This window comes from Pangasianodon hypophthalmus, chromosome 7, assembly GCF_027358585.1.
Source record: "Pangasianodon hypophthalmus isolate fPanHyp1 chromosome 7, fPanHyp1.pri, whole genome shotgun sequence".
NCBI lineage: Eukaryota > Metazoa > Chordata > Actinopteri > Siluriformes > Pangasiidae > Pangasianodon > Pangasianodon hypophthalmus.
The window spans coordinates 27,672,057-27,744,145 of NC_069716.1; the positions used below are offsets into that span (position 1 = coordinate 27,672,057).

Below are 72,089 nucleotides of genomic sequence, written 5' to 3' on the forward strand. Positions count from 1 at the left end.
AACAAAAAAACAAAAAAAAAAACATTGCCAGCAAGGCATCCCAGACTCTGTTGTGGTTCATTGAAAGTGGCTTGCCAGTGGTTTAATGCTCTGATTTTTGTCACGAAAGCTTTGCAGCAACACCAGCATGACGAAAGATATTCACCCTAAAATGACCTTTAAAGAAACGTTCATGCATAAATTTGTTTTGAGGTAATCAGAAGTGACAATGCAATAATTTCATTTGGCACGGCTGAAATATCATCGTTCTTCACGCCTGTTTGTTTGCTAACGCTTTGACGCAAACGCTTTGGGAAAACAGAGCAGACTTAGGGATGCGAGAGCGGCATACGGCATCGCTTCACCTCAATTTAACCTTCACAATAACATCTTTTCAGCCAGTAAATTAGATTAGGATTAGGATTATTTTTGGGCGGGTATTCATAGCTGTAGGAGATTTCTCAATCGAATTTGCAAAAGTCTGGGCATGGATATACTCTATGCTATATTATAACATTGTGGTGGCTGTTATTTATTTATTTTTTTCCTGAAATGAATTTATAAATGAGAAAGTGTGTGTTTGTGGTTAAAGAAATGAACGAGATATTTAACAGTACAGCTTCAGTCAAAAACAGGGTAACCTGAGAATGTTACAAAACTGGACTTGTAGGTCTTCATTTAAAATGTTTTTTTTTCACTTGGGTGCAGTCAACTGATATGTTAAAAGATAAAAAAAAAGTAATTTTATATATTAAAGATAAAGAAAAACGTGAGAACAGGATCCTGAGCCCACTGTAGCCTCAGATTCCTGTTCTTGCCTGACAGGAGAGGAACCTGATGTGATCTTCTGCTGTTGTAGAACCATCCGTCTCATGGTTCAGCATTTTGAGTTGCTTTTCTGCTCAACACGGTTGTAAAGAGCGGTTATTTGAGTTACCATAGCTTCTCTGTCAGCTCGATCCAGTGACCATTCTCCAGTTTGCAAGCAGAACTGTCGCTTGCAACGGTTTTTGTTTTTTTGCACCATTCTGTGTAAAATCAGAAGATCAGCAATTTCTGAAATACTCAAAAGAAGCGTGCCATGGTCAATGTCAGCGAGATCACATTTTGTGACACAATGCAGCTCATCAGGTTCAGAGTTAGTATTACACCTATTCTGTAAAATTTCATAAAAATACATTACATGTCCAAACAAAACTTGATAACAGTAACAGATTACAGATAGCATTGCTGACTCACAGCTCCACGGTCAACCCGGTTCCATCCTGAGCTCGGGTTCCTGTCTGTGCAGAGTTTCTGTGAATGATTTCGCCATATCCACATGGGTTTCCTCGGAATTCTCTGTTTTCCACCCATCTCTAAAAAGCATGCTGGTAGGTGGACTGGTTATGCTAAATTGCCCTTGTTTGTGAATGTGTGTGTGTGTGTGTGTGTGTGTGTGTGTGTATGCACAGTTCCCTGCAATGGACTGGCATACCATCCAAGGTGTATTCCAACATCACACCCAGTGTTCTCGGGATAGCCTTCGGATACACCGTGACCCTCATCACGATAAATTATTTACTTGGTAGCAAAGGAAGTGTCCTAAAATGTAAACTTATGTTTGTAAAGTATTGAAGCACTTCTTCATCATCCACTTTCTCTCAACGTAATGGGACCCTAAATGAATGTGGACCTGTTTGGTGAGATTGTAAGTTACTGTAAGTTGAGATTTGTCTTGTAACACAAATATATACAGTATTTATGTAACACAAATATATGTTTATGTGCTACAAGTGATTAACTAGAGTGATCCAGATGTGACTTGTGTTTTCCCAGTAAAATTAAAAGTTCACTTATATCTATTTCTTACTCAGACTTTATAACTCTACTGTATTTAATGCGAACCACTTTCTTGTATTTTAATACAGAGTTTTAAAAACCATTTGACCAGCAGTGTTTATTTCTAAAAGTCAGAAGCCAGAAGTCTGTGGTTAAGACTTCTGTTTGAAAAACTCAACATGGTTTTAGTGTTTAGTGCAGGGCCATTAACAGGAACATGAATTTGTGTTTAGCAGCATTCGAAGCTCATTTCCATCAGAACTATTTATATAGTAATTAAACTGTAAAAACCATTAATTTAATCAGGACCATCATACCATCATGATGCTATCACACCATTAAGAGATTTTTAATTTGGATATAAACTTGACCTTGGCAAGAAAATGCAACTCTTATATTTTGAATTTGATAAATTTTTCCGGAAGTAGGCACTTGTATCTGCTGATCCCTAACGGAAAAGATTCCTCAAGGCCTCTCGAGGATATCCTCCATATAAAAATATTCAATATCTCTCTCAAGAAGTGATAAAGAGCTGAATAACGAAATCAACACGTCTTAAGGCAGGTTCAGTTAAAGATTCATTCCTACTTTTAAAATTTTTCTGGATATCGCCAAGTACTTAGAACGGTGGATAATGTATAATAAATAGTTGTACTGTCTTTTTCTGTGATTGGTTTGTTGTCCTTTGTGAATGTTAACATGACCATAAATTAATAATAAGTCTTTTAAAGAGATTAACTGACAAGAGCTCATATCATATTACATTAAGGTCGGATGGAAAATATAGAGTAAAAGTAGATTAGGGTTTAAATTAAAGACATAATATGAAAATCAGCTGTAATATTAAATATTGGAAAGATTATAATCGAATTGAAACAGTTTAAGTGGCTGAGTCAGCTTCAAAATGCACTATTAGTAAAGATACAGTACATATTAGAAATATTTATACCACAGCACTGTTGAATTCTCAATCCTGATTGGTCAGAAGGTGTTAATTAAAGCTGCATTAGGTAAGATGAGTTTTTTTTTTTTTTTCTCCAATATTAGGTTTGTAACATTTGAATGATTCCATATTCATGAAGCTCTGCCCCTAGGATCTACGCTGGCCCGTAAATTGACTGAAAGGAGGTGCATCCAAACACAAACAAGCATTCCGGACCGGAAGTCAGTTTTCCAAAGTTTTCCAAACGGATATTCTCAGGAACTTCATATACTTTTGCTAAGGTTTAATGCTTGGTTTTTTTAATATCATGTTCTACACATCTTCCTGGCTATTTGTACAAGTAAGGAATTTAAACAAAAAAAAAATCACCTATTGCACCTTTAATTTCCTATAACAGCAATTCTGACAGTAATGCAGCTGCAAATCACGGGTTTATATTAATGCGCTCGTTCTAATACATTATTGTTTCTATATTAACAACTTACACTTAGAGGATCTTTCTGTGAGGAGACATTTTATGTCGCATTTATGGAAGGAGTCTCCAGTGTCAGTGCTTCGTAGCAGTCAGAAGTAAAGCTGTAACATGACAAGCTGCATTTTTTTGTCATCTTATTAACTTCAAGAGAGATTAAAAAAAAGAGATGCTGGTGAGAGAATGACTTTTTATGGCTGCATTAAGTAAGTGATAATTATGCATGTAACTATAAATGGATAAAAACTATGTTGCGTTATTTGTTAATAAATAAAAAAATAGAATTTGCTGTGGTACAAGAAGAAAAAAAACGCTTCAGAACATCCTGTTACAGGAAAATAATCAACTTTGTGGAGAGTGTAACTACACTTCATCACACCACAACACTGTTGATTATTTTCCTAGAACAGCACAACGTGGAGTGTTTTATTCCGTACAAATCACTAGCCCTGGTCTACTGATATATATATATATATATATAGGTATTAATTTGTTTCTAAGATCAAACTATAAATGAGATTTTGTCCAAAATCAAAAAATGGCCCCGAACACAGAATTCCATCCATGTATTATCCTTTCTGAGGTAAAACTGTTATATGTGTATAACAACATGGCAAAGTCGTTAACACGTATGTAGAATTTAGCATGTATGTTGGTACTTTAGACAAAAACACACAGGCAAACGCTTGACCATAACAGGTCAAAGCATTCAGTAATAATATTAAAGAGAGTCATGTCAAATTCAGAGTGACTGGAAGCACGCTTAAAAATAAAGTAGGTTTTTATTAAATGAAATTTCACCCAGGCTTATGGAGCGACAAGACTTTATATTTATATTTATTTTGGCCAGGATGCATGTTCCCATTTTTTTTCTTACTATAAAAATGAGCTCAACTACTTGAACACTGTAATAATGTGTTCATACCACAATTACTTTAGATTTAATGCACAGAACTATGGTTACAGGAAACGTCTGTACAAACAGCCTAGGAAATGCAGTGTTTGATAAAAAAAAAATCACAGTAAATTGTTCATTGTGTCCAGTAAATAACGATCACAATGATTTACACATCCTTTTAAAAAGGCTGAAGGTTTTATAGGCGCGTTCCCAGGGGGTCGAGAGATTTAACGGATGGGAGGAATGGAAGGTTCTGGAGGAACTCGAATTTATGAAGGAATTTCATGCAGAAAGGCAGATCGTAACACGACTGATTGCTGAAGACCGCTGAAGTACTGCCATCAACGGTTTTCCTCCAACGCTTTATCCCTCGTTCTTCATCCGTTCCTATAAACATGAAGAGGAAGTGAGGACGAGTCAGGTGACTGGTTTCTGGAACCCGATATTATAGTACACTATGGTTTCTGTTTTTTTCACAACATTTACACCTGATGGGTCAGAAGGTGTTGATTAATTTTCTATAACAGCAGCTCTGACAGTAGTGCAGCTGCAAATCACAGGTTTATATTAATGCGCTTGTTCTGATACATTATCGTTTCTATAGTAACAGCTCATTCACAGGGACTTTACATTTACAGCAGACTCTCCATATAAACAGACGCGTAATCATTGGCCTGTTAGGAGACGTTTATGTAACATTTATGGAAGGAGTCTCCAGTGTCAGAGCTTTGTAAAAGTCCGAGGTAAAGCTGTAACACATCTTCCACATCTTCAGGACGGAAGAGTTTACAATAACTGGTGAGGGAAAGAGTGTTTATAGGTGCTACATATAAGTGAGGACAGAAACTAACTCACTTCCTGGATGTTCCACAACATTAATGCTATAAATTGCTAAGAAGTATGACATTGTTATTTTATAATTAAATAATTGTAATCATTTGCAAAACTTGCTGTGGTGTAAGAGGATTAAAACACGTCACAATGTGCTGGTGTTCACACTAGATCACTCGTAATAAACAATAACAGTGGTCTATTCCTTACTATACAAGAGTTAGCTCAAGCACGCTAATTTGATTGGTCGAGCAGCGATCCAAGAGTGGCTGTATTTCTTCTAACCGCACTGGGATGTTTCACTGTGTGTATCACTCTCTCATGCTCGTCTCTGTTCGCTGCATAAAATTCCACTTCCTAGTTTGGAACGGTTACTACAGTAGAGTTAGTGACATCATCAGCGGACATGGCAAACAATACATTTCATGAATATTACCTTTTTACTTAAAATACGAAAGCTCTTTAGATGAAGGTGAAAAAGAAGAAGGGACGCTGATTTTATTGGAAGCATCTTTAACGGGGATGTTCAAATCATTGTGAACTAGCTAGCCTGCTAACTGATGGGCTATAAAGTGAGTGTGGTTTCTTTGGGCTCTATTTCCTCTAGCGGAACAAAAACAAACAGAACAATTGATCGTATTTTGTCCGAAATGTCACTTACTTGACATTCATTTCTTGTTTATAGAACCGCTGTATAAAAGCAATATCACACTCACAATCGTGCGGTTATACTGAAAATCGGCACGGCTGTGAATCGATATTAAGTATAATGGCTCTCTTGTTCACGTGATATTGCTTAATTGAAAGCTCACCAGGGATTTGACTAACCTGGAATAGTGTTATCCAAGATGAATCCCAAGAAGCCACCAATAAACATAGGGGTGGTGAAGAGCACCATGATGAGCTGATCCAGTTCTGTTATACCTGTAAAAATGCACAGTAAAGACAAAGGTTTTACAACACTCACACACACACACACACACACCATTTAATGTGCATATGTGATACGTAAATGATGCATGATGTACAAAATGCCTGTGGATCTGTGGATGTTCCCTGATTATCGCTCATCTAACCAGGCCTACATGACCTCACTTGGTCAAGAGTTCAATGTGTCAGCTTAACATGCTAAAGCCAGACGATTGGACATAATATGCTTAAGTGGACTGTATTAAGGACGTGTTTGTTTACAGAGAAGCTTTTCCCCGTGAAGCACTGCTTGCTAAAGGCTCAGAGATTAATAGAGTAGACCTCTGATCATGATGAGGACACACCAATGTCAAACAGATTTAATGTTCACAGAGGGGTCACTTCTCCACCCAGTGAAGTTCAATCTACACCCAGTGAAGTGAAGAGATTATGCTCATACACAGAAGTCTAAGGAGGATTTACAGATCAACAGGTCTGACCTTAAGAGCCCAGACAATGCTGCTCACTCCTGCAGATAATCCCTGTGTGCACGCAGTGACCCATCTTTAACCATCACCATCATCACCACCATGCTCTACTGCTGCAGGCTGGCTCGAGTTACATCATCAAAAGCGTGACGCTGCTGCTATTTATACCAGAGCGCTGATGAATCCTCAAATCGGATTGGTCGATTCATTTTCTATAACAGCAGCTCTGACAAGTAGTGCAGCTGCAAATCACAGGTTCGTATTAATACGCTCATTCTTATATTAATACGTTATCATTTCTGTAGTAACAGCTCTTTCACAGGGACTTGTACAGCGGACGCTCGACAGAAACAGACTGTGCAATTGTCATTAAATAGACATTTATTTAATGCTCATGGAAGGAGTCTCCAGTGTCAGAGGTAAAGCTGTAAGTGTAAGACATACTCAGGACAGAGGAGTCACCTGGTGAGGGAACGACTGTTCATAGCAGCTATAATGTACGAACTGGTATCTTGGAAGTCTCACGACATTAAATGTAACTATAAATGGATAAAAAGCGTGACATTTTGTTCTTCAATACAATTTAAAAATTGTAATTGTTGTCAAATTTTGCCAAAAAATGCTGTAAGAGGAATAAAACACTGTTATAGGAAAAAATCAACAAATAGCTTCGCTTCATTACACCACTTCGTCGTTGATGATTTTCCTATAACAGCACTCCCCTAAGTGTTTTATTCCGTATCTTATCTACTTAGATGTACTGTAATTTTCTAAATTAGCAAAAAATATGTTTCTGGAGAGATTTTTATATATAAAGATCTTCAAAACAATATTCATTGGCCATAACTCACTCCTACATGATTTATTGTGGCCCCTCCCATTAAACCCAGTTACTTCATTAATTTTTAATGAATTAATCATTAATCATTAAATTTTTTGACCTTGTATTTTTCTTATAAATGTTTTTTTTTTTAATTTAAATTTGTAATACTTTTTATCATTACTTATTTATATTTTATAAATCTAATAATTTATTAAAATATTCTTAAAAATAAAATAAAGTGTAGAGTCATAAAGTCTGCCAGTCTTTTAGGCTACATGGGGATTTCCACCATATTTCAGGAATACCAGCGGACCTGCTCTGGAAATTCCTTTTCATCAGTCTTTCTCCTCTCAAGTTACTGAAGGAGAGAAGGAGAAAATGAGCTCGGCAGTTATTTTGTTGCTTAGCAGCGACAAATCTCACCTCCACCATGCCATGAACCGAAAAATCAGAAAAATGTCTGCTGTGTGACTCTTACCTCAGGTGATGAGACGGAGACAGATGTAGATGATGCTGATAATCAAAGTGAGAACTTTGAATTTCCCGTTATAATCTTATACTTCTTTACAATTTGTCCGCATTGTTGTTTTTCCATTAGCATATTAGGTTCTAAATGTACAGGTTGGCATGGCGTCTTTTTTCAGAAATATCTACAGTGGAAGGATTTCCCCAGGGTGATACACGTACAGTATGTAAGGAATAACACACGACTGACCATATGGCAATATGAAAATAATCTACGCTGAAAGAGCATTCATTTCATATCACAGTGTGGTATGTTGTGTGTTATTCTTCTTTTACCAGAGCCAACAATTACAGTGTTTAATTTATTCATGAACAATACAACATGCTTTTTAATGGTTTATAGTTAGATTTAATGTTGTGGAATGTCCAAGAGACAAGTTATTTCCTGTTCTCACTTATGTTACAGCTGCGATAACCAGTCATTCCCTCATCAGCCTCTCTCTCTCTCTCTCTCTCTCTCTCAAAAATGCAGCTTGTCATTTCACAGAGAAACCGGAAAGTTTAAACTCCTCTGTCTTTCCCATTCTGAGAAACTTTGCGATTATACGTTTTACTTTGTCAAACAAGAACATGTTTTTGTTGTTTATTATGTGCCTGTGTGCAGTAATGGCTCAACAGTTAACGCTCTGGGTTACAGGTCGGGGTTCAAGCCCCAGCACTGCCAAGCTGCCACTGTTGGGCCCTTGAGCAAGGCCCTTAACCCTCTCTGCACCAAGGGTGCTGTATCATGGCTGACCCTGCGCTCTGACCCCAATTTCCTAACAAGCTGGGATATGCGATATTTACTGTGTTGTATATAAGTATATGCGACAAATAAAGGCTTCTTCTTCTATTATGTGGCGCGTCCACCGTACACGTCCCTGTGAATCAGCTGTTACTATAGTTACACGTTACAGCTGGAACTACTATCCAAGCCGTACACACCCTTTGACCAATCAGGTTCAAGAATTCAACTGCATGCCCAATCAAAGTAGTGGACTGGACCAAATCATCGAGTGAGTGTTTTCAGATATTACGATGATGTGTCTCTACGTGCGTGTGTGTGTGTGTGTGTGTGTGTGTGTGTGTGTGTGAGATGGTTGTGCAGAAAGCTTGTATCTCAGTAGGGTTGTGTTTCCCTGATTCATTTATTTAAGAGCAGTCTGTGCCCCGCTGCCGGAAGCTTAATGCTCTCTTATTAGATTTTTTTAGTTTCTTATTACTCTACACAGCTCTAATGTAAAAGATACTCACTGATGTATGATACGCATCAAGACGTCCCACAGAACATTGTTGAGTTTATTTCCTGAAATCTTTATCCCATTTATTTATCTTTAATTCATTTCCCCACAAAGCACTTAACTTCTTCTTTACACCATGCCTCATTCACTCACTGTGTGTGTGTATAATCCTCACTTACACACGTTCGCTCGGGGTGTGCAGCTGTAGGAAAACAGGCTGAAAACCAGCCTGAAGTGAATTATTTTCCAATAACAGCATGCCCAGAAGTGTTTTATTCCTCTCAACGATTACAATTTTATTTATTAAATCACAACATGTCATACTTTTTTTTATCTGTTTATAGCTACATTTACTGCTGTGGAACGCCCAACAAACAAGTTACCACTTGCATTATAGCAGCTATAAACAATCGTTCTCTCACCACCCTCTTTTTTCTCTCTCTTGAAGTAAATAAGACAAAAAAATATATATAAATGTGAAGCTCATATTCCTGAGAAGCCATAAAAAAGCGTTAACTTGACTGTCCCGAGGATGTAGAAAAACTCCTTCCATAAATGTTACATAAAACTATGTAACTATGTACTACTGTCAGAGTTGCTGTGATGGAAAATTAATCACCCTCTGGCCAATCAGAATCCAGTATTATCGACAATACAGTGGTATAAATATTTAAATATGTAATGTGTTATATAAATAAACATTTTGTACTGTAACTGTATTTAGTAACACAGAGCTTTGTAAAGCGCTCGTAGCACTCGTAGCACACGTAGCACACGGAGGACGCTAAATCTCGCTACGCCACTCTTACCTGTGTTGATGGTGTCTGGGTTTGAATGAAACCATGTTGGCAACACAAGTCCAGTGAAGATAGAAACACCAAAGATCAGCAGATTCCTGGAGGAGTTTAAGTCGACGTACTGCAAGAAAGCAAAGCAATTTAATTCGAATATTGTGTGTAACAGGACAAAAAGAGCAGTCCGAATAAACATGCAGTCAAAAGTGTATACAGCTAATTAGTGTATTTATTACAGAGGGAATTCATGTATAATAAAAATTATTCATTGTGTACTCAGTTCTGGTTTATCTAGTATAGAGTGAATTAAAAAAATAAAAGATTTTGTTACAGTGTTGGAAATCGCAACCAATATTTACCAAAGCTACTTAATTTATTATTATGTTCTTTGACTGGTCACTTGATTTAAATTAATTTAATCCAATTTTAAAATATAAAACACAAAAATCGATAAATAATTTCGATCTATAAATAATTTCTATATAAATATAAATAAAGAGTTGGATTATATTCATAAAATAAATCTGTATTGGGGGAAATACTGTATATAGTTATATATTTAAATAACAGAATCAGAAGCCTGGATTCTGATTGGTCAGAAGGTGTTGATTAATTTTCTAGAACAGCAGCTCTGACAGTAGTGCAGCTGCAAATCACAGGTTTATATTAATGCGCTTGTTCTGATACGTTATCGTTTCTATGGTTACAGCTCATTCACTGGGTCATGCACGGCGGACGCTCCACATAAACCGATTTAAAAAAACGTGTGTAGTCATTGATATGGTTTCTGTAAGGAGATGTTTATTTAGCATTTATGGAAGGAGTCTCCAGTGTTAGTGCTTTGGAAGACACAGGGTTAGCTATAAATGGATACAAATGATGTATCATGTGTAATCTTTGGCAATCTGCTGTGGTGTAAGAGAAATAAAACACATCAGGATAGGAACATAATGAACAGTTCTGAGCCTCCACTTTGCATCGGGCCTCATCACAGCACTCCGTCACTGATTATTTTCCTGTAACAGCATGTGACTGGCTGCAGGAGGTTTGAGCACCCTTGGTATAAAAGGTATCTGAAGGTTAAATACGGAACACAGCTTTGAAGGACAAAGGAGGCCATTAGCGAGAAAGTTTTATATATACAGTGCCTTGCAAACAGTGTGGGAGTGATTTTGGCCCATTCTTCTTGGCAGATTTTCTCCAGGTTGTTCAGGTTGATTGGGTGATGCTTGTGGACTGCGATTTTCAAATAGTACCACAGATTCTCGATGGGATTGAGATCAGGACTTTGACTGGTCCACTGCAGGACATTTATCTTTTTGTTCTTGAGCTACTCCCATCTCGCTTTGGCCTTGTGCTTGGGCTCATTGTCCTGCTGAAAGGTGAATTTCCTCCCAAGCTTCAGTTTTTTAGCAGACTAAAGCAGGTTCTCTTGTGGTATTTCCCTATATTTTGCTTCATCCATTCTTCCTTCTATTCTAACAAGATGCCTGGTCCCTTGCTGATGAGAAGCATCCTCATAGCATGATGCTGCCACCACCATACTTCACTGTAGGAATGGTGTGACTTGAGGCATGGGAAGTTTTAGGTTTACGCCACAAATAGTGCTTTGAGTTTTGGCCAAAAATCTCTATCTTGGTCTCATTTGACCACAAAACCTTTTCCCATATCGCAGCTGGGTCACTCTCATGCTTTCTGGTAAACTCCAGATGTGCTTTCAGATGGTACTTTTTGAGGAATGGCTTCTTTCTTGTCACCCTCCCACACAAGCCAATGTTCTGCAGTGCTCTTGATATGGTTGACTGGTGCACCATTAATCCACTCCCAGCCGCTGAATTCTGTCGCTCCTTCAAAGTGTTCGTTGGCCCCTTTATGGCTTCTCTCACAAGTCTCCTTCTTGTTTGAGAATGCTCTACATTTTCCTTCAGATTCACAGCATGACCAATGAGCCTTCAACAATGGGATTTTTAATCCAGAAAATATGACAAAACTTTAATGATTCACAGGTGGACGCCAATGGTAAGGTAACTGTATCCTCATTAGGACAATTTCTTTCATCAGTGTAAACTGGGAGCTTCCCCAGCACAGGGGTTGAATTTCTTATGCAAGCAACATATTTCAGTTTTTTTAAATTTTCTTAAAAATATTTCCCAACATAAATCCAACGTCACCTTACAATAATTGATTTTGAGTTTCAGTGTTTTAAAATAAAATATTAACAGAATGAAATTTCAGTGGACCATTTGCAATTCGGTAATATGAGAAATGGATGGATTTTGGACTGTTTTTGATTCCATGAATAAGAAGAAGTTTTGAGTGTGTGTAGATGGGAACGCAAAAGCATGCACTCTCACTCACACTCACTGGAACGTTCTTGCCTCTGACTCAGTCCTGAGATCAAACGCATTGCGTTGTTTTCTGTGTGTTTCCTTGCGTAGCCTGCAGCACTGATCTCCAGGGTTATTTCCTGCTTTGACATGCCTCATGCAGCTCACACAGGGAGCGCTTATGAGTGAGTGTGTGTGTGTGTGTGTGAGAGAGAGAGAGACACCCATGTTGTCAGTGCTAAAATGAAGCAAACTGTGACTTTTGTTGATTGACAAACCAAGAACAAACACAGCGCTTGCAGCGATGATGGACATTCTATGAATTTTGGGGGAAAAAATCACATGGTGACATTTGAGGAAAAGATTCTGGTGTCTTTAATCATAAGGCCACGATTCATTTCATTTCATGAAATGTAAATGTGTTTACTTTGCTCATTTGGGTAGTATAGACTTCTGTATGCATGGAACACTGAAATATGTTTGGCATGCCAAGTAAAAAATAGTAAAGTAAAAAAAAAAAAAAAAAAAACGCTTGCCTATAGTTTCGTTTAGGGTCAGAAACATCCGTTTAGGTTCAAAGAGTCAAATTCTTGGCAGAAATATGCTTAGGGGACGTAGGGCATTCTGGTTTTAGGGAATCCTCTCACTTTAAGGAGGGTTAGAGCACACAGGAGGGGAAAGCCTAAAGGGCCATGAAAAGGTCAAAGGTGAAACCTACCATTAAGAAAAGATTTGTTATTTATTTATTTATTCTTGCTGCTTTTAACATATTCCACTATAATGATGTTATGTGTTTCTTTACACTGTTCTTTATATAACATTTTCATTCCAGCTCTGTTTTTAATGTTAAGCTGCATTCATGTTAAATAAGATTCTAATTTTAGCACTTTCCTGGCATATTTTGTTTATTTAGTTATCAACACTATCAAATAATTGCTTATTTATTTATCAGCTCAATCAACAATCTCAACTGTAAAACACCAATCGTTGGTTTAAAGATAATAAAGATTCCCTGAAACATTTATCCCTTAACAATCTGTACAGCGTCCATGCCGTGACAGATCACCTTCCATGTCGCTTAGCAATAATTTGGGAATTATCTGGTTTACTTTATATGGTGTCTTGGCGGCCTAACGAAGACAAAAGTCCTCATGGTTTCACAGTTTAGCAGTTATTATAAAGTAGCACTCCGCAGGTCCACAGCTTTTAAACAACCATTTGTACGACTCAATGGAAAATTCATTACTTGATAATTTGTGATGTCAGAGGAACTGCTAGCCACATCATTTAAAACATTATGCTGCTGTATAAAAAAAAAACAGACAAAAACTCATTCGTTCACTCATTCACCAACCAGAAAACCCAGCTTCTTTAACTTCATGACTCATATTCACGTGCAATTCCTGCATCAGTCATTCATTTTCCAAATGCAATTTTTACAGATGAATCACTTACTTCATATAATGAATCATTGATTTTTTTTCCATGATTCATTTTTTTTCCACATGTGATTTTTACACGATTCATTCATTTTCACATGTGGCATTTTCTTTTTTTTTTCCATAAGAGGTGATTTTCTCGAATTGATTTTGAAGTTTTTTGGTGTATGTTCATCATTTATAGGAAAGTACTTTGTCTTTTTATTGCAAACCTACAATCATTTTTAGTCGCATGTAGGGTTAACTCGACTGCTCGTGAATAACATTTCAAAATATTGATAAGTAACACTGTGAGATAAACAACACTGATAAATACCATTGTGGGAAAGGGAAACCTTCAGTGCGATCCTCAGTGCAAATCAATCATGTGTTGTCATGCCATCACTCTTTTGATCTAGAATGACTGACATTAACAACCATAGGCATAAAAATATTGCTTAATAATTACTATTTGTCACAAACCTGTTCTGCCAAGCATATCTCAGCTTGAACATTTTAAACTCTTGGGGTTCTCAAATGTCAGGTAACAATTCAGCGAATTTTAAATGAGCTTTAAAGTTAATGACTTGTGAAGCAGTAAAAAACCGATATATTTAAGTTCATTTTACAGTGCTCATTAGTTCTGCCGTCAGATCGTCCTCCATTGTCTCGAGTGACTGCATTCGGTGCATCAGTCGCTGTGTGAGGTGAACACCTCCATTTACCTGCAGGTTTGATATTCCCACAGCAGCGACCATCCCAAACATAACCAGGAACATGCCTCCGATCACCGGCTCCGGGATGGTGATGAACACAGCGCTGAACTTCCCAAAGAGTCCCAGGACGACCATGAGGAGGCCGGCCGTCTGCAGGACCAGCCTGCTTCCAACCTGGTGCCGTTAATCACAACAGCTCATCAGTCAAACTCCGCTTAATGGTTAGGAACATACTCTTGGCTGTAGCAAAGCAAAATTGAATCTTTAAGAGCTAGGGTTAGCGTGGCGTCATGGACAAAGTCTAATCTGTCCATATGTGCATTTCTAAATAACGATAGTAGAGGTGTGAACAAGGCGTCCTGCACTTTCAGGATTCCTTTAGCTGCATCTACAATAATAATAATAATAATAATAATAATAATAATAATAATAATAATGTGCAATATGTGCAATAAGGGACTTTCATGTGCAATACAAATTTAAGTATATATATTTATAAAATAGGTATATATTTATTTTTTCTTCTTTCTTTCTTTCTTTCTTTCTTTTTGAGAGCAATTGTAACATGGCAAAGCAATTTCCCCCCTGGGATTAATAAAGTTCTTTGAATCTTGAATCTTGAAGAATAATAATAATGATAAAGAACTAAACAAACTGATTATTTTGAGTAGTTTTTGAGTTTGTATGTCAGCGATAGTATACCTCTCATTCTACAGCAATTTCCCAACGATTACATTTCGATTTTTTTAAAGAACGACACAGAACGTCTGCAAGACTTGAGTATTCAGGACAGAGGAGTTAATGTGTTCTGGTTTCTCTATAACATGACAAACAGATTTTATTTTCATGAACTTCAAGAGAAAAAGAGAAAAAAGGAAAGCCTGGTGATAGAATGACTGTTTATAGCTGCTATAACATAATCCCTAACAGGAAGTAGTCGGGAAACTGACTGTTAGAAAGTGCTTACACTTGAAACTCCGTCCATAAATGTTACATAAACGCCTCCTTACAGAAAACTTCACCATGTCAACAATTCCACACGTTTCTTTGTTAAACAACAACGCAGTTTTTTAATCTGTTTATTTATAGGTTTAGATTATGTGAATGAGCTGTTACTATAGAAATGATAATGTATTAGAATGAGTGCAATAATATAAACCTGTGATTTATGTTACACTTGTAACTACTGTCAGAGCTGCTGTTATAGAAAATGAATCAACGCCTTGGTGTAAATATCATTGTAATCTAAACACAATCTTTGTTCATGGTTGGACTATCATTGCGGTGTGACATCATAGCGCACTCCTTCCTGCTTGTCTGGGTGTGAATCTCACTCCTTCGTGATAAAAACACACAGTGTGTACGATAAGACACACAGAAACATAACGATTCAATCCACTTCAATTCACTGCTGATCTGATAAGATCTGATTCAGCAGAGATATGATTCAATATGACACAGTTCAGTTAAATGCAAGTTTTCAGACACGGGACAGAGGAGTTTACGCTTTGTGGTTTCTTTGTAACAAGTCAAGCTATCTTCACGAGAGAGAGAGAGAGAGAGAGAGAGAGAAAAGAGAGGCTGGTGAAGGAACGACTGTTTGTAGCTGCTATAACATATAACTTGTTTCACGGATGTTCCACAACATTAAATGTAACTGAAAGTGTATAAAAAAAGTCATTCTTTCAGCAATATTGGAGGTTGTCTATTGCCTTTAAGCTTTGAAGGAAATTCAAGCACTCACAAGTTTCTAACACACACACACACACACACACACTGATTTTTGGCAGCAGTATCCTTTTTCAGCCATTGTCCTTTTCGATTTGAATCAGTTCTTGGTCTGTAAATCAATGCAGCCGTCTCATAGAGTGCTGGACCAAGAGAGAGAGAGAAAAGAGAAGGCTGGTGAGGGAATGACTTTGTAACTACTATAACGTAAGTGAGGAACTAACTCGTTTCTCGCATGTTCCACAACATTAAATGTAGCTATAAGCGGATAAAACTTATGACATGTTGTTCTTTAATCTCTCCAGCCCGTCTATAGGCCATGAGAATACCTGTGAAACAATTTTAATGGTTGTCCATTGGCACACACACACACACACACACACGCACACACACACAGGGATTTTGATGACTGACTGACTGAGGCTCTGAAGTATGAATGACAAGATTGGCTGTATATGTGAATGATGTTGATGATGAAAAGATGTTGATGATGAAAGATGAAAGAATAAAATAGAATTTTAATGGTAGATGATTAAGTAAGTGAGGAGTGATGAGTCCAAGATAGATGAGGGAAGGAATTTATATTTTTATGACAATATCATCACAGTACCCTTCTTGAACTATTTTCCTTCTTGATTCGAATTGGATCTTTGCCTGTAAATCAATGTGGCCATATTGAAGACTGTTGAATAAGCCATGAAACATTTCTATCATTTAGGAAACATAAGTTTCAACCTTTTCTCTCAACTGAAGGTTGAGAGAACGATTTTTAATCTTCTTACTGTGCCTGCGACTAATGTTCTACCTGTGAAAATTAGTCATGTGAACTTGATTAATGCTTTATTGATGACATGACAGTCGTTTCTTTTTCATTACAGCCGAGCTTGCAGCCTCTTCTCTGAGGTTCAAAGCCAAATTCCTTTCATATCTGGTTATTTTTCTCACAAATATATACTGTGTTTTTTTTACTGTTTATATCACCTTTACAAGATTAGATACGTTACAAACTGACAAGCAATAACTTATGTGTGAGTAGTGTCAATCTGCTCAATGCTGTTTAACACGGAATACAATTCCATGCTACAAACACACATAAACAGATTAAAATTGTGTTGTCTAATTGTTGATATGGTGAGATTTTCTGTAAGCAAACATTTATTTAACATTTATGTAAGGAGTCTCCAGTGTCAGCACTTTGTCACAGTTGGAGAGAGAAAAGAAGGCTGGTGAGGGAATGGTTGTTTATACAGTACAATAGCTACTATAACAATAGTGATAATGTTAGTGATAACTTGTTTCACAGATATTCCACAACATTAAATGCAGCTATAAATGGATAAAAAATATGTCATTCTTTCAGAGCTAAAAGATTGTGGTGTGAGAGGATTAAAACACTTTGGGATGTGCTGTTATAGGAAAACTTAATGGTGGTAACTCCATCACTGATAAGTGTGTGTGATGGGATTAAAATAAAGTGTTTTATGCCTTCCTTACATTATTCATAGGTGCTTCTATGGCAGGAAAACCCCTTCCGAGGAATGTACCACTGACAGGAAGCAGACCTAGCTGACATGGGAAACTCCTACCTGTGGCTGGAAAAGGCTGGATTGAAGGATAGTATCGAGGCACTAATTACAGCACAGGGACAAGCACCGAGCACTAAGTAAATCCAAGCAGGGGTGTTTTGAATTACATCAGACAAAACCCACGGAGCAGTGAGACAATCCCAGCACCTCATAGCAAGGTGCAAGGTGCAAAGTGCAGGCAGTGAAATACAAGACCAAGTGTAAAATCTGCAAGAAAATGGATTGGATCAAAACAAGCAATACCAAACTGAACAAACAGAATAATAATAGATAAGGAGGCAAAAACAGCAGTGGTGATAGACATGGCAATCCCAAAAGACATCCCAGTGAAGGAATACAAGAAGCTGGAGAAATACCAGAGACTGAAAGAAGAACTTGAGAAAATGCAGAAGGTTAAAGCCATTGGTGATGGGAAGCCGTGACCACTAAACTGGAAGAGTCTCTGTAACAGATGCCAGAAATCTCAGTCCAGAAAATTGCACTCCTCCTAGGAATTGTAAAATGGTCGGCTCTCAAGCTTTCAAACTTCTGGTAGAAGGGTAGAAGTTTTATTATCATTAGGGTTGCGTTGATACGGATACAGTTATCGATTTAATACTATAGTCATTTACTCGCACTCGTAAAAAATTCTGATTCCAGGTAATACGTTGTCATGCTAATAAACAAATGACACAAAATGACATCAATCTTGATGTATTTCATACTTTGATACTATTCAAAGCAAATCAGCCTGCAGACTGAACTGCTCAGAAAATATCAAGAGGAGGAACTTCAGCATCTTCCTATAATCCACTGTAATCACCTGATAAAACATCTTAAACAGAAAACTCAGCAGGAGGAGTTCATCGCTGGCTAGCTGAGATATAAACATCTACAGACGACGCTGCGTGAATAACATCTCTTACCCAGAACATTGTTCTTGATGATCAGCCACTATCAGTCATCAAGTCCAGTGCAATGAAAACAAAAACGTTTTTCACTTACACCCGTTCCAAAGTGTGCCTGGCTAGCTCAGTCGCTCCAGCGTGAGACTGTTAATCTCAGGATTGTGGGTTTTGGGCACCAAACCCGGCCACTGGGGCTGCACACGCTAGTGCACTCTCAGTGCTGGTCCCAAGCCCGGATAAAATGGGAGGGTTGTTTCAGGAGGGGCATCTGGTGTAAAAAACCTGTGCCAAATGAAATATGCAGATCAAATATGCGGATTCCATAGTGGAGATGAGTGATCCGCTGTGGTGACCCCTAACAGGAGCAGCCGAAAAAAGAAGACTCACAACTGTTCCAAAGTCAAACAAAACCCGCTCTTCCCCACTGTAACCCTACTCGATCCAAGCTAACTATTCTAGCTGACTACATTTAATATCAATTCGCTAACATAAAGAATGAGACTAGTAGCGCAAGTGCATTAACACAGACGTGTGTGTGCTTCTCATGGCCACAGTTTAAACCCAGGGAAACATAATCAGAGTTACAGAGGAATAAAATGTTCAGTGATGCCCCTGAGTGATTAATACTAAGTAGGTTATGCATTTCGGTTAGTACCAAAGAACCTGTACTGATGCATTCCTATTATTATTATTATTATTATTATTATTATTATTATCTCAACACCTACCCTGGTGATCCCCAAGGCAGCAATGTTCTGGCTGTACGATGTCGTCCCATTGCCGCTGCCCCACAGCCCCGCCAGGATGCAGCCCAGGCCTTCCACTGCAATGCCACGGTTAATAGCGTGGGTGGGTGGAGACGGGGCACCAGAGAGCCGTGCACAGGCGTAGTAATCCCCGATGGACTCCATGGTAGACGCCAGTACCCCTGCCATCATGCCCAGGACGGAGGAGATGCTCACGGTCGGGAGACCCCACTGCCCTGGAGATGGGATTTCAGGGGATGGATGAAAGGAACAGGAGAGACTCAGTGGACAATGAGACTAAAAAAAAGGTGTACACGACTTGACGTTAACAAGATGTATCATTTTTCTTTTTTTTAACCTAAAAACATACAGTATACAGTATATGTGAACAAGATGTTCAAAGCATCTTCTGGCTTTAAAACAATAAATATTACAAAAAAACTCTTGTATTTCTTCTTTGCTTGTTCTTTTATTACTTCAATTTCATTTAAAATGAATTCATGAATGATCTTGAATGACCTGGATATGCATCAGTGATTACTGGGCTGATTACTGGGTAGGGATCTAACTCTAAAACCAAATCTGGATTTCTGTAAAGCTGCTGTGTGACTATGTCAATTGTTAAAAGCGCTATATAAATGAAATTGTATTGTATCTGTGCTCAAATCCAGATGACGTCACAACTATCTATGGCCTGGAGACCAAAATTGGCCATGATCTCAGGGTGGGAGTGGCATACTTTCTCTCCCCTGTCAATCACAGTGACACTAGCCAATCATAGGCGTCTGTGAGCTCATGTATGTGGAAGAGGGTGGATAGATAACACTTTCCTCCGAGGGTGTTACACCGCCCTGTGATGCTGCATGAGCAGCAGTTAGAAAAGGTGCACTTGGCTGGCTTCACGTGTCTTGGAGATGATTTGCAGATGATCAACTTGGGGAGAAAAACTGGGGTAAAAAATATTACAGATTGTCGTGATTGCTTGATGTACTGCTAATATAGATCACTACAATCTTTGCGCATGTTCATCTTCATCTCACGTTTTCATGTGTCTGATGAAACAATGAAAACCAAGTCATTATTTTATCTTTTAAAAATAATTTTATAAAAACATGAATTCATTTCCTGTTTTATGCTTTCTTTGAGCGCGAACGTGACAAAAATCTCAGAGTCTATCAAGGTCATTTTTTCCCCTTTGGCATTAATAAAGAAAGAATCTGTATCTATACAATTGCAAAAAGTACTTCAATTGCTGTCAGCTACTGAGTAACTGGTTAAACTGAGTGTTGTGCCAAGATTTACACACATCATCACTAAGGAGTCGTGCCATAATGTGTGTTTATCTCAGTGCACTGCCAAGAACAGATTAAAAAGAGAGTAATAACTCATTCTAATATAGACGTTAATTTATAGGTGCATCTAAATAACGAATACAGCACTTACGTGGGAACGTTAGCGAATTTTATTTAGTGTTCTTATAATCTCGTGCTGTTTCTGGATAAATACTGATCAGTCAAATTTTCATTCATTCATTCAATCTTTAGTAAGTGCTTCATCCTGGTCAGGGTTGTGGTAGATCCCAGGGTGGGAGTGAGTCCTGGGTGACACAAAAACAGCCATTAGACTTGACTAGACATTATTTATAGGCAGATAATAGTGATTTGTGATTTCCATCAGTGTAGCTAACTGTATAAAACAATCATGGACCCCCTGGCTATATGTCACGGATCTTTGGGGCTCCCTGGACACCTACGACTGCTACTAACCGGGGAAAGTGAAGGCTACCGTGCTTCTTCTGAGACACGTGAACTGCATCTTTTCGAAACTGCTGCTCATGCTCCATCACACGGCAGCGTAACACACAGAGGAAAGCGCTATCTACCCTCTTCCACATATGTGATCTCACAAATGCTGACGATTGGCTAGTGGTGATGTAATTGGAGAGAGTATGCCCCTCCCATACAGATAGCAGGGCCAGTTTAGCTCTCTTGGATTCCCGGCAATGGACAGCTGTGGCATCATCGGGATTTGAACTCCTGATCTCCGGATGATAGGGTGAACATTTTTCTCTCTTCGTGGTTCTTGGTTTTTCGGTTCCTGGCTACAGGTTTGAGAATCCCTGGACTAGATTATTTCATATGTTAATAAATTACAGAGAAAAAAAAATTCTTAGCATTTCAAATAATAATTATAAAAAAATGTAGACTGATACTGGATATCAGATTGGTGACATCTCTAATAAATAAATAAATAAAAAACAAATAGTGCACCTCCTAATCGTATCTGTATTTGTATCCATTTAGAACACATTATCCGTTCACTCCGAATAATGCATTCATATTCAGTTACAAATAAGCAGGAAATGTTCTCATGGGACTACACAATGGGCCTGTTAAAAAGAAAACATTTTCCTGTAATGCAGAATAAACCTGTTTTTCAGATTTTCAGATGCACTGTGATGTTGTTTTTAAGTTACACAGAAACACACTTGCACTGACCTGATGGTAATATAAGGTGAAATAAATTTAATGGGACCACTTAACTGGTACAAATAATTTAGCTACTTGGTACAAAAATAAATCTCATGGTCTTGGAGAAAGAGGTGGCCTGGACAAAAGGCCACTTCACTTCACTATTTGAAGTAGACTGGACAAAGTGTGTAATTTTAGATTCCCTAAATATCCACTTTTGTATGATCATTATCATTTATCAATGATCAGTTATCAGTCGCCATGACGATTTCTGTCTTCAGGATGACACATGCTGCATACCTTTAGTTTTAACCCAATATTTTCTAAAACTTTTCTTCATCAGTGTGACTGTGCGAAGCCTCCAGTGGAGAGAATAGCAACACTCGATCTCTTCCTGTCTACCAAGGTTGGAGACATTTATACAGAGGTCTTGGATAATTCATAAATTGTTCCATTCGACAATTCAGGTGCCATGTGTGTCCCACTGATATTACATTTTTATTACACAAATACTTATGTAAACTAAAGGTAAAATACATTATAAACATCAAAAACCTCTGTGCATGTGTCAGATGAAGCACTTAAATAAATCACCAAATCACCAAAATAAAACCTACAGAACTTAGAAAACTGCACTTTACTTCAAAATATAATCATTACAAATCATCCTCAGAAGAAAATAAGTCCTCTCCTTATTTTTTGCTTCATTTTCAATTAAATTGTGATATTGACTGAGAAGGTCAATTGTGTTACACAAAATTGAGATTGAAAGTAAATTATTTATATAAAAATACATTTTAGGTAAATGATTAGAGTGTCCTTAATGTCCTCATGTCATTAGCATGGATGCTAGTTAACCACATTTTGTGTATTTGTTAATTTCTGTTAAGAGCCAAATGCAGCACAGAAACCATGTAAAAAATGAGATTGTTGTCTGAGATGAGTTAACACACACACACACACACACACACACACACACACATTACCAGAGATAGAGCTCAGGTTTTGGGTTAAAATATCCTGGTATTACATAATTTATGACCCAGTAATCTTTACAAATTTTTTTTGTTGGTGTTTATTATAAATATTCTTCAGGGACGCCAATAATTTTGCCACTTATGATGTTGAGAGTAAATACTAATATTTATGAGAAGACATTTTTATTAAAATGAGTTTTATTCCATGAAAGGTAAATAGTTTCACCAACTGTATGAGTCTGAATCACTGAATCATTTGAATCAATTTATTTTATAATCATTTTTTGCGTATTCTCTCTTTTTTTTTTTTTTTTTTTTTTTCAGAGTACGAGTTCGTGTTTGTTGGTACCTGATGCTGATACTGAAATGTGTAACCTACTTAGTATTAATGAATCAGGGGCATCATAGAGCATTTTATGTAGCTCTGTGTACGTCAGGTGTTGCTGTGTGCTGCTACAGTGAACTCCTCATGCAGTTGTACATTCAACTCATTTAAAGAGTATCTTTAATAGACAGAGCGTGAGGACGGCTGACCTGAACACACAGAGCAGCATCAGTCAGAGTGGTCATTTAAAAAGAGTGTCGTGAATCGTAGCTTGAATCACGAGCAATGTGTAGACGCTTGCGAAAGGAAGTACTTGTATCTCAGTGCTCAGTACTCGCAGAAGTGAAGTGCTCTCTCTGGCCATTGCTCTGTTCTGGTTATTCTGGATCTCAGTGCTGCATTCGACACTGTGGATTATGCTTTACTCATTAAGCGTGTGGAGAATTGTCTTGGTATTAAGTACTCAATTGTTTCATTTCTTATCTCACACACAAAACATTTTCTGTCAACACAGGCAACCAGTGTTCTTCAACCGCCACTGACACTTCAGAGGTTCCCCATGGTTCCATCCTGGACCTGTACTTTTTTCCATGCACATTTACTTTTACATTTATGGCATTTGGCAGACGCCCTTACCCAGAGCAACTTACATTTATGTCATTTTTTATACAATTGTGCAGTTGAGGGTTAAGGGCCTTGCTCAAGGGCCCAGCAGTGGCACCGCCGGGATTTTAACTCACGACCTTCCGATTAGTAGTCCAACACCTTAACCACTGAGTGACCACCGCCCTTTTATGCACATGCATACGCAAACATGATATCTCATGCCATTTTTATGCTGATGACATGCAGCTGTATTTTCCTCTGCAAAATGGTGAACAGGGCTCCTTAAAGAGGCTCAATGAGTGTACAGTGGATGTTAATAGTTGGATGGCAAGAAATTTTCAGAAACAACAAACAGAAGAAAAATGAATGCAGTTGTCAAAGGTGTTTTTTTTCAGGTCAGAACAATCAAATCATTTCTATTGTCACCTAGAAAAAGCTGTTTACGCCTTGTATGTTGGGATCAGCCAGTCATCTGTGGCACTCATTCAGAATGCTGCATCTCGGCTACTTACAAAAGAAGCGGGATCATATTACCCCAGTTTTAGCTTACCTTCGCTGGCGTCCAGTTAAATTCAGGATACAGTATATGGTTTTATTGTTTGCTTTTAAAGGCCTCAGTGGACTGACCCCCTCATGTATTGCAGACATGTTTTGCGTGCACAATGTGACTAGATCTTTAAACTCCACCACAAGGCTACTGCTGAATCTCGGCTGAAACAGAAAGGTGAGCCAGTATTTGTGGTCTCTGCAGCGAGGCTCTGGAACAGTCTACCCCTAGACATCATACATGCTTTTTCTGCCACCACTTTTAAATCAAAGCTTAAAACATAAAAAAATTTTATTCCATAGCCTTTGAGAAATGGTTAAATCCACATTATATAGTATATGTATGATTTGTATGTTTATGTATGTTTCCAAATGTTCTTGGCTAAAGCAGTCAAGTCCTGGAAAATACCTCATATCAATCTACATACATCACTTTGTAAAGACATTGTTTTAAATGTGCTCTATAAATGAAATGTACTTATATACGTACTTACTTCCTTACTTACTTACTTGCATGTGTGACAGATTCTCTGCAGGCTTGAGGATACCTCGGTGTGTGGGCTTTTTAAGGATGCTGTAGTTCTTCCACTTGATATTTTCACAGAACATAGTTTGCAGTCTGCTTTGCTTTGATCATAAATCATGAAATATGTCTAGATCGCTGTCATTTTGTGTTGCCTGGTCATTAGTGCTAGGATTATGTCACATGGTAGATCATTGGATGTTGATATCAGAGCATTTTTTTTTTACCCAGTACGAATTCAAGTAGATGAGCACGGTATTGGACCAATATCATTACGAATGCATCTTTAGTGCCAATTATTCTGAAGTTGCTTTTACAGTACATGTACATTTCACTTACACACCCACCTGGATAAGGCATGAAGAACCACTCAGCACTGCTAACTGCGTCCAGGTTGATGTCTGTGCGGGCTTGGTAGCCGTACTCGTGCGGCGAAGTGGGCAGAACACTGAAGTATGTCAGGAGAAAGCACACCAGCCAAGCTCCAGACATCCCAAACAAAGCCTGCCAAAGAAGCAATAGCACATTCCTTGGCTTTTCCTCAGAGCCTGAAGAAGCTAAGAGGAACACTGGAGGAGCTAAGAGGAACATTTGAAATTTTGAAACAGGAAAATCAGCACTGCCTTGGGCCATGGAACAGGAATGAACTGGTACAGCACCGGCTTTTTTAATGTAAACTGTGATGTAAAATATGGCATTCACAGGACCAAGTCACTGGCCCGGGGTGTTTAGTCGGTGAATAGACTTCTTAACAGATTTCTCTCCGGGCTGTCAGAAATCAGCAAAGTTTTTTGAAATACTGACAGACGGGCTTGGAGAATTACAGTTCAACACCCCCCCCAAATCGTTTTACCTTTCTTCTGCCAAATGACACATAATACTTCCTCAATTCTTTTTGTGCACTGATCTGAAATTAATGGGATTTTAGATGACACTAAGCTGATGTTTAAATCTAGCCAAAACTCTTCCTTTTAGCTGCTTTCTCCCCTAAATTCGACACTATAAACGCTATAAACATCTTTTGGACACCCAAAAAGGGAAAATCCTGCTTTGAGGGATGCACGTGTTCCTTAAAGGACCATGGTTCACTATAACTTGTATGCTATTTAACGGCTAGAACAAACAAACAAAACAAAGAAACAAAAATAAAACTCACCGAGAACAGACTAAAGAGAGGGTAATGAAACACTTTCCACTTCCTGTCCCTGTAAGCAATGAGAGGGACTTTGACCTTGCTGAGATACTGGGAGAAGAGAAGGATGAGAGACACTGTCCTGCAAAGAAAAAAGAAACTTAAGTAAAACCATTCTGGTGATAAGTTCGGCCAAATTTCTAATTTAGAAACTATACACATACAGTTTTGTGGTCTTAATGTAGTATGTAATGTGATCATTGTATACCACAGTGCTGTTGAATTCTGGATTCTGATTGGTCAGATGGTGTTGATTCATTTTCCATAACAGCAGCTCTGACAGTAGTGCAGCAGCAAATCACAGGTTTATATTAATGCGCTTTTTCTAACATGTTATCGTTTCTATAGTAGCGGCTCATTCACAGGGACTTGTACGCTAGACGCTCCACATAAACTACGCCTAATATAAAAAAAAAAAAGTATAATTGTTCATATGGTGAAGCTTCCTATAAGGAGATTTATTTAGTGTCAGCACTTTGTTACAGTCAGTAGGCTTTCCACCAAAGGAAAGTGTTCAGGACAGAGAATTTCACGCTTTCTGTTTTCTCTGGGTTTTTTTTGTCATAATAACTTATGACAATAACTTATAACTTATCATAATAACTTAATAAAAGAGAGAAAAAAGAAAGAGGCTGGTGAGGGAACAACCATTTACAGCTGCTATAACGTAATTGATATCTGGAACTATCTTGGGACTGATTTGAGATGTTCCACAACATTAAATGTAACTATAAATGGATAAAAAGTATGACACTTCATTATATAATTGATCAAAATATATAACTGTTGGCAAATTTCTGTGGTATAAAATGAATAAATCACTTCAGGATGTGTTGTTATAGGAAGATATTCATCTTTTAGTCACTAATATTTATTTAACGTGTTTCTATATGTTAATATTTTAATATTAATCTTAGACATAGAGTTAGTTTTCGCAGTACACTATACAGAGGATGAACAGTTAACAGCTTTGCCTTTTCCTACATTCAGCAAAGTATTTTATTTCAATTTAATGTGTAAATTAAGCTGAATTCATTAATTAAATATTGGAAAATTCCGATATCGCTACACTGCTCAGATGTTGGATTGGTGCTGCGGCTTTACGTCAACACATGCCGTTAATCCATCAGCAATTTTATCGGTTTAAATCTTCAGATCCTGAAAATACTGACTGTGCCTTAGGAAAGAAAAATAAAAAGTACTGCCAATTACTGTTTACTTTTTTTTTAAAAATGCAATTTATATTAATATTAAACTATCAACACTATTCAACGATTAAGGTAAATAGTTTATTATTGATGTTGAAATCTGCTCCAGGGCATGGACTGAATGCAAATCTTTTATGTTTAATGGCTCAGAGCAGTTACATTTTGGTTGGAATGCGGTTTGATGACTCAGTGCTGCAGCTTAAGTACAAAGTCCACAAAGTCCATAAAGAGGAAATGTCTTTTTCTTTCCCCCTTATGCTAACTGCACTCAGCCAAGCAGCACACTGTGATATGGACGTGAGCATTGAGCGTAATGAATGGACCTCAGTGATTGGCCTCAGGCTACAAGTCTACAACGGGGACAAACAAACTCGCATGCACATCCACTCAGACAAAGCCGTGCACACAAAGGGGTACACTGCGATACACATACACACACAGAGGCACCTGGAGTGGCAGGCTAATGGGCTGGTAAACGGAGATGTGTAGACTGCCATTCAGTGAATGCAGTGCTCTGTGATACACCTGGCAGACCTTTAAATGTTCTTTTATAGGTCATTAATGAAACAGGACAGACTGGAACCATGCACTAAAAGCCATCCTTTCTCTCTGTACCCAGTCCGTTCCTGCTCTGCAGTAAGGAGCACGGCACTGAATATACTGCTCAAGACTGCTGTCGCTATAATATAATGCTCTGCTGATAGATGTATTGGTCTTCTATGTCTTCACAACCAAATTACAGACAGAACAGATGTCATTCGTTACGATGGGATTAAATCAAGAATGTTTGACAGATTAATGATGGCAGTAATATGGGGTCATTACCAGCAATCATTTAGCAATCACTATCATTTAGGCTAAAAGTTGCTGCCTTCAAGGAATGGACCAAAGACTCATAATTTGTCTCTCTCAGTGTAAGACAGAGTTTCTTTAGAGTTATCTGGCTCAAACATCTGCCTCTTCAGGAGATAACACCTGCCTCAAAGTTGGTTAATGGCCTCTTAATCTCCTGCCCCAGTTTGAGTTAATCGTCGTCTCAAACTTCTGCCCGGTTTGAGTTAACAGGTCCAGGTTCCGCCTCGGCTTGAGTTAGTTTCTGTCTCAGCTCGAGTTAGTTTCTGTCTCAAATTTCTGCCTCGGTTTGAATAATTGTCTCAAAATTCTGCCTCAGCTTGAGTTAACTATTGTCTCAAAATTCTGCCTCAGCTTGAGTTAACTATTGTCTATAATTTATATATATAATATTGTCTAATAATAATTATATATAATACTAATTAGAATAAATAATAATAATATAATAATTAATAATACAAACTATATTTTGTCATAAACTATATAATAATTCCTCAGATTTTTGTAACACTTTTCCTTAAATACTGCCTTAACCTTTGCAAGGGCTTGAGGTAACTGTTGCCTTAAACTTTTACCTCAGGTTGAATTAATGTCTCCTCGAGGTTCTGCCTCAGCTTGACTCACCTGCTGCCCCAACCTTCTGCCTAGTTTCTCAGCAACTTACTACAAGCTGACTCACAGAGCTGAAATGCCCCAGTGTGCTCCTGACTTCTTCCCAGCTTGGATGAAGAGTGACAGCCCGATCAGATTGATGGTTGGAGCGATAGCCAGTGGTCCGATGAACTTCAGCACAAACCCCACCAGCCCTGAGAGTCCGAGCACCACCTGAAGCAACGACGCCACCAGGATCGCTCCCTGGATCTGGGAAAGGAGCATACATTAAACACAAGCACTTCTCCTAACAGCAATGATTGGAGGTTCTCAAACCCACTTTAGTCCTGTTCTTATTACAGTCCAGAACCGATACATCTGATTGGCCTTGATTACCTGGATCAGGTGTTTATCAAGGGTGTTTTTGAGGAAGTCCTTAATATAGTCTGGGAGCTCTGGCAGAAATTTAACTTGGTAATGAACTTGAAAGATTGTGAGAAGTGCTTTTATAGTTTCTACAGATGAAATTGTGACACTTTTTGAGAAATCGAAGCTAATTAAGAAATTAGTTTTCATGTCTCAGTATGGCTTCTAACCCAGCTATATACGTACAAGTATATTTCATTTAATTTGTCTGGCTCTTACACTACACTAATTTCACAGAGAATTCCTCAGCTCTTGCGGTCTGAATGGGTGTGCGTGTAGGTCTCATTGGGTGTGTCCTCTCTTGCCATGAGATTGCCTTTGGGGTAAACCTGTGGTTCTACCTGTGGTATTATTCCAACATTGCATCCTTTGTACTGTGACAGGATTGTGACTTGTGTGCAGAATTCTAGCACTTTACTCTAAACCTTATGTTATTTGTGGTTCCCTCTGTTCTTCCTACAAATAGTTTACACTTGTTTCTTGTTCATTGGTGGAAACTTACTGTCACTATCAGCTCCTTCGGCACTTCACCTGTAAGTTATTTTGAACGAGTGAATCTGCCAAACAGGGGCCCGAGAGAGGGGGCGCTGAGGATGCTACACCGCCCCCTAGTGGAACAGTGCAAGTCATATTTTTGTGATTGTAGTTTAAATATTCTAATTATAAATTCTTTAATTAACTTTAGGCTAAAGTGGGTTTAAAAACCAATAAAGCAGCCATATATGTCTAAGTAATGTAAAAAAAAAAAAAAAGTCAAACAGAGCGCTGTTTCTCTATATTATGGTAATACTATTACTCATTAGCCATTGATTTAAAAAAATAATTTTTTTATTTACACACATTGATGGAAGCAGACCTACTAAAGTACACAATAAAATATGACCAAGTATAATTTCAGAGAAACACTGTACTTTAGGTTTACTTACTTACTAACCTACTTAAGTTATTTATTAACTGACTTACTTATTAACTTATTTATTTACTTTCTTATTTATTAACTTACTTATTAACTTGGTTACTTACTTATTTATGTACATACCTAGTTACTTACTTTACTCACTCAATTATTTACTCATTTATTTATTTACTTACTTATTACTTACTAACTTACTTATTTATTTACTTATTTATTTGCTCACGTACTTAATTATTTATTTCTTGGCAAATGATTAAATGTAAATGTAAATTCCCACCCACATGGAGTAGTTAGAATATCAGTAGAGTTTTAGTTTCACATTTTAGTATTCTAATTTAGGGAAATAGTTTCTTTTCTGGAGAAACATCAAGATATTAATCAACATGTTAGATAGTAGCTAGTAGCTACCAAATAGCTAGGTTTTCGTGCAAACAGAGTGCATAACATGCTACGAAAAAACAAAAAAAGACATTTCTTCAATATAACCAATCAACTTGCCATATAAGTTGAAGGATATTTTAGCTTTTTCTTGTACTCCTTGGCTAAAACGATGTTGCATGTGTACCTCTCGTATGCGCATTTTCCACACTTCCTCAGGGTCTATGCGGGAGACAGCGGCTACTGTGGCATTGAGGTCAGGAATCACGCTCCCCTTTGGGCACTTCCACTTGGGCAGTGCCAGGATAGCCAGTGTCGGTGTGATGAAAGTAAACGTTCCTCCTTGCAAGATTGGCAACCTGAGGTGGACAAATGTGCTTCTTTTAGATTTTAAATGAGTGTATATTACTTAAATAACAAGGAGAGCATGGGAATGTAGGAGTAAATGAGGCATTCAGGCAACCTGGTCCCGATGGTGGTCTGAAGCATGGTGCAAATTCCTGACACAAAGAAGATGGTGGAGACGAGCTGGCTCTTGGCTGCATTGTTGTCCTTAATGCACAACGGCTCGGCGAGGATTAAAGGGATGGCCAAGATCCCACTGAAAGCCAGTATGTAATGCTTAAATAGGAGACAAGGGAAACACTAATCAGCTCAGGCGGTCTTGGCTGTGGAAAAGTTTTTCAAGGGGCGATTTACTTTAGCTCTGTTTTACAACTGAAGTGGGACATCAATAAAAGCCAAAGAAAGGTGGCTAATAAGAGGCTCTCTGGAATTTGTGACTGACATAAAATACCAGCACTCTTTCAGTCCTGACCTCCCTGTGCACTTGTGATTTTAGTGAAGGGTTTGGAGGAGTATGACCCCTCTCTTCCTGCCTAACAGCACCTCCTCAGCTCACATGTGGAAGCTCGTCTCTCGTGTATTCCTCTCCCAGCACTCTGATGTGATCGGCTTTGAGGGCAGGCTAAGCCTCGTAAAGTTCTGGCTCATGTTCTATTCCCCTCAGACTCAAGGAAAAGAAGAGAACAACGTGCTCTATAGTGGATCCAATGGGTTTGTCTCCATCTTTACATACTGGAGCTAAGAAAGAAGACAAGCAGACAAGCCTTTAACCGAGATATGACTTCTGGTTTTTTGATGTCTCGAGCCAACCTCCTTTAGCTTTACATCGCACTTAAATCATTTAAAAGTTCCTCTTACACTGCATATATACTGAAGTAAGTATAGAGTGTTACATTACAGGCAACAGTGAGGTTGAGTGCACTTCCACCCAACATACATCCTTCCCTACCCAACTCACCATGGCAACACCACTTACGATATCAAAAAAAAAAAAAAAAAAAAAAATCCTTGCCAAATTTATTGTGATATCATGCTGATCAAATTTGGTTTGAATCTGATGAACCCTGTATGAGGAGTATTTAAAAGTTTGGTAGCTGTCAAAACGGACAAAATCCGAGTTAATGGAGGTGATTGCAAAATTTGTTTGTCTTAAGAAGACCCATATATGTAGCACATTTGGCTAGGTAGGTGAAACAAGATGCCAACAATTAAGAAAAATCGCACAGAGGGCCAATCAAGCCACACATGGGGAGAAGTAGAAGAATAAGAAGAAGAAACAGAAGCAGAAGATGATGATGAAGAAGAAGAGATGGCACAAAACCACTTTTTCTTTGCTGATAACGATACTGATACTGACACTGACACAGTATCAGCTGAAGTCAATACTCTTTTTTTCTTCCTTAAAAAACTACTAAGCAGAAGAAATACAGGAAAAAATACATTACTTTACATTACATTACAAAACTGCAGCTTTCACACAAAAATCACTTCAAAAAAACAAAACAAAAATCCAATCAAGTCTCTTTATATTGAAACATTTTCAGTTACAAAAAAAAAAAAAAAAAAATCTTTCCCAAATCCAATTCTGAACTCTTCCATTTGTTACAGGATCGGATAAAATCCATTCTTTTTTCTTCAGTGATTGGTTCAGTAATAGCTTAATGAATTAATAATCCCTTTGGGATATTTCTCATTACATGTAAACGTTTGAGTAGCAGTTTAATCAGATCTGTTCCTGTTCTTTGCTGTTTTTTTTTTTTTTGTTCAGCTCCCGTTTGACTTGTAGACAGTCCAACTTAATTACTGCACACTTGCAGGACAGCGCCATGAGCGTAACTCGGGAAAGGCTTTTTGCAGTGCACATGAAGACCTCTACTCATCTTTCACACTACTTATCTATACTACTATATCTACACATTACTGTCACTATTCTTCCTCCTTCACATCCCTCCCTAAAACTCCAGCATCTGCCCAAATGCTTATAATCAGCAACGTTTAAAAAGTGAACACAATGCCTTCCATGAGAGATCATAAAAACAATTGGGGGTTGGTCCACGAGGGGGGGGACAAGTGAATCTGCTCCACACTAGCATACTTTAAACAGATGTTTCGTTTCAGCCATGAACTAATATTGTGTTTCCCTGGTAGCCTTCAGACAAACATTCATCTGGGTAAAAGACATCTTCTCAACAACGAAAAGTTGGTAATGTTTTACTGAAAGCCTGAGTAATTCATGTGCTTAAATTTGCACTGGCTTTGCACTCTATCTAAACTAAACCAAATGATTCTACTTTAACAGGAATTCTCTCGGAGAACTGATGTTAAGAATGTACTGGAAAGTAATTTGCCTGTATTTTATTAGGATGAGTGTAACCAGATATTCGATTAGCATACAAAAGCTTCAATAAATATATAACAAATGTAATATGGTTTAAAACTCGAGGCTATTGAACGCTATTAAAAGTGCCTAACTGTTTACGATGCAGGTTTCTAAAGAATTCAACTCAGTGATCAGGTTATGCTAATCACATTATGTTAATTACTATGTGAAATGAATAATAAAGCAATAAAATCGTGGCTGCATTCTGTCACTGTGAGATATTGTATCCAGCCAAAGATGTGCTCAAGTGAAAGTCAAAAAGTTTCTATTTTTAGAAGTACTCAAGTATTAAAAGGTAAATGGTTCATGGAAATTCAGTTGGTCATGTTTTCTTGTGAAAAGTAAATTATAGGAAACTGTTTGAAGATTATTTTCATTTTAAAGCAACTACACTGTTTTGCCTGAAAGCATCATGCAAGTCTTCTCTAAGTTTGCAATTTTTTTTACCATTAGCAAGAATCTGATAGCTGCTGCTGAATATCATTTTTGCAAGACATTTTTTTGGAGCACACATTCGAGTGTAAAGTATACACTAGCACAGCAACACTAGCATATTTAAATCAAGCCATTACCTGTCTCATGGCAAATCATTGCAAATGATTGTGTAATGCACTTAATTTTAATGGGGTATTTATGTGGTTGATTTTAGTGGTGTAGCTCTGCCTCGTTTTTTTTTTTTTTTTCTTTTTGGCTTTGACGTTCACTTTGTTTCACACTTACATGACAGTTTAACAAAACTGAATGATGTGAATATTTGCAAAAAAAAAACGCACGATAAAATGTTGATTTAAATCAAATATTAATCAGAACAATCAAAAACAAGGCGGAAGAAAAATTCAAGAAAGATTCAAGATTTATCTTGATATTTATCTAATCTTGATATTCTCAGATTCCAAGCACAGAGTAGTACTTTGCGTGTACAGTCTGATTAACTGAGATGTAGTATGTAGGTGGGTTTTTGGATGACTTCCAAAGAATGTAACAAATGATAAGTAAATGAAATTTTTGCGTGTGCTATATTTTAAAAACAAAATAAAAATGATGACTCTGCTGAGTGTTGAGCATCTCAAAAAATATTGATATGGTTTAGAAAAATCATGTCTCTATGGAAGAGACAGGATTAGTTTTACATGGAGACCCACATGGGGTCATATGACTGTTAATTTTTATTTATTAATTTTTTTATGGACTGCACGTTCTCGTATCCGGAAAGGCGGAAAGGTTACTCCATATTTTACTGATAAAAATGATTAGAAATAACCCCTGGTAATAAATATCCTGTCTGGTAATAGTTGGTAAATATTGTGTTATATCTTGTAGAAAATTAGGTTTTCCACTTTTTATTCAATACAGAGACACTCCAGGGAGAATTCACTCTTTTTTAGTGTCTCCCTCCAAAACCAAACTAAACTGAACAACAGAATATAAAGCGGCGGTTAAAAGGACAGAAGCTTAGAGAAGTGAAGCTTTCAGGGGTTTTATGTAAGTTATTAAGTTCCTGACACAGGTTATGCCTACATACATGTTATGGTCATGTGACCTACTACTGATCAAGCACAACTGCCACATGCCCTACAGCAAGCTCTTATAATAAAGTGCAAAACAGACAGTTTGTATGAAAATAAAGTGTACGTAGTATGCATGGAATTTTTAACATGATGAGCGCACGTACATCGTGAAGATACACCCATCTCTGTGATTTATGTAGACATCACTTATCCCATGCGAATCAATCATAATTACTACAGGCATATTTCCAGAAATCTTATCCTGTCCAAATAGTACTTCGGTATCTGTAATGAAATATATCTTTTGGTTTTAGTTGGCTTTTGATTAGTAGGTTTTATAGTGTTTGTGCATTACACACAGAGTAAAATACATTATTCATGGTGTCTTCTCACAAAAGCATCGGCCAGTGATTAATATGACAGTGCGTTTTGAATTTCCTGTTGTTGTTTGAAGTTTTGGAAGTTCTCTCACTTTTTCCAGCTAGCAGATTTAACAGAGATCTTGTTGTGACTCAGTGAAGTGCACAGCAAACACGCACACACACACCACAGCAAATAAAAACACAGAAGAAGTATACAGTGAAGAATTAAAGAATTAAAGACTTGCTGGAATTAAAGTATGGTGTTGAGGCCAATCGTGAAGTGGGTTTCTTTTTCTTGACGCTAGCATAGCATTTCTTTATTTATGTTTTGAATAAAAAAGCATTAACAGCTACTGATTAGCCTATGAAGATAGCTAGCCAAGAGATTGGGTGTTCTGAATCTGAATAGACTTAGGTAACTAGTTTGCTAGCTAGGAAGGTACATTTTCACGTTAGTTTTCCTAAAATCACCCAGCTGAGAAAATAAAAAGAAAAATAATAGTTAATATAGTTCATAGTTTCATAGCTCAAATACCATTAGAAACTACTATCTGAGCATGATCTGTAGATTTTTCTAGGTTATTGAAAAGGCTGGGAAGTTCTCAGTTTTCAAGAGAGGTGGTTACCCTTGGCTTGATTACAGCGTAATTCTAAGCCGTGTGCGTCTACTATGTGAAGGCAAACAGAGACAAAAGCTCAGAGTCCTCAGGAAAAAGAGATAAAAACAGATCCAGCGTGTATTTTGGCTGGCTTCGTAAAGTGGAAGATGTTTTTTGAGAATGCTGTTCACTGTCATTCGGTTTCTGTTAATGCAAAGGTTAATGTAATAATGCTGTTTTCAAAAGGATGGAAAAGTATTACAGCTAATAAAAAAAACAAAACAAAGCAGAGCATGGCCCCATCCTTGAGAGAGAACTCTAGAAAGTAAGAAATGAATATTCAAGCCAGTGGCAGATTAATGTGATCAGAAAAATTTTAATCTATTTTTAATTATCATTACCATAATTTTTTTTAAAATTAAGTGTTAGATTTGTCACTTCAATTTTGGCCTATTTTACTTTTCTTATTATTACGTTTTTTGTTCGGCCAAAGGAGTGGCATTTCTGGCTATTTTTCTCCAATTTTATTTGGTTGCATCCTTAATAAATGTAGTTAACTGATGTTAACTACATATGTGTCTAATGATAAATCGAACACACAATGATAGGCTTGTTTTCACTTTGAAAAATATTCAAAATATTCCTTATTTCCCCTGTCAGCACATCTTTCAAGCGGAAAATCAAGATGAGAGATTACTAATTTGAGATGGGAGGGCAGAGGGGGCGGGGCTTCCAGGAGGTCACTTAATATTGGAGAGTATAAAACAAACACTAACGAAAATGTCAATTGTTCCAGATTCACATGTCAATTAGCTCGCCTGTCATTTTTATTAGGGGCCGTCTTCCTATTGGTGACTTTTAGATGAGAGACACACACTGAGATTTTAATCAGAAATTGATCACACTGCCAGAACTCTGCCATCACCTGTCTTCACCTGTCTTTGGCTGCAATGGCACTAAATCAAGAGCTGGTAAGCATGTCATGTCATATTCTATATAATGCTGTTTTCAAAAGGATGGTTAAGTATGACAGCTAAATCATTTAATCAAGAGCTGGTACTGAATGGCACTAAATCAAGAGCTGGTAAGCATGTCATATTCTAAATCCACTGATCTCAAATCACCATGATGTGTGATTTTTGCATGGTTTGGAATTCTCTAGGGAGATCACAAGATCTTGATATGGGGATGCATCTCCAGAGATATGCAGCATCACAGATTTGCTGGGAATTAGTTTCAGGTGATGAGCTGGGATCCATGATGAGATGTCTGCCAGACATGCTGAGAACTGTGCAGAAACATGGGTTAGTGTCTGGAGCAGAAAAGAGAGGATGAGTTGTGTGTCATCAGCATAGCAGTGGTATGACAAACCACATGGGAATTAGACCTCACTGAGAGAGCTGATTTAGGGGAAGAATAAAAGAATATCAAGCACTGAGCCATGTGGGACACCAGTGAAGTGGCTGCATGGAGCAGATGTGGATCCCCTCCATGTCACTTGATATGATTCTTGCACACAGGAAAATTGCAGTAGATGTTCTTCAGTGCTTTAATCTACTCTTGTATCCCTTAAGATGCCAAACTTATGATGGTGCTGCCAATATGTCTGGCAAACCCAGTGGAGCACAAACCATCATTAAAGAACAGCAACCAACTTGCTATAGGGGTGCACTGTGTTGCTCATGATGATTGGGTGCACCAGTTAGGGACAGTCAAGGAAGGTTAACACTATTTTACTGAATGTTGCAAGCTCTCAAGACGTGCTATTGAAACAGCCACTACATCCAACATGATGGACTGTCCAAACCAAAGGTGTCACTGCTGTCCACAGTCAGTATGTGTTGACTGCTCTGAAAGAGATTTCAAAAGAGGTTCTACAAATACTCCTTCAACAGATAGTGGTTTGAAAGATCAGTTTTCAGAAAGGAAAGAGTGTGTTAGGACTCGTCATTGCTTCTTCTATCATTGGAGAGCTGGAGTGCCTGAAGATCTTCCTTCAGAGCAGAACAAGAAACTGTATCCATCATGGGATCTAATGCCAACTGTGTAAAGAACTCCATGAGATAAAAAAGAAATGATAGCTAGCTTTCAGAAACTGTTTAACAAAGCATCTGGAAACTTTAGATTTGACAGCAGTTGAGGTCGCAAATAACAGACAGCCATCAAAACTCTTGTCAGGGCAAGCCACAATCTGAAGAGGGATTGTATAGAACAGAGTTTGTTTGTGGTTGACACACAATTAGAAGACATGTTCCAACAAGATGGTCGCTTAATTTTACAGTTATAAAACAGTTTTCTATTGGGAAAGTTGATTCAGCAGTCATAGACAGATCCCCCAGAGCTGAAGACAATCAAATTATCCATTGGAGTATATTTTTGAGTCTACAGTAAAACAGTATTCAATGCCTATCGACATAGGTCTAGTCTTTATTGAGTTGAATGCAAGACATACTTCCATTCATTTGACTAAAATATCATCCTTTATATCTTGACTTGGCTTTTAAGTCAAGTTTAATCAAAACAGCCATACTATAATTCTTACCATTAAAAGTTGTTATTTCTTTTTTTGTCATTAACTGCGTCCCTCCTATGCCCTTGGCAATATATATGAATAGTAGGATGCATCACAACATGATATTACATAAAATTACAGAGTGTAGACATAAGAGAGTGTGTGTAAGACATGAAAGTAAATGACAGCTATTTCACTGGGTCTATTTGATTGCTATTGGCAATGGAGGTGCCATAAACATAAAACTGGCATAATTTTGAAAACTGGAAATTTTTCTTAGAAAGTCATTCTGAGGAACATTCTTGTTATGCTCATTCTACAGAATGAACACAACTGAGGGAAGCAATGGCAAGACAATAAATTGCGTAACTGTGTGAGTAGTTGGGACAGCAGGTGAACATTAGGTAGAGTATTTTTTTCTTTTAGAAAGGTAGGCGGGAATATACCCTGCATACCTGTGATCACATACTTTTCCCTCAATCACCTGGAAACCTTCTGGAAACTGGAGTCCTTGTGGCAAAACTTGTGGCAGCATGTGTCCAGGTCCAGTTGTTGGAACCTTGACGTTGTCCCTCTGGGTTCCATGGTGGTACTGTGGCACAATGAGTAGCATTGCCACCTGCGTTCAATCCTAACCTCAGGTTAATGTCTCTGTGGAGCTTCTTTTCATGTTCTCCTAGTGTTCTTGTGGGCTTCCACCAGGTTCTCCAGTTTCCTGCCTTCTCCCAGAAACATGCCAGTAAGATAAAATTACCATATCTTATGGGATGAACTGGCATCACATCCAGGGTGTATGACTGGCTCAAGCCCAGTGCTCCTGGAACAGGCTCTGGAACTCTGACCAGGTTAAACACTTGATCTCTTATTGATTTATTTTTAATTTCTAAATGTACTGTTCATTGTTTTATTCTTTGTCTTATTTCTATACTTTTATGTAAAGTACTTGGAGATTTTGAGTCAAAATAAAGATTATTATTATTATTATTATTATCTGCCTTCTTCCAAATTACAGCCATGTCACCTGTATACGTTCTCTGATCCTCTGGCACTGAACTCCTCACCATTCCTTTTACCAGGCAACTAACAGCTGGAGATTGAGCTTTTTCCATTGCAGCATCTATATTGTAAAATTCCCTACTCCAAACCATAAATCATAAATCATTCACTCATACCACACTGTCTTTTTTCCTTTATACCTAGATATATTTTCAAATTTTGCATCTGCTCTGTTTTTGCTTCACTGCCTTAATTATATTTGATTATAAATATAGCTTATATGTAATCATAATTTCATTATATTCTTGTTTTTCCGAGGTTGTACAATTTGTTTAAAGTTTTCCGCTGCTTTTGAACTTGTGTTTTATGACAACATTGGCATCGCTGCCATTTGACGGGTGTCCCATCCAGGGTGTATTACCGCCTCGTACCTGGCCTCCACCGTGACCCTGACCAGGATACAGCGCTTACTGTAAATGAACGAATGAATAAATATCACTGCCACTGTGAGAACTGAAGAAAAAAAAACAATCAGAACAAACATTCATGTTTGAGCAAAAAAACCATTCAAGTTTGGGCAAACCACATTAAAATGAAGGTATTTACAAATGTTTACACAAGCATTTTGGAAACATCATTTTAAATCCTTTTAGTCCCTTTAATTTATGAGCTTGTTGCATTTGGAGCCGTGCCTTTTAAAAACATCTTACTGTCTTAGGGCTCCACGTTTCTACCACGGTCCTGCCAAGACACAAAATCGTAATTGCAAATGAGATCACAACAGCATATAATTGTTTGCAACTCAACTTTTCATTATATCATATAACAACCTTTCAATTGCTTCAAATGCTACTTAAACTTGGCTCTGAAAGGAGAATAGGATGTTTCTAGGAAAAAGAAGTTCTAACAAAAACTATTCAACTGCATATACTATTAGGCCTAGGTTCCATGGACTCAACAAGTTTGTGGAAAACCTTATAATCCATTTTAGATCAAATCCATCTGTGTGCAATATCACAAATTTCACTTACATTTAAATAGGGACCTACAAATAGTGTAGAATCTTCAATATTAAATGTGCAATGTAGTCTCAGACTTTTGGACCTCACATGTCCTTTCATCTTTGTTGTCTTTGTACTCTTTTTTTTTTTATTTTCAGATATACAGGGTGTCTGAAAACTATCTTTACAGCGTTTATCCAATATAAAAAGTTAACCAGGACTAGGATTGTCCCATTTTACAGATTAACACATTGCTAGCCATTTAGACATCATGCCCTGGGATTTCTTTCTTTGGGGAATTGTCAAAGATCAAGTGTACAACACTCAAGTCATGGGCATTAATGATCTGACAGCAAGAATCACAAATGCATTGATGTAGATATGTGGCAGAGTACATGGCAGCACTTGGATTAACCCCTGGATGTTTTGAGTACTACCAAAACGTCTTACTTTAGGGAAAGAAATTGGGTTTTGTGTGTCTAAATTTGCTTGATTTAATGTGTTTTAGCAAATTTTTCATTTAGTATCACAGTTGTAAAGAGAATTTGTTGGACAACCTGCATTTGTAGGTGACATATTAAGGATTTAATGTAAGTAATGAATCATACCAAAGGCCAGCAACCTTTGATTTGGTCTTCTTCACATCAAAGACAGCAGATATAGGTATTTGTTTTAATCAGCGCTTCACCCCTGTGGGTCATGAAAGCGAAACGCAGGAGGTCCTGGCACTACGATCTGCCATGAATCCTAGATGTGAAAATGTTCAGTACTATAGTCTGTTTAAATATTATTTTTAATAAGTTAGCATGTGCTGAATGAAATGTGGCGGCGAGCCCAGTTTTGGCCCGCGAGCTGGGGTTTGACACCTGTGGTGCTGAGTCTGGGGATCTTAATGGTACGGACAGGGCGCATCTTATAAAACAGACCAAAAACTTCATCTTAAAACTCTTCCGAAGCAGCTTCCCTATAATCCATGTGCCAATGAGCATCATTCCTTTTTATTTACAACTGTGGAGAGTCGGGAAATGTGCATGGAGTGTGTCCTAAGAACATAGCAAACCAGTGCAAGATTTATAAAAACTCACTTACCTCCTGCTGTCTATCACAATCTCAGAAGCCTGATCTCTAAACAGATCACAAATCAGAATTCTAAGCTCTCGAATCATCTTTAGATTTTGCTACTATAAAACATATATAACTATCTCAAATGGTTTTCGTTTTTTGCGAATTCTCCCATTAACCCATATTTACTTCCACCTTGAATCAAATCAATTTTTTTTTTCCTCTTGCCTTGGCTGTGCGCTTATCAGGACATGACCAGTTCTCTCAGACGTCCTCACAACCCATCTATCAAGATGATAGATCAACAATAGGTAGGACTAACAAATTGAATGATTTAAATGCCAGAAAATATGTCTGCAGCTTTAAAGATTGTTCACCCAGCAGGCGGCAGATCTTTTTCTGAATTCCTGCTGAGCACAGCTTTTTATATGACAGGTGAAAATTACATCTCTGCTATATCTCACTATACTGACAACAATGTTAAGCAAGCTGGACTGGATCCAGTGCACTGCTCGGGTCCCAAAATACTAACGTTCCTTCTAATTTCTAACTTTTCTTTAGGGACTGCTAGACAACAGCAAGCCATCCCCTTGGACAGAATCTCTCTAGGGGCCTCATGTAACATTTCTGGTCCTAGATTCTCCAAACGTCTGGTGCAGGATCTCCCCCTTGTCCTTTAATGTTTCTAAAAACTTTTTTGCTAGCGTAACTTCAGGAAAAAAGAGTGGAAGAACCGCATCTTAAGCTCATCTTGCTTGGTGGGGTGACCTTGAAGTTAAACCTGGGTTTTCTTCTCAAGATCAAATAATTTTGTAAATGAATGTTGCAGCATTCCATGAAGCAGAACTACAGAGTGTTCCATGTATGTACAGTACAAGACCTATGGTATTATTCAGACAGAATGTTAGCCACCTGATCCTCAGACTCCAAGGTCTAAACAGAGACTGGCCCACTGGTTGATGGATGTCATCAGCTTGGCCTTTAAGTGGCTGGCCAGCCAGTCCCTAATGTGACAAAGAGTGTTTCTTTCTCATGGGCATCACTTAGAGATGTACTGGACCAGGAAGTCTGTGATTCTACTATCTGGATCTCACTATGCACCTTCCCCATGTTCTGTAGAGTCAACATTGCCCCTCCAAGTCATCTCAACACCTTTTCAGTTTCTCAACATACAATATGATATCCAGGTGGTTCTCAGGAGCAGAATGCTAGTTACGGATGCAAGTATGGTTGTGTGAACCCCCCGTGTTCCCACCAGGGCCTTTATATCATTCAGATCCAGCAGCAACTTGGCCAGAATTTAGTGAGAAATTTCCAGGGAAAGACACCAATATGACAGCGATATTTATTGCAAAAACTGTCATACATTTCTTTGTCACTTTGTTTCCTTTATTGCGAGGTCTCAGCATGCGTACACATGCACTGGAACAGGTATCAAGGTGATTCTCAATGCCGTTGGCGGTTATCCGTGATTCACAGAATCACAGTTACTATTTATCAGAAAACTAAACTGGTACTAATATTTGTTTCTTGTTGCAGGTTGTAACATGCGAGTTATCATCTAAAATGTGTTGTAAAGAGATAAATAACCAATACAACATCTCATGGAAGGCCTGCATCTCCTACATCACATACATAATTCAACAACTCTATGATGGGTTTATTATTAATAAATGAAATATTGTAAGCATTGGAAAATTACTGTGGAGTAAGAGGAATCAAACACCATAAGATGCTGTAATTGGAAAACAGTCAACACTGGGCTAGTAGCAGTAACTCCACTTTGCATCAGGCTGCATCCCACCACCCTGTCTTTGATTACTTTGCTATAACAACACGCCCCGAGTGTTTCATTCCTTACTTATGTCCTTCTATCTAGTGGTTGGAAAAATTCTTGAGAAACGAGAGGTTTCAGACAGACGTTCTTCATTATCTGTGCAAGCCCAGTGCTTCACAGCATACGATCTGAAAGTATGAAATATAAAGCGTAATGATTTATTGTTCAAGTACAATGCAGTTCTTTCCAACAAAATATCTAATATATACATATTAAAGCTGTGAAAATGCACGCAATAAGCTATTTGTATCAGTACACCCAAATAAGCAAGAGACCATTGGGTCACATAGTTTGTGATGCTGCATTAATCCCTGAATCGACCATTCAATCGTAATCTGATTTACATTCAGAGACAGCCTGGGCCTCTCATGAGATTTTTCTTTCCACTGACTCTTTCTTCTCTCTTTGATCTCCTAGAGGAGCAGCAGTCCAGCTATCAATGTGCTGCCAAAGCCACCGCGGTAGTCCACAAAGGGGTTCTAGTCCATGTATCTCCAAACATTTCTGGAAGGCAAGTATCCCAAAGACTATCATTCCAACAGTAATCTAACACACATTGCAGAAGTATGCAGTTCTTAAAGAATTAGATTAGCTGGTTCAGGTGTGTTGGATGTCCAAGGGTTTCCAGGAAGAGAGGTGTGGGCTTTGTGAGTGAACAACAGATGTCCTAATTGGGTTAGGTTAGGTTAGGTAATCTAAGGTAAGGTTCTGTACAACAGCGTGTGGGTAGTATAGGGCAATGGTAACTCAGCGTTTAAGACATTGAACGTCTGATTGGAAGGTTGTGAGTTCAAATCCCAGCATGCCAAGCTGCCACTGCTGGACCCTTGAGCAAGGCCCTTAACCATCATTTGTTCAGTTGTATAAATACGATAATTGTAAGGTTGTCTGATAAATGGTATGGGTTGTTATGGCATGTTCAGGGGTACTGAAAAAACACACTCAAGTAAAAGTATTGTTACTCTGCAAAAAATGTATAGTGAGTGAAAAATACCCATGCTAAAAACTACTTAAAAAAACAGTAAACAGGTAACTTGTTTAAAAGTACTTACATGTATACATTTCTTCAATTTAGACGCTGAATCCTGATGTCTCAACAGGCTTTCGGAAACAAATCCAGCATGACATAATAACATGAGTGCCAAGGGCCTAGGGCTGTAAGTCTCAACTCTGGTCTTGAGACATTTCAGTATTGAATTGGACTTGTCTCGCACTTATTAGAATTTGTACTTGGCTCAGTCGTGAGCATTGTTCTCGGACCTTTGTAAAATTAATGTCTTGTGCCATTTCTTTTCACATGCACAAAGTTTGACAGGAAGTACTTCCTCTGAGAAAACAGCCTAATCATTGGTGGAATACACAAATGAAGCTAAAGTAAAGGTTTGGCCTCGAAAAAAAGGATTTGATAGTTTTCAGCCTCGAATTTGACCCGGTCTCACATTCGTTTGGACTCGAACTTGACTTGATCTCAGCTAGTTCTGGTCGTGGACTTGTCTTGGATTTGAAAATTCTGGTCTTGACTACAGCCCTCCTTCGAAGCTGCCACTGTTGGGCTCTTAATCAAGACCCTTAATCCTCATGTGCTCAGCAAAACTGTAAGTTGCTTTGGATAAAAGTGTCTGCCAAATAAATAGATGTATATATTGATGATTTAGAGAAGCTTATGCAGGTGTGGTCATGGATATTCTTGTGTTGTAATGTTAATGCGGCTTGAGTCATCCTTCACATCTCCACCCATGTCCTCCATGATTAGTAGCAGTTCCACTGTGCCACTCAAGCTTGCTATGTGATTTTATATGATTGGCTAAGTGGAATAAAAAGTCTGATCACTATCAGTGAAGTCAAAAGAAGTGGAAAATGAACAAACTTACATACACCCATCGACCACTCCAGATGAATTTACTGGAAAAGTGATTGATTCTCACCTGGAAGCCCAGTAGAAGGCAGAGGTGCCACGGTGGGCGATCATTGATGGAATAGATGAGGTTACCCCCAGACTGCTCCCTCAGATTTTCCTCCAAACCATCAGTATTGGACTCTGCAGGAATGATATTGCTGGCCAGGTGGCTTGCATCTGATATCTGGGGAAATAAAATGGACACGAAACTTAAACATGGATTAAATATGAAAGAATCCTACTCTGTGTATGGAATTTAATCATGGCAGTTGTTTAACTTCAATAACTTTAACTTCATAAATCCATATTAAGAATGTAACTGAATACAAACAGAAATTACATTACATTAAAAAAACATTGCCTTACTGATATCCAAAATAAAACCACATTTCTATCATATTTCTGTACAACCTAATGCAAAATTCACAAAAGAAATATGTTTTTATATTTGTCCAGTGCCACACGTTGTCCAAAAAATAATCATCTAATTAATTTTAAAAAATATCAGCTTGTACGTTTATTGCATGTGTTTTTGACCCTGAATGTTCTCCATCGTTATTAATACACAAACTTCTGGAATATCATTCTGGCATTATAATGCTGCTTAAAGTGTCCCATTTTAACTAGCTGAAGCACCTCGTGTAATCTTCTGATAGCAAGTCCAGTGAACTTTTCTTCTTCCTGAAATGGAACTGTGGAAGCGGAGGCATGGTCGAGTGCCGGTCGAGTGCCAGAACCCAAAACTATAACTCTAACTATCAGCAGTTCCCTGATTTGAGAAAGACATCGCTGCTTTGAAAGATAATTCCCTAGCTTACTCAGTCACTCTGGATAAAAATCTTTCCAGAAAGGTCCACAGGACATCTGGTTGAGAGTTATGATGACCTCAAGTGATGGAGGTGAGGAACTGTAAAAGTTCAGGAACCGAAAAATTAAGTTATGTTCTGCTATTCATTGTGAAATCTTTTTCTGGGGACATAGCCGGAGGGTTCACATTTAAATAAAATAAAACAAAACAAAACACACAAACAAACAAACAAACAAACAAAAAACAGCTCCTGGGTTAGACCACACCCACTTCTGGTTCGAATCTGAATATAGATACAGATATTTAGAGCCCTAAACAGATACAGATAGTGTCACTGCGTTACGCCCCTCCACTTTATCTATACATTTCTCCGGTGCTATTTTTGTGATATGACTGTGCATTTGTCACCATTTCCTTCACCATACATCATCAATGAGCAGACCATTCACACAGATGTACCAGAGGCTTCTAACAGCACAAAGTTAGTGACTAATCTGTCGTGCTGGCAGCTTGACTCATTGGAAACACATGAAAATGAAAACTTGAGCAGAAGCCAGCAAGTCAGCCTCAGCAGGAAATGATGACTTGTCACAGGCACAAAGGTTAGAGTCCCAAAGTTCAACTGCAAAACCATCTTCACCCTCAAAATGAGTTTGTTTTGGGAACGATTGACAAATGATGCAGACCTCATTAAGATTTGTCCAATGTGGGAAAAACTACGTGGCACTTTTTGTCCACAATTTGTGTTACATTATTACACTATTACATTTTCAAATATGTACTGTTTGGAAATATAAATCACTTAAAACATTAATAAAACCTTAAAGAAATTACAACACTTATACAAATAGCCAACACCCACAAGTGTAACTACACTTTACCTTGAAATGCAGTATAATCAGTAAAATACTTCAAAAATATTTTGGCATTAATGTGTGAATCCGTTTAACATCTCACGCTTGAAACATCCTTTTAAACGAGTTATACATTATCAGTTATAATGCTTAAAAAAATGTATATTTTAGTTCATTCACAACACGCTGTTAGCGGAACACATATTTGTGCATCATCTGAACTTCCTAACAATCATGGGGAGAAGAAAATTGATCTCTCCTTCTTTTTCCTGTGATGTTGTGATACTGAGTGACAAGGTCGCTTTGAAAGTACCTGCTCTTACCCAGATTGTAGATTGAAAGCAAATGATTCATTTCATTATTTTAAGTAAATCATTAGAAGGTCCTTAATGTCTTCACGCTTAAAAATTCAACCCTGTGACTCATTTAAGAGCAATGAAACCTTGTAAAAAATAAATGATTGTTGCCTGAGTGGTTAAATGCATGTTTTCTTAGATTCAGTGTTGAAAAATGATATTAAAATATATGCACATTAACTATAAGAGTTATACAGCACTGCAATAAATGACATATACAACAACCCACCTAAATGCACTGCATTGTGTAGATTTACTCAAACTCATGGATTTATACTTATATTGTAACAAAGCAATAATACGCTTTTGTTTATGCGCTGATGTTATTGATTTTTTCCTCCCTCTCAAATCAGAGCATAATTCATAACAGAGTGTAATAAATAACAGCCCCTCTATAACCACACACACACACATACACACGCGCACACATACATGTGCACACGCACACACACACACACACACAAAATTCTGCACATTTTTACTCTTGAGATCTTTGGAGTTTACTGGGCCAAGAGGAGGAATAGCTGAAACTTCTTCATGTTGGAATAACAATAGAAAACCAACGCCCTCGTTCTCGTGCACCCACGCACACATGTGCATGAGCAGACTTCCACAGCACTCCAGCCAGTGAGGAGTAATGAACGACTGTGTATGTACTGTCACCTACTGGTACAAAATAGAAAAGTGAAGTGAAGAAATCCTGTAGCATGTTCAGCACATTGTTAAAAACAATGCAGTCGTGTGTAGGGAGTAAAATGCATGCTCTAATCTTGAACATTAGCACTTTTTTCATTGGAGAGTTTCATCCGTTTACCAGCGTAGACAGCATTTTATTCATGCATTATTTTATCTACATATATTTCGCGTTACTCTACACCTGCTGAGGTTTTTTTTAGACTCACATCTTCACCCACTTATGTTTCTGTCTGCATGTTCATGTGTGTTTGCAAATGTTTGCAAACGCTCCTTCCCTTAATCTTTATTCTGTCTTGAAGGCCCATCTGGAGCCTGGTTAATTGAGAACAACTCCATAAATCATATGGTCTCAGAACCTTTTCTCAGAGAACGCACCACAGGAGACTGGACCGAGACACCACGGCACTGTCCAATCCACAGTGTGGTTCCTGTCATATGATTGATATTTATTGTTCTACAAATAATTTTTAAACAGCAACGTGCTCGGGAAGGATAAGGCCAATCTCCTGTTGTTGCTATTGTCCACAAGTTTGCATGCTAGAGACGACTTTGATAATAAAAAATTCAACATATGGCTAACACGTGTTACTGTGATCACAATCTGCGAATGTAAGCCTACTGCCTAGCCGCACTTCGCACACAGGGTCATCATTCTCGCAAACTTCAAGAAACACCCGAAGACCCCGAGCTCTCTGAGGGAGACGGCATGCAGATATGAAGCTCACAAGACAAAGAAAGGCCACGGACATTAACATGCGAAAGTGTTGGATGCTGTGTATTGCTTGCATGCGCGTTTACTGCGTTTTCCTGATCAGGGTCACATGTTTTAGGTTAAATTTAGGTTAACTTTAGGTTAAATGTCCTAGAAAGGTCAGATGAATGTCACATGTGAATGATCACATGATTTTATATATATATATATATATATATATATATATATATATATATATATATATATATATATATATATATATATGTATTTGTTTGTTTGTTTAGTATCAGTATTTATGAGGTCAGTGTAATGTTTTTTAAAGGAACATATAGGACAGAAAGAATTGTTAGATCAGAAAGAAAAAAAAACCCTCAACATTACAAACAAAAACATTAAAAAGAACACACAAAACCCACTAAAAACACAGCACAACCTATGATACAATCACGACATTAATGTATGTAAGCATTATAAACATGCTGTATGAATAAATGTCATGATAGCACTCCTGACTTCCAGCAATTGTAGCTTAAGCTTTTTTCTTTCTTTTCTTTTTTTTTTTTTAAAAAAAAGGTCAATCATTTTCAAACCTATTAATCAACAGGAAGTTCATTCCTGTTACAAGATGCACAAAAAGAAAATGCAAATTTATGTATTAAAAAAAAAAACATGTCTTGAAATACCTGTTGAGTCCATTACTAAATACATAAATATGGCATTATTAATTAATTAATCTCGTCCCTTTAAAGTCATGTTTTCCGAATGGAAGAGAAAGCACCTTAAATGAAGACATTGCTTATTTTTTTCATAGTTTTTTTTTTTTGTTATTTTCAATTTTTTTTTGTCATATTTATTTTCCATTTTTAATTGTCTCTTGCTTCTATGTTACATTGAATTACATGTGACAGCAAAAAAAAAAAAGAAAAAAAAAAAGGTGATCTGCTTCTTAAATTTTCTATCTCCTGCTAGTTTTCAGGCTTAAAGGTGAACGCTCATGTTTAAAGACGCTATTGAAAAACCCCGTTTCAGACACTTCTACTCAAGAAAAACCTCAGGAACCTCAGAGGTGTGAACTACAGACAACTGATTTTAATATTCTGAATGGAGAGACCAGAAAATCAACTTAAGCAGGCGCATAACCTGACTCTGAATACGCAAAACTTTCCCAGTGTAAATATTATTGTACTTTCAGACTCTGAACACAGGTCCTTGTTTGTTGTTGCTGTTCTTCCAACATCTCTCATGGTCTAATCTGGTCTAAAGGTAGAAACTGTCTGTATGGGAAGCACTAGTATCCCCCTCAGCTCCTTTAACAGCTAGATGATGTGTATGAACTCCACCTCAAATGACAGTTCATTTGGACAAAGCTACATGATAAGAAAAGTCGTATCACAAATGTCAGTGACTGTCTTTACCATTTAATATCTCTGATTATTAAAAATTATATATTCTCCTATAGGTACATAGTTACATAAAAACATCCAGATAACAGCACCAATTTAAAAAAAGAAGGTCTATGTAGTGTTCAGACATTCATTTTAGAGATATGAATCTGCCCTGAAAAGCCGCGTTTCCATTTGCTTCTCGTTTGCTGTGTGAATACTAATGGACTTTACGGATTCAGTCCAGCTTAACCTACAGCGGTCATACACCCATTATTAAATAATCAGGCAATTCTGATAGCTTGATAAGAATGACTGGAAGAATTTGGCACTGTCATGAAGAGGCAAATGTAAGCATTGCCTGAATGAATATAGTCAAACCATAAATTATAGTCTTCGTTGATTGCAATCCAGTTTATACACATCATTAAATTCACATTATATCATACCACCAGAGGCCAAAATGTTGAAATTTCATCAGACTATTGTTATATATTTTACATAAAGTATAATCATATCCTCATATTTTATTTGGCAGCAGCATTTCCCACCATGAGGCAAGCGGTATGCACTTAGACGAGATTAGACGTGTTGTCTGTTGTGTTGCAAATCACACTTAACTATTCACTGGCACCCATCAGCGTCAGGAAACTGGACATACCGAGATAGGTGTTCAAAAGTGACTCTCCGAGGCTCTGCGGGTTTCTTCAGGATACATGTTACATAACAAAATGACCTAATGCATTTTGACTGTGAACACTATAAATAAGATAGAGAAACCAGTAAAATAACTTTAGCCTTATTCCAAGCTCTGGTTTTTATGGCTGGCGGTTCAGGACGTCTCGTGAAGCCTACTGAACATTTCAACCCAGCAACCAGTTGATTCTGAGAGCAGTTGAGGACTTGGTCGTAGATGGATCATTTAGCCAGATAACGACTCCAAACACACTCACAAATCAACACAGAAATGATATGCAAGCACAAAGCCAGTGTTTTTTTTCCAGTGACAATCTCAGTCTGTGGATTTGAGCCCTCATTAATTGAAAATGAATGTTCACACAAATGTAAGAATAGAGCACAAAGAATGTTCTGCCAAGATCCTCTACAAGTGTCTCCAACATCGTTAAACATTATGGGATGTACTCTCATCTTCTCCAGGGATGGCTTCACCAAATATTAACTGTGAGGTGCCAGTAATCTTAGCCAATAATCTTAGCCTTGTATGTTAAAATAAAACAAAACAGAATCCTTGTTGGAGTTTCTTGATTTCATAAAACATCTACACACCTGTCAGGATACAGTTGAGGACACAAGTGCAGATACGCAATGATTTATTGTTGTGGCAAACAGAACAAAGATGTAATCCAAAAAAATGTAGCCATAAAACAGGCAAGAGTCAGGCAATGAGCAAACAACATAGACAAGGGCAGGCAGAAGCAAAACATGAACAAAACTAGATCAAACCAGAAAGACTATAACAGTAACAAAAGGCTTGGCGACAACTAACACAAAAGGACACAGAGCGTATACTTCACAATGCATGTGTCAACTGAAGGTCCTTAAATACTGTGTGTGTAGCTGTGACTATGACTGAGTCCAGGTGTGTAATCAGGTGAGTGTGAACATGAGAATGTTTGGGTGATGTAGTCCTCAGCGGCTGTGCTGAATTCTGGGATGTGTTAAAATGGCAGGTTTTTGTGAAGTAAAATAATGACACTGAGATAAATTATGTCAGATTCTTTCTCACCTTTAATGTGAAATTGCAAAGTATACAAATAGAGTGAAAAACAATCAGAAACTTTTATATGGAAGAAAAGAAAAATAAAAAACTTACAATAACCTAGTTATATAATTGTGCACACCCCTAAATTAATACTTTGTTGACCTTTTGATTATATTACACCACTCGGTCTTTTTGGCTAAGAGTCTATCAGCGTGGTACATCTTGACTTAGCAATATTTTCTCACTCTTTCTTGCAAAAACATTCCAGATCCATCAAAGTGTAAGGGCATCTCCTGTGCACAGCCAGCTTCAGGTCACCCTACAGATTTTTAGTTGGATTCAGGTCTGAGCTCTGGCTCGGCCATTCAAAGACATTGATCTTTTGGTTAAGCCGTTATTTTGTTGATTTGGACGTATGCTTTGAGTCATTGTCATTGCTAACAGGTGAAATTCCTTGTCATCTTCAGCTTACTAGCAGACACCTGAAGGTTTTGCACTAAAATCAACTGGTATTTATAGCTATTCATCATTATTCCCTCCACCTTGAGAAAAGCCCCAGTTCTGGCTGAAGAAAAGCAGCCCTGAAGCATGATGCTGCCACCACCATGCTTCACCGAGGGTCGTGTTCTTTTGGTGATGTGCTTTTTTTTTTCACCAAATATACCTTTTGGAATTATGGAATTATTTTACCTTTTGGAATTGGTCTCATCAGACATAATACATTTTGCCACATGGTTTGGAGTGATTTAGTTGAGGTTGGATGTTTTTTGTGAGAAAGGGCTTCCGTCTACCCGCCCTACCCCATAGCTCAGACATGTGATGAATATGAGAGATTGTTGTCCCATGCAGAGAGCAATCAGTACTTGTAAGATGTTCCTGAAGCTCTTTTAATGTTGCCATAGGCAACTTGGCAGCCTCCCTGGTAAGTTTTTGTCTTATTCTTTTATAAATTTTGGAGGGACGTCCTGTTCTTGGTGATGTCACTGTGGGGCTCCATTTTGTCCTCTTGTTGATGATGACCTTCATGGTGTTCCATGGTACATCTAATGTTTTGGAAATTTTTTGTTCCTCTCTCCTGATCAATTTCTTTCGACAGTGGGACCGTGTACAGGCTTTGAAAGCTCTTTGTGGACCATGGCTTCAGAAGTCAGATGAAACCAAGAAGATGTGAAGAAAATCCTACAGAAACAGCTGGTCTTTATTTATAATATAGATATATAAAAGGGTGTGCAAACTTATGCAACCAGGTTATTGTAACTTTTTTTTCCCCCTATTTTTCCCTAAAATGTTTCTGATTGTTTTTCACTTAATTTTTATACATTGTAATTTCAGATTAAGGGTGGGAAAAGTTATGACATGATTTATCTTAAACATGCCATTTTAACAGGGGTGTGTATTCTTTTTCCACTGTTTATTGAGTATTGCTCTTTTTTTTCATGGGCGCCAATCATTCTGAAGTTGCCGTAACTACTTTTACTGAAATGCTCAGTGGCCTGAGGGTGCACATACTTTTGTGCTTCATACGCTTTAATCTAAATCTTGTCATTAAATCATAAATAGTGCACTGCAGCTAGAGCGGTCGAGTCAGCTTTATTTGTATAATGACTTTCCCAATTAAAATTGTCACAAAATAAGAAAAAAAAAAAAAAAAAGAAATGTTAACTATCAAAAGTGATGATAATAAAATCTTAAAAGAGTAAAAAAAAATAGATAAAATAAAAAAGAACAAGAACAGATGGTTTAAAAAAAAAAAAAAAAAAGGTCTGGGTGCAATATTATAAATCAGAATCTCTTATAAATTCTTTTGCTGCACTAAAAAATCGTCTATCACATGTTGAGTTTTTTATAATTCTTGGAGCAGAGATCAAGCCAGAGCTGACAACACACAAACAGTGTGGTGAAACGCATACTGCGAGAAGATCAGTACGCAATAAATCCACAACAGGACACAGCACTTCATCTCTAGCATCTAAAAATGCTGGAAAATAAATAAATAAGTGCTAAAAGTAAAAAAAAAAGGTAGATCAGTAATGTTTTCTCCACTTTCTCCACTGTAATGTGTTGTGCGCTGCTTGTAAGGAGCACTGTGTGTAACCAATGGGACACTATCAGGACGTTTTCACGCTTGAGTCCGCACTCTGAGTCGATTGTAGGTTGGTTCGGGGGCGGGGCTTATCATCGTGGGGTTGCTTTTACACATGAATTCCTTTTGAATCATGGATCAATTGTTCAAGTTTCAAACGTGACTTTTGTGCTTGCAGGTTCAGCCCGAGCATAAGATGCGTTCCGGCTGGAACATTTACATCATTCTGAGCTGCAGTTCAACGTCCTTTTACTTCTAATTCCATTTTTTTTAATGTATAAAACACTAATATAGCAAGACATCCATTCTTTAACTGATTAATTCATTTAGATTTTAGCCCTCTGACCTCATTTTAAATCTCTAAAATGTGAAAATCTAAGGAATATTTATGACTAAATCAAAAAAATGTTTATTATTAAAAGTTTTTATTTTATTAGAACAATCTCAATCACCACGACACCATGTTTAAAGCGCTGCTACAAGATATTCATATCTTATGCACAACCAAAATATACAGTACACTGCCAGTCAAATGCGTTAAAACAAGAGATAAATTTTTTAAATGACCTTATATTAAATAATCTAAAATTAGAAAATCTAAGGAATAGGTACAAGTGAATTAAAAAAGTTTATTATTAAATTTTTAGTGAATTGAGAAATGTTCAAAATCTAATTTAATCAGGGTAAAAAAAAGGGCAAAATCTTTAGCTTTCCTTATTAGTGTAATTGCTGTTCTGTATCATTATGTTTGATCTGAGGCAATGAGTAAGGAATAAAATGTGCAGCCGAGCTGTAAAAGGAAAATAATCAACAACAGGGTGGTGTGATGAAGCAGACTTACTGTTACCACCCTGAAGTGGATTAATCTCCTATAATAACAGCACATCCTGAAGTGTTTTATGCCTCTTATAACAGCAATCTTCCACCAATTCCAACTTTTCTAAAGAATAACGCTTTCTACATTTGATCTGTTTACAGTTACATTTGAATTTGAGGAACTTCCACAAAGCAAGTCCTGTTCTCGCTTATGAAATATATAAACTACACACAATTGTTCCCTTGCTAGCCTCTCTTAAAGTAGGACACCAAAAAAAAAAAAAAAAGCAGCCACATTTTTCACTATGTAACCTTAGACCCAAAGAATGAAAATAGCTGATGGTTATCTTCAAATGAAACTTCACATGAATTAGAGAAATATGAGATTCTATAATGCACAATGTAATAAAAAAAAAGTCTCAAGAAAAGCCAAAAGTATGCTTCCCATAAGAGCTTTCCACAGTCTTTCTCCTTTCATTCGTTTTTGCATATTTCTTGCAGTTGTATAGACAAACAGAGATGAGTAGATTTCAGATAGTTTAGTAAATGATTAGCACTGTATACTCCTTTGTTTTGTAGTTTATACACACAGATTTTATCATCTTCTTTAAAGATTTAAGTCAAAGAACACAGCTAGCTGCTCTGTGAGATATTACGATTTGAAAAAAAGCGCATAGTACACAATCTGAAGATGCTGTTGATTTGTTAGTGGAAGCTTAACAGATGGAAGAAAAGTACCGAAATTCTTTACACAAGTAAAAGTGCAATTTCTTATCCTCTGGTACAAGCTGAAGTACAGCTTAAAAAATTCTTCCGTCAAGCTAAAGTAGAAAAGTATAAACTCTTAAATTTACTTAAAGTATGAAATTAAATGTACAAGAACGATTCACAAAAGAAGAAGAAGACTCAAAAGTGTGCTTCGGTTTTAAAATCGCACACTGATTTTAGTTCCTGATGGTAAATCAGTGTCTCTTTCACCAAGAACCAAGAAGGAAAACATGAGCTAAAGCTAACACCGGCTTTATGCTGCATTGGACTTCGTTTGGAAGTGGGAATTTGAAGTTGGAATTTTTGAGCTTGGAGCGTTTGAGGGACAAAGTGGGAAAAATATGGACCCAATCATCATAGACAGATTATTTGGTTAAATCTAAAACAGTTTTCAGAAGGGAAAAAAACATCATAAATAAGCCAGCTAACATTAGTGACAATGAGTTTATGATGTATTTCCTTTCTGAAAGCTGTATAGTAAGTGTTATAGATTTAACCAAATAATCTGTCTATGATGATCTGTCTATGATAAATACTACTATAAAGTAGTGAAGGTGTGTTTTATTCGCTGTTGATGGTGTGAGCGGCCATGTTGACGTGCCGTCACAGGCTAAACTCGGGGTTGAGGAGATCCTTCTGACTTTCCGAGTAGGAATAAATTGAAGAGTTGAGGGGACGTTCTCTTTTTATTTCCTAATCGGAGAGCGGAAATTATGAGTTACAAGCTTCCATCGATTGCAGCATTATTCCTAATCTCTCAAATGTTAGCTAGCATGATACTAACTAGCTGAATGCTAATCATGATAAAGCCATGATAGAGAGCAGCAGATAGATTACAGTGTGGGAGTTACATCTCTTTCTTACTGTCATGTCTGCTAAAGTTTAGATTTGTCGGGAATATAGTTTAGACTCCATGAAGTTGTCTGATGCTAAAAAAAATCACTTCATGATTTTACAGATATGGGATTGTAGAGAAATGTAGAGATTTTTGTGGAGAGATTTTTCTTGTAATGAAAAACCAGTAACACAGTAATTGTACTTTGTCACGTCCCATTTCTGAAGCTAAGAAACATTATTTGGAATGTATTTTTAATTTTATTGTGATTCTCTGTATTGTTTATGCATTTAAACCTCCTGTTCTTGCTTTGATTAGATATCATAAAGCCATAAGCAGCCGAGGGAGTGTGTTACGGTGATTTGATCATCGCGTAAGGGTGTTCTTAGGCACGACGTGAAGCGGAGTAAAACCTTTCCCATGATAAAAATCACTGTAACGCACAGTGGCTCTTGAGTGGCTTATTCCTTTTAGAAAACGATGACAAAAACCACTTGAGAAAATTCAATAAATAATTACAATTATTATTAATAATTATTCACAATAAACAATTGTACAGATATACGACATAACACACGAAGATTAGGGCATACTGACGGTTATGATGGTTAAAAGTAATATTTTTATTGGTTTAAAGCCTGCATTAATACAAAATCTACGCAAAGTTGCATGTATATATAGAAGAGTTTACAATGGCTTGGAATGGGCTCAGCCAATCAGATTTCAGAACCCAAACTATCCATTTCATTATATTTATTTTAATATAATAATGAATGTAGCACTCTTTGTTTCCTTGAATGCTTCATGTGACCTCTTATTCAATACAGTGCTATGGATGATGATGATGATGATGAAGATATACACAACCATTAATCACACTAAACAGAACATGAGTTTTAGCATCACATGCTTTAAGAACAAACAGTGGCATGAGTTTGCAGATTTGTTCTGAAAGGTAATGGACTTACTGCAAATGACGGCTCAGTGGCTCCTTTTTCTTTCGGCTCATTGTCCATGGTTTGGTCCTCTTGAACGGGATGCATGGCTGACCTGGCCTGAGGAGAGAGGAGGAGGAGGAGGAGGAAGAGCACCCAGCTTTGTGTACTCCACTCGAATGAGAAAATCTAAGCAAGCCTGGCCTTCAGAGCTCACAGAGGCTACGTCAGGCTGGTGGTCAGGGTTACCAGAGCTGCATATTGCTGGAGGCATCAATAAGAGTCTGTGTGATCACCACCCAGACTGTAATGCTGTGGTTTGGCTTTTTTTTCTAATCCTAAGTCTGTCATGTGCCCGGCTAACCACTCCTCCTCGAATGCTCAGTGGACTGAACTGGCACACGGGTGGTGTGTATTTTTCATACACTTTCAAATCCAAATCCTGAGAAAACTAGCAAGCTCAAGACCTGAATCTGATGTTTCTAAAACATCTAAACTAGTCAAAAAGAATAATAATTTTTTAAAAAGGTGAGGAGCATTTCTCAATCCAAACGGTATACTACAATACTGAAAGAGGATAAAGACTCCATGATTCTCAAGAACAGCGCTCTTGAATACTGGATTCTGATTGGTCAGAAGGTGTTAATCCATTTTCTATAACAGCAGCGCTGATAGTAGTTCATCCTGCAAGGCAAATCACAGATTTATATTAATACACTCATTCTAATACGTTATCTATATGGTTCTGTAGTAATGGCTCATTCACAGGGCTTTGTATGATGGACACTCCATATAACCAAATTGAAAACCGTTTCTGATCATTGATATGGCAAAATTTTCTGTAAGGAAATGTTTATGGAACATTTATGGAAGGAGTCTCCAGTGTCAGAGGTAAAGCTGTAACTACGTTTTTGTGCTTTATGGTTTCTCTGTAACGTGACAAGCTGCATTTTTTGTCTTATTAAACTTCAAAAAAGAAAAAACAGAGGCTGGTGAGGGAATGACTTTTATAGCTTTATTATAACGTCATAGTGAGGACAGGAACGAACTTGTTTTACCAACGTTCTACAACATGAATGTAAGTACAAATGGATAAATGTATGATGTGTTGTTCTTTAATAAATGAAAAATTGAAATTGTTAGCAAATTGTTCTAATGTAAGACGAATAAAACACTCCAGAATGTGCAGTTATAGGAAAGTAATCAACATTGTGGTACCAGTGGAAATGGAGAAGCTGTCTGTAAGGTCTTAGCATCAGCTAATTTCTCAATCATTACAGCACTCACACTGTTGTATCGCAGTGCCACATTTTCAGAACATGTGAAGCCTTTGAGACTGACCTCGAGCTGATTCTAGATTTTGACACAGTACAAAACTAATAACTTTTAGATTTTAATCTAATTTTATTTGAAACATTTGCTCCAACACTCAATCCAGACTTTCATGAGCTCAGATCTCATTTTGTTCTGCTGCGCTGCTTTCCTTTTGGTAAGTGATTTCGTCTGGAATCATCTGCCTTGGTGTATTACTTCACTTGTAGAAAATCTGTTTTTGTCACCACAAGTGCGCTCTTAATGTTCTTAAACAGCTGTTCACACACACACACACACACAGGAGGGTGTCTTGCTGTGTACATATTGTGCGAATATACATTACCACATTTGGGTTAGGATTTGTTTTTTTTTTACTGTTACAAACGTTCTTTACATTTTCTGCTCTCAAAAAGCCTATCCTGACCTGATCTTTTTATTCTGGCTGAATATGAAGTCAATTCAATTTTCATTAATTGATGGTAAAAGTTTTTGACTGATTTCATTGTTGCACTGTAATTTTTTTTTTTGCTCTCGTGCATTGGCGGCCTTTGTAGACAAGAAGATTTTATAAAACAGGATTAGATGTCAGAGTCAGCTAATCTCACAGCGATAAGATAAAATATCTCTCCTAATAGATCAAGAAAACCCTTTTACAACACTGGAAATTTAGGAATGACCTTAGCACAAGGTTGAATCCTTATAGTTGAAGACATTTATAACTCTCTATAACTATCTATAACTCTGTCCTCTGATGATTACTTTTCTCTTTTTTTCTAACTAGTCCTACAGCTGATGGAACACTTTTCTATGAAACATCTGAGATTTTTAAGCTTTTAAAGTATATTCAGCCACTGTTTTTTTAGTGGAGTGGTACGTGAGCAATAAAGGAATTCTCCCTATCAGAGAATTATTTAGAGATCAGTTCATCCATTCTCTCAATAGTCCTAATATGGGCCATGACATGATCTATGAATTTCTTAAGAAATCTACAGTTATAAAAAAATGGACATTTCGATACTTTTCTGGTCAAAGTTACAGTCCTTGGGATGAGAATCCATGGATTTGTAATGTATGGTAGTTGTCAAAGTGGAATCTTTTGACTTCAATAATACACTAAAAACATTATGCTCAAGCCAGGACTGAGCAAAACTCCATATATGCTGTAAAAATACAGCCGGGATTTATTTATTTTTTTTTCTGGCATGGTTTGGTTCCACTCTTCTCTTTAGAGTGAAGCAAAACTACAAATCAGCATTGCTTTTTTGTTCTTCTGACTAATCACCTTTATCCAGTAATTAAACATTTCTATCCTGATGGGCGTGGTTTCTTCCAAGATGACTCCTCCTCCATCCCCGGGGTACGAGGGCTCACTTAATGGTTGAATGTGGATGAAAATGGTGTACATCATGTTAATTGATGTTGTGGCCATTTGAACATCTATGGGTAGGGCTGTAGTCAAGACTGCCATTGTCGAGTCCAAGATAAGCTCAAGACCAGGACTGGCTGATCGAGATTGAGTGAAGACCAAGTCTTAAGGGGGTTGAGGTCAAATTGAAGCAAGAACTGAAAACCATCAAATCAGCCTTTATTCCAACTAGTTGGATTGATTAGGCTGTTTTCTAGAAGAAGACCAAGACCATATTTAGTGAGACCAATGCTCAAAACTGAGACAAAACCAAGTCAATACAGATAAGGAACTGGAACTAAACTCACACGCACACACTCACACTCATTCAGCTTCATACATTCATCAAGTTATTACAAACAAGTTGGCTTGTTCTATTGTTTACATTGTACATTCCACAACTGTTACTGCTGCTCTGCTCGGTTCTTTTTGCACATCACTGGCACTGCCACTTTAATTACTTGTAAATTTGCACATTGCACTGTATATAGATATATATATACAGTAGGTTACGGGTCCTGCACTGTCTCATGTTGTCTGTTCTGCACTGTTTTCTTTTGCACTGTTTGCACTAGGCTGCACATGATGCACTTTATGTGGCTAGGACAACTTAGTCTAGTCCTCAGCTCTGTGTTTTGTAACTCTATGTTGTGTGAGGTGACGATGTTTTTTTTATGTAGCACCTAGGCTCTGGAGAAACGTTGTCTCATTTCACTGTGTACTGCGTCAGCTATATATAGTTGAAATGACAATAAAAGCCTCTTGACTTGACTTGACTTGATAATGTTTCGAGACCAGACCCGAGTCCTACTGCACTACCTAGGGGAGATTTTGGAGTGACAGTGACTGCGATCTCCACCACCATCTTCACAACACCAACTGAGGGAAAGTCTTTTGGAAGAACAGTCTTCATCACTCCAGTTCCAGGGATGTGTAGAATTGATGTGGAGAATCAGATATGTGTAGACGCATGGGAGCAGTGAAGCTGTTCTGGCCGCTTGTGGTGACTCAACACTTTACTAGATGGTTATTTTTCCTTTAATTTGTCACCCGTCTCTATTTCTATTATCTATATGTTCCGACTCAGCACCCTACAGCATTGCCCCAAAATCACACAAATGAGGTTTAATCCACCGTCAGCACCACCATTATCCATTATTACTACTGGCACCACAGCACATTAATGTCTGTCCATAACAGTAGACCTATTCATCTCAGAGTTATGTGTACTTAAGCTGATACTTATGATGAGTTTTATAATGACATATAATAATGTAATTTGTGTAATTTGCGCAACCAGACTGTTTAGCATCAATTATGAGCATAATTACGCCGTCTACTCAACATTTTAATGACTCCTGATCAGTTCAGTGTGGTTGCTGCATTCCAGCTCCTGTGTATTACACTGTTCCACACTTGTGGTTTTCCGTGTTGCACTTGTATTACATTTGTGACATCCGGTGTACAGAGACGCTGTTAAATTTGTGATTCTGATTGGTTTGAAGGTGTTGATGAATTTTCTATAACAGCAGTTAGTGTAGCTGCAAATCCTATATATTTATATTAATGCGCTCGTTCTAATACGTTATCGTTTCTATAGTAACAACTCATAGAGACTTGCACAGTGGACACTAATGGTAAACATTTAAAAACGCGTTATTTAGGGAAGATAAAGCACTGAAATGGTGAAATTTTCTGTAAGCATTTGGAAGAAGTCTCCAGTGTCAGTGCTTTGTAATAGTCAGAGTTAAAGCTGTAAAAAAAGATATGGTGGTGAGGGAACATTATACTAACTTGTTTTGCAGACATTCCACAACTTTAAAAGGAAATATATGAAGATAAAATGTATGACGGGTGTTATTTTTATAAAATGAAAAAGTGTTATTGTTGCCAAATTTCTGTGACACTTCAGGACACACTGTTATGGGAAAACAATCAACTTTGGAATGCTAAAAGTAACTCTGCTTCATCACATCACCGCATTGTAGATTATTTTTATGTTTTATTCCTTAACAAATTAGCTGAAAAGCATTGTCCTACTAGCAGATGTGGTGCTGTTGTCTTTTTAAAATAAGGCAAAGAATTTTCTGGAAAGTAACAAACAAGCTTTTTTATATTTGGAAAATGTGTCCCTGACATAAACACCCCTCACTCAAGGTTAGAAAGGTCGACATGTTGCACTGCTTTGGCTGGATTTGTGTTGTTTTCCTGCTGGAATCTGAACGTTTGTGTTTTCAGTGTTCAGTTCAAGCAGTTTTCATTCCCTTGGTGCTCACCCCCCTCCAAGCACAGCTGGTTTTTCCAATTAAACATGTTTACACACACACACACACACACACACATATATATATATATATATATATGAAATGTGTGTGTGTTCATCTTATAGCTAGTCTATGTTGCACATGGACATAAAATGAAACGCAGTGATCATGTGACCTTATTTTACAGTAATGACATGAGGAAAACAATCAATAAAATCCTTCATTATATTTTTATGCTTTTGCATTATTCTCTTTCCTGGAAAATAATGTGCTGTACCTTGCTTTTTTTTAAATATAAAAAGCTGAAATCAGTTCAGAATTTAAAACTGCTATAATGAATAAAAAACTTGCCATATTAATAAAGCTAAATTTACTTTATTGTACACATTCCTTACAGAAAAATCACACTATTTATTCTAATCACCAGTTTCACATTTGAAATTTACACAACCAACATGTTAGGATTTAATCCCAACTCTAAATCAGGTCTACAAAACAGGGTCATGTGCTTCTGGGAAAAATCACATGCATTTCACATGTGATTATATGTTTTTCACATACGTAAGATTATGTGACATGGAAAAAAAAAAAAACATGTGAAAATGCATTTCACCATGTCATGCCATGAATTTGCACAAGACACACATGACATTGTGTGAATAATATGTGATCGCATGTAAAAATAAATGAATCATGTGTTAAAAAAAAAAAAAAACAACAAACACACACATTTGAAAATAAAGTAATTCTATGCAAAAAAAATAAATCGTGAAAATAAATGCATCATGTGTAAATATCACATGGAAATAAATACATCATGTGTAAATATCACGTAAAAATAAATGAATCGTGTAAAGAAAATGATGCGAAAATAAATTAAGCATATAAAATAAATCACATGTAACAATAAATCATGTGTAAAAAAAAAAATCACGTGAAAATAAATGAATTGTATGTAAAATCACGTGTGAAACCCCTACAGGTGGAAGATGACAGTGAAAATGACGAAGTCAGGTGATTGGATAGATATTTGCTTGAGTGTCATGTGATGGACTCAGATCAATGAGCACATGTCCTGCTTTATTTATTCATCTATTAGTTCATAAACAGATTTTACAACTAATTAACAACACACTCGTAGCTGAAGAATACTTGGATGACTATAACATAGATTCTCTGTTTGACCAAGCATTCTGGAAAGGAAATAAAGGCTTTTGGATTCATAGAGAGATGAAAGCAGATTAACAAGATTCGTACAGTGCGTGTCAATGAGGCGTGATGAAACAGAAAGACAGTCCACTAATGGAAAACTCGTGTGGCGTGAGGAGCTAGATGAGGATTAGCCAGCTATGAATGGAGAAGATAATCCAGTAGTAGTGTACAGACAAAAATATCTGCCTGTAATGGCAAGTGTTTTGTGTAAATATTTATGTGTGTACATGACGGGAAGAGATGGGAACTCCAGCTCGTTTCAGTGAGTCACTACACTTGACTACACTCTCGGTTCTCGAATGGCTCGTTGACAGTTTTTTATCCACAGAAACCTTCTGATTAACAGCATAAATGTTAAAACATTGTAAAACAGCAAAGTGGTTACCATAGTTACTGTATTCCTGCATTAACATTATTATTCTGCTGAAAGGCGCTCTGTCCTATTGAGAGACAAAGGGAGCAAAATTGGCTGTGCTTTCTGGGTGGGAGGGGCATACACTCTCTCTCTCTCTCTGTCAATCAGATCAACATTAACCAATCGTGTGCATCTGTGAGGTGATGTATGTGGAAGAGGGCGGATAATGCTTTTCCTCTGAGTGTGTTACGCTGCACTGTGATGCTACATGACGAGCACTTACAGTTGACTGTGTCTCATGAGGAAACACGTTAGCCTTCACTGTCCCTGGTCAGTAGGTGTTGTGCGACTGGGGAGAGCTGACTGGTGGGTGGGAACTGGCAACTCACACAAGAGGAGGAGACTCAAACAAGAGTCAAACACACTTCCTGGAAGGAAAAAGGGATGACACACTGCTATAATGCTCTCAAAACATTTTAATAATAAATAGAGCAGACAACATTTCGACCGTGTCGGTCCTCTTCAAACATAAAAAACATTAAGTTTTAATAATGTTTTTACCGCTTAATTAAACACATTAAGCGGTAAAAACATTAAGTCCTGAAAATCTTATATAATAGACACACCTTTAACTCGCGGTCTAGGGAAATAAGGTAAAGGCTTTTCTGTTGCCCCACTAAGGAGACCCTCTTAACCCGGCTTCCTATTCATATGATGTTATTTTAGATGCTGCATATCTAAAATAACATCATATGAATGCCCTTGATTAAAAAACACACAAATAAACGCATGACCAATTTCATTTCCGCTCATATTTCCTCTTACTTACTTTAAACATCCTCCAGCTCTCCGTTTTTTTCCGCCATCTCTCAGACTGACAATAAGGAACCCCCCTTTCTGTTTTGAGTTAACATTAATGTGTTTCTGATTTTGCTGTTGCCTTTTTTATTTGTTTGTTAATGTGTTTTTCACTTATTCCCCATTGTAATTACACTGGGCCAGATGACTCAGATAAGATAATAATATACTTAACACTTAATGTACTTCGGTCACAGTTTTATTAAAGAATGCTAAATATAAAGTACTGATAAATTGTCAAAAAAAGGATATTACAGCTCTTTGTATATATAGCAAGATGACTTCCAGTGTTCACCTAAAACATCTGGATCAAAGAGTCGACTTGCTGTGACATGAGTGTTAGCCCATCACATAAAGAATGCATACAGGCAATGAAAAATGACTTTTGAATGTAAAATGCATAATATATCAAGACATATTCCAATGTCAATTAAAGCTTACTTTTATAATAAATAAAGTGCATTCCTCTGGTATTTCTAAACTAGTAAAGCTCTACAGTTACTGAGGTATATAATGCTAGCTGGCATGAATGGGTGAGTTAAAGTTAAGAATTAAAGTTTCCGATGTAATTAGAATAATTACTTACTATATTCAATAATTATTTAATTAATATATTTGCATTCTGAGTCATTATGAGAAGCATGGAATTATATAACCCATATAATTAAAAACAGATCATAATGAAAGTGCCTAGTAGGCCAAAATTTAATTATTCCAATAAATGCCCTAACTGCTGCATGTGCGTGTGTGTGTGTGTGTGTGTGTGTGTGTTAACTGTTTTACAATGATTTCAAGCCAAATATGTTGCAGTAACTGCATTAAATAAAGTTGTCCCTTCTTATGTTCCAGTCTGCTCTCCAGCATGTGATTCCACGATTGCGGTGCCATTTAGGGTTTTCGCTTCTGGAAAATTAAACTTAACTTTCTGTCACTTATCAACATTTAATTTATGAAAACATGCTTTTATCCATTCAAAACCGTTTTTGCCTATCTCTGGCCATTTGTTTTTTTGTGGCCAATGGCTGCATGTTTCCAAACCCTGTAACTAAACTGTAAGTGCATATTGTAACTAAACTGTAAGTGCAATAAATGTTTACTTTTTATGAAAAATAATGGTTACACATAAAAATATTTTACATTTGTTCCAAAATAATCACTATATTCATGTAATTTGTATTTCACTTAAATAGCAAAGTCAATTTTTCCTTTTAACAGATTCCTCAAAGCCAATTCTATATTTAATATAATTTTATTTAGTAAAATAGTAAAAAAAAAAAAAAAAAAAGAGTGATTTATTTTTCATTTTGTGATAAAACAGTGAAGTAACAGGGTTGAATGCCACATAACAGGTTAAACATTTGGTAACACTTGGTCTCTATTTACTTAATTTACTGTGTTTCTCTGACTTTGCTCTTTTTTTTCACACTCTCCATCTTCTTGGGCCCAAATTAGAAATGATCAAGTTTCACCCCGGATCTCCTTGTCAATCTCCACATGATGACCTGTGACTGGTTTGGAAGCTGGAATGAGACACACAATGTCTTTAAAAAGGTACCAGAGGATGTCATCTTTAGATTTACTCCGATGCGATGAATGCATCTCACTTTGCAGTGTGTCTCACTTGTTTCACACACTATTCCAGGGTAAAGAGAACCATCATACTTGAGAACACGCTACTTTCCTATGACATCTGGGTTCTGCTACTGAATCTTGTGTTGGTGGTTGGACATTTCTGTGGTCTTTTCCACTGTGAAGTTGAAATGTGTTTTGTTGAAGCACTCGCAGTTCAGCTTCTGCTGTGCTACTCACATGCAACTGATTTCACGATACACAAGTTGGGGAAAGGGTAACTGCCTGGCATTTTTGGACTGCCTTTCCCACTGCATTTTCTTCAATAAAAAACACCATGATCGTTGTTCTAGTCTCCTTGAGTGCCTTGAACAGCACTGCGGCATCAGGAATATCAGTTCTTTTACTGACAAGTTTGTCAGCTGTTCTTTTAAGGGTCCCACCAACACCATCAGGGGCACTTTTGTCATGGCTGGTGTCAAAAAAGTTCCAGGTGCCATCAGTGAAACCTCTCTGGAAGAGCTCAGTGCTGAAGAGGAAGAAATGTGGTGGCATGAAGTGCTCAAAAAAATCGTCATGGTAAAATCTGGACCATCAAGGAGAGTGTGTTGACATGCACCTTGTTGGTTGACAGTTAATTTAGTATTGAATTATCAATGGAGCATTCTGAAGGTAAGAGTCTGTAGCCCCTAAAGACCATTTTGGAAAATGTTAAAGCTTCATTCTTCACCTAGTTTAATGGAATTGAGTGCTTTATCCATTTTGTGGTGTATCAGCCCAAGTGAGTGGCTGGGCTGTTCCACATTGTACCGGTTTCATAAAGGAGATCTGTTCTATCTGTTCTAATCTGCAACTTGCTGTAAAAGCTGCACGTAATTGTTGTAATGGCGGATGAGCTGAAATCAATGCCACTGGTAGAGAGACCGGTGACTTCGTCTTTGATATCAATGACTTGTGACTTCACTTGGACTTGAGCCTTTTGACTTGGAAAGACTTGATACATTTTTAAAACCAAAGATTAAAAATAACACATTTAAACATGCACAGTGAATCAACTATTCTTCTTCCCAACAAACAGCAAATCAGCGTCAATCTTCATCTCCAAGGTCAACATTCAACCAGTCAAACAGCCAATCTGCTTGCACTAGACAACACGAAGTTGAAAGAGCATTCTTTCAACACGAAGTTGAAAGAGCGCTCATTCGCCGATGACAGAGGCTCTCTGCGGTAGCCATGTTCCCAAAGACAGTAGCTTTCACCTTCGAAGCTTATGTTGTTTGCAACGACAAAAGGGCTGCAACATGTAGTACTTGGGGTTCAAGAATATCAGACACCAACGCAACTACTTCATATTTTGTTCAGCATTTGAAGTTGCACAAAGTGAATCCCAAGGCAAAGTACTTTTAGTGAAAACAGTCTACACCTCATCACACGTGAAATTTAACTGAAATAATCAGTTTATATAGTCATAGTTATGCGTCTCTCAAATACCAATATATTTCTAAAAAATACCCAATTTTTAAAAAGCCTGCATGATTTGTGTAAATTTACTATACTAATTATTACTCTGGCCCTAAATTTTTTAAGGAGCACATTAAAGTTAAAGTTAAGGACTTGGGACTTGAATGTCAAGACTTGAGACTTGGAAATTGCAAACCAGTGACTTGGTCCCACCTCTGCCTGATGGTAATTTATGCCTCTTTCAGCAAAGATCCAAGAAGGAAGACATTAGCTAAAGCTCACTAATGACAGCTTTATTCCTAATCGCTCAGATGTCAGCTAGCATGATAATACCTATCCAAATGCTAATAGCTAGCCATCTCAATACTAACTGTAGTGATAAATACAAAGTGTACACTGTACATAATTTGGTATTAAGTCTCATTCTTGTTGTCAAACTTAGATTTGTTAGGATTTTAGATCGAATCCTTGAAGCAGTCTGATGCTAGAAAGTCTCCTTATGGCTTTACAAGAGAAATGTAATGATGTTTGAAAATGTAGTGAGGAGAAAGGGGGAGATTTTTATTTTGAAATGTAGTTAGTAAAAGTCAAAAGTAGTATGTGAAGAAAAAGTTAAAGTAAACTACATATAATTTAAAAAAAAAGAAGCCAGTACGTTTTCCTCGCAACTCCGGGGTTGGGGGTTCGATTCCAGCCTCCGCCGTGTGTCTGTGGAGTCTGCATATTCTCCCCGTGCTTCAGGGGTTTCCTCCAGGTACTCTGGTTTCCTTCCCCAGTCCAAAGTGCACTGTAGCCTGATTAGCATTGCCGGTTACATCATTGAGCCTGTGTTACCGGCGTTGACCAGCAGATGGAAGCGTCACACTGCTTTAGCATCACTGTTCCACAATACAATCAAGTTTGAGCCAAAATACCCACACTGCCATGCTCTACACAGTAACAGAGTATACAGACTATAACTATACAGACTATGACTATAAAGAAGGGATTATTGTTTCAATACCGTCTGCCGCAGTCACTTATTTAAAATTCTGTATTGTGATTGGTCAGAACGTGTTGGTTCATGTTCTGTAACAGCAGCTCTGACAATAGTGCATTTCCAAGTCACGGGTTTATATTAATGAGCTCATTTTAATACATTGTCATTTCTAGAGTAACAGCTCATTCACAGGAACTTGTACGGCTTTGCATAATCTAAGGCTAAAAATTAAACAAATTCAAAAGAAAAAAGGGTTATGTGAGGATAGGTTTATGCAAGGAGTCTCCAGTTTCAGCGCTTTGTAACACTCAGAGCTAATGCTGTAGGTTTTCTGACATCATCAGGACAGAGGACTTTATGCTCTGCAGTTTCTCAGTGACATGAAAATCTGAGTTTTTTTGTCTTATTAACTTCAAGAGAGAGAAAAAAAGAATTTGAAGCCGTACTTCAGCGGATTTGTTTAGATGAATAATTGCACTGTTTACTTGAGTAAAGAAATTCTGTAAAAGACTATAGGCAGGTCTCCGTTATTTCCGAAGCTGATGTGCTGCGCTCGATCACGCCTGCTTAAAAAAATCAGGTTAATTAACATCCTTTTAACACAGAGCAACCAGTCAATAGTGACATAGGAAAAGGGGGGATAGCAAATAATCAATTAAGAGCACTCTACCACTCTGGCTACTTATTGTTTAGACCCGACTAATTGATGTCGTACTTTCTAAAAGAACCGGGAAACTAGAAACTATAAACCTGTCACTATTTTTTTTTTTACTGGTCATTTATACAGAACACAGTGTCTAAAAACCAGCTCATGGATGGGGTAGAGGGGTGCCAATACATTGTGTAGACCAGCTACAGTCAGTAATTATACACCTACAAGGTGATTTGGGTGTGCCTCATGTTGCTGTTCTGTGGGTGTGGCCTGAAAAAATGCTAGTAGCTGTATATAACCTCTAAAGCTATCTGGTTAAACAGAAATTAAACAACACACTAATCAGTGTGAAAATCGGTTGTTTGATGTTTACATGTTACATGCTCTGTGTCGTACTAGCTTCGTTCTCAGATTAGATTTGCAAAGCAAGCTAACTGTACTAGCTACATTCACTAGAGGCACTAACGATCTCTGCTACTTCCTTCCCAGCTTTATTTTTCTTCATAAAGTCTCTATACAAGACAGATCGTATAAGACAGGATGAGATAAGAATAAGTTTTCTTTCATTTACATGCCAAACAGGAAATGGGAACTAACTGCAGGTAGGTTGTGAGTGGGGAACTAAAGAAATGTCGGACCACACACACGACACACACGACGCTTTATCATGTCATACCTAAGTTGCATAGAAGGGTGAAAATCTCGCTTCAGATCTCGCTTATCGTTGAAATCGTGCACGTACTTAGAAAATGAATGGTCGTGTGCCACTTTTTCGCTTGCTAACATGTGAACATAGGTTTATACACCTACAGCTTTTATTTCTACTAGCTGTAACAAATCAGAAGACAGCACTGTCCATATCCTGGACCGAGTGCATGTGTGTGTGTGTGTGTGTGTGTGTGTGAGACGTTCCCATTATGTAACCTTACCCATGAAGGTAGGAGGAGTGTCTTTGGTAATAGGCACAGAAGTAAAAACTGTGGCAATTGCAAGTTGTATTATTGTATCATTTGTAAAGTCTGGTCTGATTGAAACCAATGCTTTTCGACTCTCAAGACTGAGGACCATCATTAGTTCAATCAGTTCAATTCAGTCTTATTTGTACAGCGCTTTTAACAATACACACTGTCACAAAGCAGCCTGACAGAAATCTGGATGGAAATTTAGATCCCTAATAAATAAACGGGAGGACCATGACTACGAGGAAAATCTCCCGTCCTCTTCTGAGTGACACTGGATAGTGGGATTATAGATACTCATTACAGTATACAGGTGTAGAAGGATAAAGACAAACAGCACTGAGGGTGTTGGATGTTCAGAATGAGCAGATTGTGACTCCTGGGATGAGCACAGGACAGTCTTTGTGATTCCAGCAGCAGCTCTTACGCACAAATTTACAGTATGCTGGTGAGATTGAACACGGAAGCAAGGGTGAAAGCGAGACATGAGTGTAGAAGATCTGAGCAGAACTAGGGCATCAGGATGAATGAGGCAGGTCAAGAGGGTGAGAGAAGTGACGTAACCTTCAAAACTCCACCTTCATGAATATTTCTGTTCATATATATATATATATATATATATATATATATATATATATATATATATATATATATATATATATATAGACCAAATATATAGACCAAATATATAGACCAAATATATAGAGACCAAAAGTCTGAGAACAATCTGAAAATCTGGGGATTGGTTTTTATTTTCATTAAAACTACACATTTTGGAAAAATCCAAACTACCAAAGAAATTAAGGATTATATTAAGGATTTTGCACTATTTCTGAGTCACCGACCATCATAACCATCTCCTTGTTCAGATTTTCCTTGAGACTTATCCCTTCCAGTGAAGCACGTGTTCAGACGGCACTCTGATGGATTTGATCTAACATGGATCATTAGGTTTTACACAAACTTATGGAATCCATTTTGTATTAAATAGGAAAAGAATGCAAAATAGAAGACTTCTCTCTAGTGGTCTCAGATTGTGGTCTCACTGTATTTGTATATGTATATGTGTATAATGTGTATTTATATACACCCTAAAAGTGTTATAAAATATATTATTATTATTAGTATTATTAGTATTATTATTATTATTATTATTATAGCAGCTCACCTTTAAACATCTTAAATGTCCTAAATTGTGACATTAAAATGTGCTCTGGTGCAGAGTGACCTCATAATGTTCATAGGGTGTGACTGCACACTCGTAATCTCTCGCTCTCTCATTCACTCACACATATTCGTACACACACACACACACACACACACACACACACACACACACACACACACTGCAGCACAACCCTCCCCATCTGGCTCACTCTTTTTCTCAATGGATTCTGAGAAAGAGAGGCTGAATGAAACCGCTCGACCTCCTTCACTCAGCAGCTTCTCCTCCTGACAAAGGGATGCAAGGAAAGATGGATGGAGGGAAGGAGGGATGCTGAAGGTATTGGTGTCCGCTGTTGCCGTGATATATGCAAACTCGAAACATCCGGCCTACTTTTCAGAAACGGAAGCAGATCTCTGTCATTCACACTCACCCTGCCTGAGGATTACAGCCCATAATCTGCACGGCAACAGTCCCCACATCTATCTCTCTCTCTCTCTCTCTCTCTCTCTTCTCTTGCACACAATGAGCTAATGGAGAAGGAGAGAGAGAGAGAGACAGAGAGAAAGAGAGAAGGGAAAGGAGGGGTGAAAAATGAGAGCGGAAATATAAGGAAGAATGAATGAGCAACAGAGAGAGAGAGAGAGAGAGAGATGAGATTAAGAATGGCTGCTGATTCATTCATATTTTTTCACCTCCTTTCACTCCAGGGTAGTGAAATGAAGGAAAGATGGATTGGACTGAGTGGGCGGGGCTTATCTGTCAGTCAGCCTCACCCTCTCCTCCACCTTCATCAGCAGCTGAGGATGAGGAGGGTGATGACGTCATTGCTGTGCTGTGGTAAATGCAGCACGGTACATGGGGCTGGATTCTGCAGGGTACAACAGCACCGCAGTGTAACACTAACACACACACACACACACACAGGCAAAACGTGTGTGTGCACGCTCATATGGTGGGACAGCAATAACAATAACATCAATGCAAAGGCCTACAGTATATTACATGTTTATGAGAAATCAGTGCCAATCCCATGACGTCTTGGAGAACGGAGAAGATCAGGTGGAACTGGAGATGGAGAGTGAACACAGCATTGGACGAGGAAGCTTTTTCATTAAGACTGAGTGCGCAGTGAAAGCAGGCCAGCTCTGGTGTGTTTGGTGACGTTTGCGCTTGACGTAGCCTAGATGACATCATTGGGTGCAGTCGAACAAAAAAAAAAAAAACGCTCCCTCTACGGGCATTGAGATGAAGACGGTGAACAAAGAGGAGCGCATCCCAAAAACAATTCGAGGAACTGGAAATGT

The 72,089-nt window shown here is 37.6% G+C and overlaps 1 protein-coding gene across 2 annotated transcripts; it reads right to left on the reverse strand.

Moving 5' to 3' along the window:
• Positions 1 to 4,022: 4,022 nt before the first annotated feature.
• si:dkey-106n21.1 (solute carrier family 23 member 2) lies at positions 4,023 to 56,872 on the reverse strand. Of its 2 annotated transcripts, XM_026946632.3 has the most exons (12): positions 56,623 to 56,872; positions 44,650 to 44,805; positions 30,586 to 30,743; positions 30,310 to 30,481; positions 28,491 to 28,672; positions 25,716 to 25,833; positions 24,907 to 25,063; positions 19,094 to 19,347; positions 14,174 to 14,338; positions 9,719 to 9,827; positions 5,773 to 5,868; positions 4,023 to 4,500 (listed from the first exon to the last, which is right to left on the reverse strand). In XM_026946632.3, the coding sequence occupies exons 1-12, from the start codon at positions 56,695 to 56,697 to the stop codon at positions 4,310 to 4,312; spliced, it is 1,833 nt and encodes a 610-aa protein (XP_026802433.3). In that variant the 5' UTR covers positions 56,698 to 56,872; the 3' UTR covers positions 4,023 to 4,309. The 2 variants fall into 2 exon arrangements, with proteins under 2 accessions (XP_026802433.3, XP_053091193.1); XM_053235218.1 differs by lacking the exon at positions 14,174 to 14,338.
• Between the last annotated feature and the right edge of the window lie 15,217 nt (positions 56,873 to 72,089).

Coding starts and splice junctions, on each gene's coding strand:
- si:dkey-106n21.1 (XM_026946632.3), bottom strand. CDS start 56,697: ATGCATCCCGTTCAAGAGGACCAAACCATGGACAATGAGCCGAAAGAA. Junction 30,744..44,649: donor GCCTTCTACTGGGCTTCCAG/GTGAGAATCAAT, acceptor CTCCTATTTAAG/CATTACATACTGGCTTTCAG. Junction 30,482..30,585: donor CAGACCACCATCGGGACCAG/GTTGCCTGAATG, acceptor TGTCCACCTCAG/GTTGCCAATCTTGCAAGGAG.